The 69329-nt window shown below is 58.4% G+C and overlaps 1 protein-coding gene across 1 annotated transcript; it reads left to right on the plus strand.

The window, feature by feature from the left end:
- Nucleotides 1–2262: 2262 nt before the first annotated feature.
- Nucleotides 2263–31633, plus strand: LOC143955161 (elongator complex protein 5-like). Its single transcript, XM_077465254.1, is given in 9 exon segments — nucleotides 2263–2419; nucleotides 2422–2445; nucleotides 10004–10064; nucleotides 12089–12169; nucleotides 19099–19322; nucleotides 19584–19753; nucleotides 21597–21677; nucleotides 23086–23186; nucleotides 31258–31633. Coding segments are annotated over 9 exon segments (876 nt in total). The 5' UTR covers nucleotides 2263–2394; the 3' UTR covers nucleotides 31367–31633.
- Nucleotides 31634–69329: the final 37696 nt, after the last annotated feature.

A 69329-nucleotide genomic window follows, 5' to 3' on the forward strand; every position in this document is an offset into this window, starting at 1 on the left:
AGGGATCAGGGAGGGGGGAATGAGGGACCGGGGGGGAATGAGGGACGGGGGGGAATGAGGGACGGGGGAATGAGGGACGGGGGAATGAGGGACGGGGGGAATGAGGGACGGGGGAGGGGGGGAATGAGGGATGGGGAGGGGGGAATGAGGGACGGATGAATGAGGGACGGGGGAATGAGGGACGGGGGAATGAGGGACGGGGGGAATGAGGGACGGGGGAGGGGGTGAATGAGGGATGGGGAGGGGGAAGGGTAATGAGGAACGGGGGAGGGGGAAATGAGGGATCGGGAGGGGGGAATGAGGGACGGGGGAATGAGGGATCAGGGAGGGGGAATGAGGGACGGGGGGAATGAGGGACGGGGGGAATGAGGGACGGGGGAATGAGGGACGGGGGGAATGAGGGACGGGGGGAATGAGGGACGGGGGAGGGGGGGATGAGGGATGGGGAGGGGGGGAATGAGGGACGGATGAATGAGGGACGGGGGAATGAGGGACAGGGGAATGAGGGACGGGGGAATGAGGGACGGGGAGGGGGAAGGGTAATGAGGAACGGGGGAGGGGGAAATGAGGGATCGGGGAGGGGGGAAGGAGGGACGGGGGAAGGAGGGACGGGGGAATGAATGAGGGGGGAATGAGGGATCAGGGAGGGGGGAATGAGGGATGGGGAGGGGGGAAGGAGGGACGGATGAATGAGGGACGGGGAATGAATGAGGGGGAATGAGGGATGGTAAAATGAGGGACGGGGGAATGAGGGACGGGGGAATGAGGGACGGGGGGAATGAGGGACGGGGGGAATGAGGGACGGGGGGAATGAGGGACGGGGGGAATGAGGGACGGGGGGAATGAGGGACGGGGGAGGGGGAATGAGGGATGGGGAGGGGGGGAATGAGGGACGGGGGAATGAGGGACGGGGGGAATGAGGGGACGGGGGGGAATGAGGGACGGGGAATGAGGGACGGGGGGAATGAGGGACGGGGGGAATGAGGGACGGGGGAATGAGGGACGGGGGAATGAGGGACGGGGGGAATGAGGGACGGGGGGAATGAGGGACGGGGGGAATGAGGACGGGGGAATGAGGGACGGGGGAATGAGGGACGGGGGAATGAGGGACGGGGGAATGAGGGACGGGGGAATGAGGGACGGGGGGAATGAGGGACGGGGGGAATGAGGGACGGGGGAGGGGGGAATGAGGGACGGGGAGGGGGGGAATGAGGGACGGATGAATGAGGGACGGGGGAATGAGGGACGGGGGGAATGAGGGACGGGGGGAAATGAGGGACGGGGGGAATGAGGGACGGGGGAATGAGGGACGGGGGGAATGAGGGACGGGGGGAATGAGGGACGGGGGAATGAGGGACGGGGGGAATGAGGGACGGGGGGAATGAGGGACGGGGGGAATGAGGGACGGGGGAATGAGGGATGGACGGGGAATGAGGGACGGGGGGATGAGGGATGGACGGGGAATGAGGGACGGGGAATGAGGGACGGGGGAATGAGGGACGGGGGAATGAGGGATCAGGGAGGGGGAAGGAGGGACGGGGGAATGAGGGACGGGGGGAATGAGGGACGGGGGGAATGAGGGACGGGGGGAATGAGGGACGGGGGAATGAGGGACGGGGGAATGAGGGACGGGGGGAATGAGGGACTGGGGGAATGAGGGACGGGGAGGGGGGAATGAGGGATCAGGGAGGGGGGAATGAGGGGACGGATGAATGAGGGACGGGGGGAATGAGGGACGGGGAATGAGGGACGGGGGAATGAGGGACGGGGGGAATGAGGGACGGGGGGAATGAGGGACGGGGGAAATGAGGGACGGGGGGAATGAGGGATCAGGGAGGGGGGAATGAGGGATCAGGGAGGGGGGAATGAGGGATGGGGAGGGGGGAATGAGGGACGGATGAATGAGGAGGGGAAGGGAATGAAGGAGGGGGAATGAAGGAGGGGGATGTAGAATTGGCCCCTCCCCCTCACTTCCTGTTTCTTGGGTAATCTCCCCAATGGGGACACGGACAGGGAACCAATCGGCTCCTCCTCAAATGGAAGGGGGCGGGCTCTGGATCTATTGACAGAAGCTCCTCCCATTGACACTCCTCGCATCTCCTTCTGAGGTATAGGAGGGGGAGGAGTCTTGGGAGTGGCGGAGTTTCTAAATCATCACCGTCCATGATTGGATATGTGGGCGGAGACACGGAACTCACCTCCTCCCCGCTCAACTAATCACACTTTTGGAAAAGAGCGGGACGCACGGCTGACCCCGCCCTCACCTGACGCCATCTTCTGACCGCGAAGAGAAAATGGCGGCCGGCGGACATCTTCCTCCACCCGGAGAGCGCGGGGCGGGCGCACCTCACTGACGTCATCAGCCGCCGCCGGTCTGTGATCTGCGAGGAGGAGATGATAGAAGAGGTGAGGACGGCGGGGAGCCCGGAGCTCTTCTTATAACAGGTAATACCCCGCCCCCTCCTTATTCCAAGAAATACCCCGCCCCCCTCCTTACTACAGACCCTCCCTCTTCTTATTACAAGTAATACCCCGCCCCCTCCTCACTACAGACCCTCCCTCTCCTTATTACAAGTAATACCCCGCCCCCTCCTCACTACAGACCCGCCCTCTCCTCACTACAGACCCGCCCCCTCCTTATTACAAGTAATACCCCGCCCCCTCCTCACTACAGACCCGCCCCCTCCTCATCACAGGTAATACCCCACCCCCTCCTCAATACAGACCCGCCCCCTCCTCATCACAGGTAATACCCCGCCCCCTCCTCACTACAGACCCGCCCCCTCCTCACTACAGCCCGCCCCCTCCTCATCACAGGTAAAACCCCGCCCCCTCCTTACTACAGGTAATTCTCTGCCCCTCCTCACTACAGACCCGCCCCCTCCTTATCACAGGTAATACCCGTCCCCTCCTCACTACAGACCCGCCCCCTCCTCACTACAGACCCGCCCCCCTCCTTATCACAGGTAATATCCCGCCCCCTCCTCACTACAGACCCCCCCTCCTCACTACAGACCCGCCCCCTCCTCATCACAGGTAATATCCCGCCCCCCTCCTCACTACAGACCCTCCCCTCCTCACTACAGACCCGCCCCTCCTTATCACAGGTAATACCCGCCCCCTCCTCACTACAGACCCGCCCCCTCCTCACTACAGACCCGCCCCCTCCTTATCACAGGTAATACCCGCCCCCTCCTCACTACAAACCCGCCCCCTCCTCATCACAGGTAATATCCCGCCCCCTCCTCACTACAGACCCGCCCCCTCCTCATCACAGGTAATACCCCCGCCCCCTCACTACAGACCCCCCTCCTCACTACAGACCCGCCCCCTCCTTATCACAGGTAATACCCCGCCCCCTCCTCACTACAGACCCCCCTCCTCACTACAGACCCTCCCCTCCTTATCACAGGTAATATCCCGCCCCCTCCTCACTACAGACCCGCCCTCTCCTCACTACAGACCCTCCCCTCCTCATCACAGGTAATATCCCGCCCCCTTCTCACTACAGACCCCCCCTCCTCACTACAGACCCTCCCCTCCTCATCACAGGTAATATCCCGCCCCCTTCTCACTACAGACCCCCCCTCCTCACTACAGACCCTCCCCTCCTCACTACAGACCCGCCCCCTCCTTATCACAGGTAATACCCGCCCCCTTCTCACTACAGACCCCCCCTCCTCACTACAGACCCGCCCCCTCCTTATTACAGGTAATACCCGCCCCCTTCTCACTACAGACCCCCCCTCCTCACTACAGACCCGCCCCTCCTTATCACAGGTAATACCCGCCCCCTTCTCACTACAGACCCCCCCTCCTCACTACAGACCCTCCCCTCCTCATCACAGGTAATATCCCGCCCCCTTCTCACTACAGACCCTCCCCCTCCTTATCACAGGTAATATCCCGCCCCCTTCTCACTACAGACCCCCCCTCCTCACTACAGACCCGCCCCCTCCTCATCACAGGTAATACCCCGCCCCCTCCTCACTACAGACCCTCCCCTCCTCATCACAGGTAATACCCCGCCCCCTCCTCACTACAGACCCTCCCCTCCTTATCACAGGTAATATCCCGCCCCCTTCTCACTACAGACCCCCCCTCCTCATCACAGGTAATATCCCGCCCCCTCCTCACTACAGACCCGCCCCCTCCTCATCACAGGTAATACCCCGCCCCCTCACTACAGACCCCCCCTCCTCACTACAGACCCGCCCCCTCCTTATCACAGGTAATACCCGCCCCTCCTCACTACAGACCCCCCCCTCCTCACTACAGACCCTCCCCTCCTTATCACAGGTAATATCCCGCCCCCTTCTCACTACAGACCCTCCCCTCCTCATCACAGGTAATATCCCGCCCCCTCCTCACTACAGACCCCGCCCCCTCCTCATCACAGGTAATACCCCGCCCCCTCACTACAGACCCCCCTCCTCACTACAGACCCGCCCCCTCCTTATCACAGGTAATACCCGCCCCCTCCTCACTACAGACCCCCCCTCCTCACTACAGACCCGCCCCCTCCTTATCACAGGTAATATCCCGCCCCCTTCTCACTACAGACCCTCCCCTCCTTATCACAGGTAATATCCCGCCCCCCTTCTCACTACAGACCCTCCCCTCCTTATCACAGGTAATATCCCGCCCCCTTCTCACTACAGACCCCCCCCTCCTCACTACAGACCCTCCCCTCCTCATCACAGGTAATATCCCGCCCCCTCCTCACTACAGACCCGCCCCTCCTTATCACAGGTAATATCCCGCCCCCTCCTCACTACAGACCCCCCCTCCTCACTACAGACCCGCCCCCTCCTTATCACAGGTAATATCCCGCCCCCTTCTCACTACAGACCCCCCCCTCCTCACTACAGACCCGCCCCCTCCTTATCACAGGTAATATCCCGCCCCCTCCTCACTACAGACCCTCCCCTCCTCATCACAGGTAATATCCCGCCCCCTCCTCACTACAGACCCCCCCTCCTCACTACAGACCCGCCCCCTCCTTATCACAGGTAATATCCCGCCCCCTCCTCACTACAGACCCCCCTCCTCACTACAGACCCTCCCCTCCTTATCACAGGTAATATCCCGCCCCCTCCTCACTACAGACCCCCCCTCCTCACTACAGACCCGCCCCCTCCTCATCACAGGTAATACCCGCCCCCTCCTCACTACAGACCCTCCCCTCCTCACTACAGACCCGCCCCCTCCTCACTACAGACCCCCCCTCCTCACTACAGACCCGCCCCCTCCTTATCACAGGTAATATCCCGCCCCCTCCTCACTACAGACCCCCCCTCCTCACTACAGACCCGCCCCCTCCTTATCACAGGTAATATCCCGCCCCCTCCTCACTACAGACCCCCCCTCCTCACTACAGACCCGCCCCCTCCTCATCACAGGTAATATCCCGCCCCCTCCTCACTACAGACCCTCCCCTCCTCACTACAGACCCGCCCCCTCCTTATCACAGGTAATACCCGCCCCCTCCTCACTACAGACCCGCCCCCTCCTCACTACAGACCCGCCCCCTCCTTATCACAGGTAATACCCGCCCCCCTCCTCACTACAAACCCGCCCCCTCCTCATCACAGGTAATATCCCGCCCCCTCCTCACTACAGACCGCCCCCTCCTCATCACAGGTAATACCCCGCCCCCTCACTACAGACCCCCCTCCTCACTACAGACCCGCCCCCTCCTTATCACAGGTAATACCCGCCCCCTCCTCACTACAGACCCCCCTCCTCACTACAGACCCTCCCCTCCTTATCACAGGTAATATCCCGCCCCCTCCTCACTACAGACCCCCCCTCCTCACTACAGACCCTCCCCTCCTCATCACAGGTAATATCCCGCCCCCTTCTCACTACAGACCCCCCCTCCTCACTACAGACCCGCCCCTCCTTATCACAGGTAATATCCCGCCCCCTCCTCACTACAGACCCCCCCCTCCTCACTACAGACCCGCCCCCTCCTTATCACAGGTAATATCCCGCCCCCTTCTCCACTACAGACCCCCCCTCCTCACTACAGACCCTCCCCTCCTCATCACAGGTAATATCCCGCCCCCTTCTCACTACAGACCCCCCCCTCCTCACTACAGACCCGCCCCTCCTTATCACAGGTAATATCCCGCCCCCTCCTCACTACAGACCCCCCTCCTCACTACAGACCCGCCCCCTCCTTATCACAGGTAATATCCCGCCCCCTTCTCACTACAGACCCCCCCTCCTCACTACAGACCCGCCCCCTCCTTATCACAGGTAATATCCCGCCCCCTCCTCACTACAGACCCCCCCTCCTCACTACAGACCCGCCCCCTCCTTATCACAGGTAATATCCCGCCCCCTCCTCACTACAGACCCTCCCCTCCTCATCACAGGTAATATCCCGCCCCCTCCTCACTACAGACCCCCCCTCCTCACTACAGACCCTCCCCTCCTTATCACAGGTAATATCCCGCCCCCTCCTCACTACAGACCCCCCCTCCTCACTACAGACCCGCCCCCTCCTCATCACAGGTAATACCCGCCCCCTCCTCACTACAGACCCTCCCCTCCTCACTACAGACCCCGCCCCCTCCTCATCACAGGTAATATCCCGCCCCCTTCCTCACTACAGACCCTCCCCTCCTCATCACAGGTAATATCCCGCCCCCTCCTCACTACAGACCCCCCCTCCTCACTACAGACCCTCCCCCTCCTCACTACAGACCCGCCCCCTCCTTATCACAGGTAATACCCGCCCCCTCCTCACTACAGACCCTCCCCTCCTCACTACAGACCCGCCCCCTCCTCATCACAGGTAATATCCCGCCCCCTCCTCACTACAGACCCCCCCTCCTCACTACAGACCCTCCCCTCCTCACTACAGACCCGCCCCCTCCTTATCACAGGTAATACCCGCCCCCTCCTCACTACAGACCCTCCCCTCCTCACTACAGACCCTCCCCTCCTCACTACAGACCCGCCCCCTCCTTATCACAGGTAATACCCGCCCCCTCCTCACTACAGACCCCCCCTCCTCACTACAGACCCGCCCCTCCTTATCACAGGTAATATCCCGCCCCCTCCTCACTACAGACCCCCCCTCCTCACTACAGACCCGCCCCCTCCTCATCACAGGTAATATCCCGCCCCCTCCTCACTACAGACCCTCCCCTCCTCACTACAGACCCTCCCCTCCTCACTACAGACCCGCCCCCTCCTTATCACAGGTAATACCCGCCCCCTCCTCACTACAGACCCTCCCCTCCTCACTACAGACCCGCCCCCTCCTTATCACAGGTAATACCCGCCCCCTCCTCACTACAGACCCGCCCCCTCCTTATCACAGGTAATACCCGCCCCTCCTCACTACAGACCCGCCCCCTCCTCATCACAGGTAATACCCCGCCCCCTCCTCTCTACAGACCCGTCCCCTCCTCACTACAGACCCTCCCCTCCTCACTACAGACCCTCCCCTCCTCACTACAGACCCGCCCCCTCCTTATCACAGGTAATACCCGCCCCCTCCTCACTACAGACCCTCCCCTCCTTACTACAGACCCGCCCCCTCCTTATCACAGGTAATACCCGCCCCTCCTCACTACAGACCCGTACCCTCCTCACTACAGACCCGCCCCCTCCTTATCACAGGTAATACCCGCCCCCTCCTCACTACAGACCCGCCCCCCTCCTTATCACAGGTAATATCCCCGCCCCCTCCTCACTACAGACCCCCCTCCTCACTACAGACCGCCCCCTCCTTATCACAGGTAATACCCGCCCCCTCCTCACTACAGACCCTCCCCTCCTCACTACAGACCCGCCCCCTCCTTATCACAGGTAATACCCGCCCCCTCCTCACTACAGACCCTCCCCTCCCTCACTACAGACCCGCCCCCTCCTTATCACAGGTAATACCCGCCCCCTCCTCACTACAGACCCTCCCCTCCTCACTACAGACCCGCCCCCTCCTTATCATAGGTAATATCCCGCCCCCTTCTCACTACACACCCCCCCTCCTCACTACAGACCCGCCCCCTCCTTATTACAGGTAATACCCCGCCCTCCTCACTACAGACCCGCCCCCTCCTCACTACAGACCCGCCCCCTCCTTATTACAGGTAATGCCCTGCCCCCTCCTTATTACAGGAAATACCCCGCCCACCTCCTTATTACAAGTAATACCCCGCCCCCCTCCTCACTACATACCCGCCCCCCTCCTCACTACATACCCGCCCCTCCGCACTACATACCCGCCCCCTCCTCACTACATACCCGCCCCCTCCGCACTACAGACCCGCCCCCTCCCTCATCACAGGTAATACCCCACCCCCTCCTCATCACATACCCGCCCCTCCTTATTACAGACCCGCCCCCTCCTCACTACAGACCCTGACCTGTCTGGTGTGTTCCTTGGCCTTCATGATGCTGTTTGTTCACTAAAGTTCTCTAACAAACCTCTAAGGGCTTCACAGAACAGTTGTATTTATACTGAGAATACATGACACACAGGGGGACTCTATTTACTAATTAGGTGACTTCTGAAGGCAATTGGTTGCTCTAGATTGTAGTTGGGGGCATCGGAGTAAAGGGGGCGCCATACAAATGCCCCTCCCCCCCACACTTTTCACATATTTATTTGTATCATTTTCCTTTCCTCTTCACAATTATGTGACACTTTGTGTTGGTCCATCACATAAAATCCCAATAAGATACATGTGGGAATATCGGGGGGTATGAATACTTTATCAAGGCTCTATATACCGCATTATACCGAGCCTTTTTCCTGTATCTGGGCGGAGACTATATTCCCACCTATACCGCACGCAGGTTACCCGGGACTGTCATTAAAGGGGAACTCCGCTCTGTCCCCGGGAGCTCTGGGCAATCGTTGGTATTCGATAGGAAGGAGATCAGATTCTCACTTCCTTCCTGGTTTCCCTTCATCCCAGGAGTCTTCAATAGGAGGAGGAGGAGGAGGGGGTTTTCTACAAGCATGCCTGAGCTAAGCGCAGGTGGATTCCAGGAAGCAAATGCTACATGAATCATCTGCCCTTACTCAAGATGGCTACAGCCAGAAATGCTAGGGAGGGAGGGGGGGGGAGGGGTGATTCAAAGTGACTTCTCAATAAAATAAAAGCCTGGAATTGGGCGTGGGGGGGGGGAGGGGGGTGGATGGATGGGGGAGTTTGCGCTGAATAGTAAAAATTAGTTAAATGTCTTTTTTTTTTTTTGGGTTTGTGGTGCTCAGGTGCCGATCCGCCTTAAGTGCGCTGACTTTCCTTAGGGGCCCCAATGATAGCCGGCAGAAGAACATCTCAAAGGACTGCCCACTCCCGTAATAATTGCCCCTGCCCCCTCTGCTACCACCCCCCTTTTCTAGTGCAGTCAGTCTAGGACCAGCATGGCCGCCATCAGTGTCCCTACTGGTAATCCCCATGTATGCCGGCTTCACCCTCATGGTTATCACTCCTTGCCTGCCCACCTACCTACCAACCAGCCAGGGTGACCCTACATGACCCTCCTGTACCCCCTGCTTCTGCCATCTACGGATTATGACTTCCTGTGATATTGTATGTCCCTACACTGAGGACCATCCTAACCAGCGCCCCCTATGGGAGAGGAGCTGCATTACAACTTATGGACCTACCAGAGGACCAGACTGGACTGTCCAATCAATATATATATAGATATATATGTATATGTGTATATGTATGTGTGTGTGTGTGTATATGTATATGTATATATATATATATATATATATATATATATATATATACATATACATATACATATATATATATATAATATATATATATATATATATATATGTATATGTGTGTGTGTGTGTGTGTGTGATGTAGCGATGATTGTACAATCAGATTGTAAGATTTATATTGACATTTCTCATCTCATCCAATCAGAGCAGAGTGTTTTGTTTGTAATAAAGATGCAGAGGATGCCACACTTCCCCCCCCCCTCCCCCACTAAACCCCACCTACCCCTCTCTCCCCAGACTCCGCCTTCCTCAGCGGCCGAAAACTGCTCCACAGCCTGATTGTATCCTCAGTACAGAGGTCAGTGTACCAGACCGACCAATCAGGAATGAGGGGGGACGGGTTGGTTGTTCTAGGAAATGATGAGGGATGGGTGGGATGTTGTAAAGGAGGATGAGGGATGGGTGGGGTGTTGCTGGGGAGGATGAGGGATGGACGGGGTGTTGCTGGGGAGGATGAGGGATGGGCGGGGTGTTGCAGGGGAGGATGAGGGATGGGTGGGGTGTTGCAGGGGAGGATGAGGGATGGGCGGGGTGTTGCAGGGAGGATGAGGGATGGGCGGGTGTTGCAGGGGAGGATGAGGGATGGGCGGGGTGTTGCAGGGGAGGATGAGGGATGGGTGGGGTGTTGCAGGGAGGATGAGGGATGGGTGGGGTGTTGCAGGGGAGGATGAGGGATGGGCGGGGTGTTGCAGGGGAGGATGAGGGATGGGCGGGGTGTTGCTGGGGAGGATGAGGGATGGGCGGGGTGTTGCTGGGGAGGATGAGGGATGGGCGGGGTGTTGCAGGGGAGGATGAGGGATGGGCGGGGTGTTGCAGGGGAGGATGAGGGATGGGCGGGGTGTTGCAGGGGAGGATGAGGGATGGGCGGGGTGTTGCAGGGGAGGATGAGGGATGGGCGGGGTGTTGCAGGGGAGGATGAGGGATGGGTGGGGTGTTGCAGGGGAGGATGAGGGATGGGCGGGTGTTGCTGGGGAGGATGAGGGATGGGCGGGGTGTTGCTGGGGAGGATGAGGGATGGGCGGGGTGTTGCAGGGGAGGATGAGGGATGGGCGGGGTGTTGCAGGGGAGGATGAGGGATGGGCGGGGTGTTGCAGGGGAGGATGAGGGATGGGCGGGGTGTTGCAGGGGAGGATGAGGGATGGGCGGGGTGTTGCAGGGGGAGGATGAGGGATGGGCGGGTGTTGCAGGGGAGGATGAGGGATGGGTGGGGTGTTGCAGGGGAGGATGAGGGATGGGCCGGTGTTGCAGGGGAGGATGAGGGATGGGCGGGGTGTTGCTGGGGAGGATGAGGGATGGGCGGGTGTTGCTGGGGAGTGATGAGGGATGGGCGGGGTGTTGCAGGGGAGGATGAGGGATGGGCGGGGTGTTGCAGGGGAGGATGAGGGATGGGCGGGGTGTTGCAGGGGAGGATGAGGGATGGGCGGGTGTTGCAGGGGAGGATGAGGGATGGGCGGGGTGTTGCAGGGGAGGATGAGGGATGGGCGGGGTGTTGCAGGGGAGGATGAGGGATGGGCGGGTGTTGCAGGGGAGGATGAGGGATGGGCGGGGTGTTGCAGGGGGAGGATGAGGGGATGGGCGGGGTGTTGCAGGGGAGGATGAGGGATGGGCGGGGTGTTGCAGGGGAGGATGAGGGATGGGCGGGGGTGTTGCAGGGGAGGATGAGGGATGGGCGGGGTGTTGCAGAGGAGGATGAGGGATGGGCGGGTGTTGCTGGGGAGGATGAGGGATGGGCGGGTGTTGCAGGGGAGGATGAGGGATGGGCGGGGTGTTGCAGAGGAGGATGAGGGATGGGCGGGGTGTTGCAGGGGAGGATGAGGGATGGGCGGATGTTGCAGGGGAGGATGAGGGATGGGCGGGGTGTTGCAGGGGAGGATGAGGGATGGGCGGGATGTTGCAGGGGAGGATGAGGGATGGGCGGGGTGTTGCTGGGGAGGATGAGGGATGGGCGGGGTGTTGCAGGGGAGGATGAGGGATGGGCGGGGTGTTGCAGGGGAGGATGAGGGATGGGCGGGGTGTTGCAGGGGAGGATGAGGGATGGGCGGGGTGTTGCAGGGAGGATGAGGGATGGGCGGGGTGTTGCAGGGGAGGATGAGGGATGGGCGGGGTGTTGCAGGGGGAGGATGAGGGATGGGCGGGGTGTTGCTGGGGAGGATGAGGGATGGGCGGGGTGTTGCTGGGGAGGATGAGGGATGGGCGGGGTGCTGCTGGGGAGGATGAGGGATGGGCGGGGTGTTGCAGGGGAGGATGGGTGGGGTGTTGTAGAGGAGGATGACAGATTATTGGGGTAGGTGAGTGATCAGTCATTGTGGGTCTCTCTTCCAGAGGAGAAAACGTTCATATCTTCAGCTTTGAGTTTCCTGCAGAGGAATTTCTGGTCGGAGTTCCGGAGGGCGTTGTATCCAGGTGAGTGGAGTATATGAAGTACACTGTGTAGATCCCGGAGAGTCGGGGAACATCCTGGGAAACCTTGGGAGAGATCTGATGGATATTCAGACGTTGTGTAGATCCCGGAGAGTCGGGAGAAATCTGATGGATATTCAGACGTTGTGTAGATTCCGGAGAGTTGGGGGACGTCCTGGGAATCTTTGGGGGAGCTCTGATGGATATTTAGACGTGTAAATCCCGGGGAGTTGGGGGAACATTCTGGGAATCCTTGGGGGAGATCTGATGGATATTCAGACGTTGTGTAGATCTCAGACAGTTGGGGAACGTCCTGGGAAACCTTGGGAGAGATCGGATGGATATTTAGACGTTGTGTAGATCCCGGAAAGTTGGGGGACGTCCTGTGAATTCTCGGGGAGATATGATGGATATTCAGCCGTTGTGTAGATTCTGCAGAGTTGGGGACGTCCTGGGAAACCTTGGGAGAGATCGGATGGATATTTAGACGTTGTGTAGATCCCGGAAAGTTGGGGGATGTCCTGTGAATTCTCGGGGAGATATGATGGATAGTCAGATGTTGTGTAGATCCCGGAGAGTTGGGGAACATCCTGGGAAACCTTGGGAGAGAACGGATGGATATTTAGACGTTGTGTAGATCCCGGAGAGTTGGGGGACGTCATGTCAATTCTCGGGGAGATATGATGGATATTCAGACATTGTGCACATCCCGGAAAGTTGGGGGACGTCCTGTGAATTCTCGGGGAGATATGATGGATATTTAGACGTTGTGTAGATCCCGGAAAGTTGGGGGACGTCCTGTAAATTCTCGGAGAGATATGATGGATATTCAGACGTGTAGATCCCGGAGAGTTGGGGATGTCCTGGGAAACCTTGGGAGAGAACGGATGGATATTTAGACGTTGTGTAGATCCCGGAGAGTTGGGGGACGTCATGTCAATTCTCGGGGAGATATGATGAATAGTCAGACGTTGTGTAGATCCGGAAAGTTGGGGGACGTCCTGTGAATTCTCGGGGAGATATGATGGATATTCAGCCGTTGTGTAGATCCCGGAGAGTTGGGGGACGTCATGTCAATTCTCGGGGAGATATGATGGATATTCAGACTTGTGCACATCCCGGAAAGTTGGGGGACGTCCTGTGAACTCTCGGGGAGATATGATGGATATTTAGACGTTGTGTAGATCCCGGAAAGTTGGGGGACGTCCTGTAAATTCTCGGGGAGATATGATGGATATTCAGACGTGTAGATCCCGGAGAGTTGGGGAACATCCTGGGAAACCTTGGGAGAGATCGGATGGATAGTCAGACGTTGTGTAGATCCCGGAGAGTCGGGGGAGATCTGTAGAAGTGTGGGATTGTAGATGTAGTTTGTGTGGTATTAGAGATACAATATTTCCAGTGATCAGTCCATAGACATGTTCCTCTAATAAGCATGGGAAAGGACGGAGCCAGCTTCTAGGCCGGGAGTGACACCAAGATATGAATAAAGTTCCTCCATCCATGTAGACCTAGATTGTCACCTTCCTGAACCTCCGAGAAAGTCCGAGTCATTCCATCTACAAGAACCAGCAGGGGGCAGAGAGGAGTCCCGGAATGTCTCCCAGCTTGGATTGATATCCCCACATCCGAGGAATGGAGTTTTATCTCTCATTAAAGGTAAAATCTGACTTCCAGAGAGACTGAAATAATTCCTTTCTTGTGGGACACGTTGGGCGAGGAAATCCGTATTTGGAATCCCGGAAAAAAGCACAACAATGTTCTGTGGCGCCTGATTGCAGCAGCTGAACAGTGATTGGTTTGTCCGCAGACCAAACTTTTGGGTGGTGGCAGGGTAGCTATCGTTGTGTGTGGACAGTGGGAAGAGCGATCGCATCGGGGGGTTCTAGCTTGTAGGTTAGCTGGAGGGACCCCAGAAGCGACTGCTCCCCAACCTTTACAGAGCACCAGATTGTATGTAGGATTCGTATCTGCCTGTGTGTGGGCAGCCAGCTGGATTGGAGTGGACTACGACATCCCACCCATCCCCCATCCTCCTCTACAACTCCCTCTAGTGGTGGCTAGAGGTAGTGCAGGCTGAGGAATTGTGTTACGGCCAGTCTTACTTGCTCAGATTAGGCTTCCCTCATACCCAAGTCACGGGACCACATCCTGGCTAGTTAGCTGCGGTAGGCGTGCATTGCCGTGACAGATTTCCCACTGCTTCCACCAGTCTCTCAAGAAACGTCAGGGCCAGTCAGATCTAGAGCAAAGCTATTGGAATTGCCTCCGCTCTGCTCGCCGTCACAGCCCCGCTTCCTCCTGACCCAGTGCCTGTGATAGACAGAATGCGGGTCCAATGCTGGGATGTGTGCTGCCTATCACAGGCACGGGGTCAGGAGGAGGCGGGGCTGTGTGTCACGGCGAGCAGAGCAGAGGCAAGTTCATGTAAGATGTAACGGCATGCTATTCCCGCTCTGTGATCCCTGGCTCTCCTCTTCCTGCAGTCATGATCCGGCCGCCCTCTCTCTTCCTCCGCCCTGTTGGGCACAGTGAGTCTGCAGGGGGGGGGGGCACAGTGAGTCTGCAGGGGGGGGGGGCACAGTGAGTCTGCAGAGGGGGGGCACAGTGAGTCTGCAGGGGGGGGGGGCACGGTGAGTCTGCAAGGGGGGGGGCACGGTGAGTCTGCAAGGGGGGGGCACGGTGAGTCTGCAAGGGGGGGGGACGGTGAGTCTGCAGGGGGGGGGGCACGGTGAGCCTGCAATGCTGGGCACGGTGAGTCTGCAATGTTGGGCACAGTGAGTCTGCAAGGAGGGGGCACGGTGAGTCTGCAGGGGGGGGCATGATGAGTCTGCAATGTTGGGCATTGTGAGTCTGCAGGGGGGGGGGCACGGTGAGTCTGCAATGTTGGGCACGGTGAGTCTGCAGGGGGGGCACGGTGAGTCTGCAGGGGGGCACGGTGAGTCTGCAGGGGGGGGCACGATGAGTCTGCAATGTTGGGCACGGTGAGTCTGCAGGGGGGGGGCACGGTGAGTCTGCAGGGGGGCACGGTGAGTCTGCAGGGGGGGGCACGATGAGTCTGCAATGTTGGGCACGGTGAGTCTGCAGGGGGGGGGCACGGTGAGTCTGCAAAGTTGGGCACGGTGAGTCTGCAGGGGGGGGGCACGGTGAGTCTGCAATGTTGGGCACGGTGAGTCTGCAGGGGGGGCACGGTGAGTCTGCAGGGGGGGCACGGTGAGTCTGCAGGGGGGGCACGGTGAGTCTGCAGGGGGGGCACGGTGAGTCTGCAATGTTGGGCACGGTGAGTCTGCAATGTTGGGCACGGTGAGTCTGCAATGTTGGGCTCGGTGGGTCTGCAATGTTGGGCACGGTGAGGAATTATTCTTTAATTCTTGAGAGTAGGTGCAAAAATTGGGACAGGCTTGTAGGAGCCCCAGCACATTACTTTGCCCAGGGGCCCGTGATGCTGGCTCTTGTATGTAGACAGAATGAGGAGGGCGTTTCTTTTGCTGTTGAGGAAGGTGACAGATCTGTCTACAAGCATGAGATCATTTTATTGGCATCTCGGTGTCACTCCCGGCCTAGAGGCTTGCTCTGCCCTAGAAGAACATGTGACTGATTACGGGAATATTGTATCTTTGATACCACAGAAGATTCATCTACAGTCACATCACTTCTCCGATATCCGCACAACTATCTGAGGCCTACATTTATGTCACAGTCCTTGTAGTAGACTGTTAGACCGTCTACAATAGATCCTCACATGGGTTCTTGAGGCTGATTGATGGCCTAAAGGACCAATCATAAGGGGTTGGGTTGGTGGAAGCGCCCAGCTGGCTGATCAAATATAGGCAGAGATGGTGAAGCCTCCTGTGGTGCAGCTTCAGCCATTTGCAGAGGCCTCTGGAGGTCCTTGTGACATGTTTGGAGGCGTCTCTGGGACTCTCCCACTCGTATATATTTGGACTCCGGCAGGAAAACATCCATAATCCACAGTTCCCAGTGTAAAGGGTTAGCTCTTGGGGTTAGAGGCAGCCACATCTTCATTAAATGATGCCAATGTGTGATGTGGAAGGTCCACTGTGACATGACCAGGGAGGAGGGTAGAAGCTGGGAGAAGGTTCTGGGTTCCTGGAGACATTGACAGTTCAGGGCTGTAGGTGATGGAGCACACCCAGGAATAGTTCTGCTCCTCCGATCTCCAGAGGCGGTCCTTCTGCTCCTCCGATCCCCAGAGGCGGTCCTTTTGCTCCTCCGATCCCCAGAGGCGGTCCTTTTGCTCCTCCGATCCCCAGAGGCGGTCCTTTTGCTCCTCCGATCCCCAGAGGCGGTCCTTTTGCTCCTCCGATCCCCAGAGGCGGTCCTTTTGCTCCTCCGATCCCCAGAGGCGGTCCTTTTGCTCCTCCGATCCCCAGAGGCGGTCCTTTTGCTCCTCCGATCCCCAGAGGCGGTCCTTTTGCTCCTCCGATCCCCAGAGGCGGTCCTTTTGCTCCTCCGATCCCCAGAGGCGGTCCTTCTGCTCCTCCGATCCCCAGAGGCGGCCCTTCTGCTCCTCCGATCCCCAGAGGCGGCCCTTCTGCTCCTCCGATCCCCAGAGGCGGCCCTTCTGCTCCTCCGATCCCCAGAGGCGGTCCTTTTGCTCCTCCGATCCCCCAGAGGCGGTCCTTTTGCTCCTCCGATCCCCCAGAGGCGGTCCTTCTGCTCCTCCGATCCCCAGAGGCGGCCCTTCTGCTCCTCCGATCCCCAGAGGCGGCCCTTCTGCTCCTCCGATCCCCAGAGGTGGCCCTTCTGCTCCTCCGATCCCCAGAGGCGGCCCTTCTGCTCCTCCGATCCCCCAGAGGCGGTCCTTTTGCTCCTCCGATCCCCCAGAGGCGGTCCTTTTGCTCCTCCGATCCCCCAGAGGCGGCCCTTCTGCTCCTCCGATCCCCAGAGGCGGCCCTTCTGCTCCTCCGCTCTCCAGCGACGGTCCTCCTGCTCCTCCGCTCTCCAGCGACGGTCCTCCTGCTCCTCCGCTCTCCAGCGACGGTCCTCCTGCTCCTCCGCTCTCCAGCGACGGTCCTCCTGCTCCTCCGCTCTCCAGCGACGGTCCTCCTGCTCCTCCGCTCTCCAGCGACGGTCCTCCTGCTCCTCCGCTCTCCAGCGACGGTCCTCCTGCTCCTCCGCTCTCCAGCGACGGTCCTCCTGCTCCTCCGCTCTCCAGCGACGGTCCTCCTGCTCCTCCGCTCTCCAGCGACGGTCCTCCTGCTCCTCCGCTCTCCAGCGACGGTCCTCCTCCTCCGCTCTCCAGCGACGGTCCTCCTCCTCCGCTCTCCAGCGACGGTCCTTCTGCTCCTCCGCTCTCCAGCGACGGTCCTCCTGCTCCTCCGCTCTCCAGCGACGGCCCTCCTGCTCCTCTGCTCTCCAGCGACGGTCCTCCTGCTCCTCCGCTCTCCAGCGACGGTCCTCCTGCTCCTCCGCTCTCCAGCGACGGTCCTCCTGCTCCTCCGCTCTCCAGCGACGGTCCTCCTGCTCCTCCGCTCTCCAGCGACGGTCCTCCTGCTCCTCCGCTCTCCAGCGACGGTCCTCCTGCTCCTCCGCTCTCCAGCGACGGTCCTCCTGCTCCTCCGCTCTGCAGCGACGGTCCTCCTGCTCCTCCGCCCTCCTGCTCCTCCGCTCTCCAGCGACGGTCCTCCTGCTCCTCCGCTCTCCAGCGACGGTCCTCCTGCTCCTCCGCTCTCCAGCGACGGTCCTCCTGCTCCTCCGCTCTCCAGCGACGGTCCTCCTGCTCCTCCGATCTCCAGCGACGGTCCTCCTGCTCCTCCGCTCTCCAGCGACGGTCCTCCTGCTCCTCCGCTCTCCAGCGACGGTCCTCCTGCTCCTCCGCTCTCCAGCGACGGTCCTCCTGCTCCTCCGCTCTCCAGCGACGGTCCTCCTGCCCCTCCGCTCTCCAGCGACGGTCCTCCTGCTCCTCCGCTCTCCAGCGACGGTCCTCCTGCTCCTCCGCTCTCCAGCGACGGTCCTCCTGCTCCTCCGCTCTCCAGCGACGGTCCTCCTGCTCCTCCGCTCTCCAGCGACGGTCCTCCTGCTCCTCCGCTCTCCAGCGACGGTCCTCCTGCTCCTCCGCTCTCCAGCGACGGTCCTCCTGCTCCTCCGCTCTCCAGCGACGGTCCTCCTGCTCCTCCGCTCTCCAGCGACGGTCCTCCTGCTCCTCCGCTCTCCAGCGACGGTCCTCCTGCTCCTCCGCTCTCCAGCGACGCTCCTTCTGCTCCTCCGCTCTCCAGCGACGCTCCTTCTGCTCCTCCGCTCTCCAGCGACGCTCCTTCTGCTCCTCCGCTCTCCAGCGACGCTCCTTCTGCTCCTCCGCTCTCCAGCGACGGTCCTCCTGCTCCTCCGCTCTCCAGCGACGGTCCTTCTGCTCCTCCGCTCTCCAGCGACGGTCCTTCTGCTCCTCCGCTCTCCAGCGACGGTCCTTCTGCTCCTCCGCTCTCCAGCGACGGTCCTCCTGCTCCTCCGCTCTCCAGCGACGGTCCTCCTGCTCCTCCGCTCTCCAGCGACGCTCCTTCTGCTCCTCCGCTCTCCAGCGACGGTCCTTCTGCTAGGACCTCTGATTCCCAGTAAATGTCTTGGCACAGGAGATGTGCTCATGGATTCCGGTACCAGGGAGGAGGATAGAAGCTCAGAGAAGGTTCTGGGTTTCTGGAGATGGAGACAGAACCAGTCTCGGGGGGGGGGGCTCCAGTTGAAGTTGGGGGTTATAATGCAGGACTGTACATGAGGGGCCTCAATGGCAGAGCTCACCCAAAATCCCGTGCAGGAGTATAAAGGCCACTCGCCCTCTACTGTCTCCCCTATATAATGTGTCATAGGGGTGTGGCTCTCCGAATAGAGGAGGACTACAAGTCCCAGCAGGTTAACCAGTAACCCATAACCCTCTGTATATTTTTCACTCTGTCTATGTTGTCATCTTCTATCAGGATCACCCTCCATGATGGTTTCTCGGACCCCCTGCACTGGAGCAGCGGATCGCAGTCTCTGACGCCACGTGACTTCAATGCCAAGACCATCAGAGAGCGGGTCAGCCAGACCCCCTCCCCCGTCACTATCGTCCTGGATTCCCTCAGCTGGATCCTGTCCCGATGTCCTCTCCCGTCCGTCTGTCACACCCTCCGAGAGTTATCCCGCCCACTCATCAATGGAGGTGAGGAAATATCCGACTGCCCCTCCTCCTCCATTCATAATATAACAAGTCGTCTATGAATTCCTGATTTATGGGTGGGGCTAAGCTGTTCAGTGTGTGGAAGCAGAGGTCTGACACGCCCCCCTTGAGCTCATGCTGTCTGCTGATTGGAGAGCTCTGGTAGTGATGTGTTGGAGCTCTGCAGAGAGGCTACTGCTTCCACACACGTGAGTCATGTGATCAGATGTACAGTTCATGCCTCTCTGCCGTTTCCCCCCTCAGGGTCACATGACCTGCGAATCCTGACATTGCTGCACGCCGATGTACATGATCCGGGGGCGGTGCGATCGCTGTGTGCCCTCTGCGACTCCGTCCTCCATGTGACGGGGGGAGGGGAACAGATCGGGGTCACCGTCACCCAGCGCAAGAGATCCGGGAAGGTTGTCACCAGCGTGAGTATCCACCATATATCCTACAGCTCCTCATGAAGGGGGCAGGGCGACCTCGGGTTGGGGATCATGGAGGGGGCAAGGTGACCCTAGGTTTGGGATCACGGAGGGGACGGGATGACCTCCGGTTGGGGATCACGGAGGGGGCAGGGTGACCTCGGGTTGGGGGATCACGGAGGGGGCAGGGTGACCTCGGGTTGGGGATCACGGAGGGGGCAGGGGTGACCTCGGCTTGGGGATCACAGAGGGGGCAGGGTGACCTCGGGTTGGGGATCACGGAGGGGGCAACAGAGGGGGCAGGGTGACCTCGGGTTGGGGATCACGGAGGGGGCAGGGTGACCTCGGGTTGGGGATCACGGAGGGGGCAGGGTGACCTCGGGTTGGGGATCACGGAGGGGGCAGGGTGATCTTGGGTTGGGGATCACGGAGGGGGCAGGGTGACCTCGGGTTGGGGATCACGGAGGGGGCAGGGTGACCTCGGGTTGGGGATCACGGAGGGGGCAGGGTGACCTCGGGTTGGGGATCACGGAGGGGGCAGGGTGACCTCGGGTTGGGGATCACGGAGGGGGCAGGGTGACCTCGGGTTGGGGATCACGGAGGGGGCAGGGTGACCTCGGGTTGGGGATCACGGAGGGGGCAAGGTGACCCTAGGTTTGGGATCACGGAGGGGACAGGGTGACCTCGGGGTTGGGGATCACGGAGGGGACGGGGTGACCTCGGGTTGGGGATCATGGTGAGGGCAGGGGTACCCTAGGGCTGGGGGTCATGGTGAGGGCAAGTGACCCTAGGGCTGGGGGTCATGGTGAGGGCAGGGTGACCTTGGGTTGGGGGGTCATGGTGAGGGCAGGGTAACCTTGGGTTGGGGGGTCATGGTGAGGGTAGGTGACCCTAGGGCTGGGGGTCAGGGCAGGGTGACCTTGGGTTGGAGGGGTCATGGTGAGGGCAGGGTGACCCTAGGGCTGGGGGTCAGGGCAGGGTGACCTTGGGTTGGGGATCATGGTCAGGGCAGGGTGACCTTGGGTTGGGGATCATGGTGAGGGCAGGATGACCCTAGGGGTGGGAGTCGTGGGTGGGGTCATATTCTGGGGCTGATCTGTCAGGAATCGAAGAGGAGATGAGACGTTCCTCCTCCAATACCAGAAATGACAGCGACCAAGTCCTGCCCAGATCTTCACAATTCAAGGCCTGTCCTGCAGCACCACCTGCTGGAGACACGAGGTATTACCGCACCTCCAACTGCTGGAGACTAGGGATGGGCGAAACGGTTTGCGGCAAATTTGAAAGCTGGCGGAACATGAAAAACCAAAAGTGCTTATATACAAGTTATTGTTATAAAGGGTTCGGGGACCCGGCTCCTGCCCCGGGGGAGTGTTTGGGGACCCGGCTCCTGCCCCGGGGGAGTGTTTGGGGACCCGGCTCCTGCCCCGGGGGACATACATCAATGCAAAAATTTTTGCTTAAAGTGAAACAAAAGTGTAATATTCCTTTAAATTTCCTACCTGGGGGGTGTCTATAGGAAGCCTGTGAAGGGCGCATGTTTCCCGTGCTTAGAACTGTCCGAGAGCAAAATGACATTTCTAAAGGAAAAAAAGTCATTAAAAACTGCTGGCGGCTATTAATGAATTGTCTGTCCAGCAATGAAGGATCCCCTCACAGTCCATTACCGGGCCCTTGGGGTCTGGTATGAAAACCTTCAAGGGGCGAGGGAATTTAACCCGGGATAGTTGGCAAATATTGGGCAGTTGCTTTTCGCCCCCCAACAATGACAGGACCCAGGGGGCAGCTGCCCCTTTTGCCCTACCTTAAAGACGGCCCTGATACTGTCTCCCCGATCTCTGTGTTACAGAAGGAAATCTTCCGAGTCCTGGAGGACTTCTCCATAGAGGTCAATACAGACCCCGAATCCCAACCCCCGATCAGAACCGAGGTCAGTGTACCACCTACACCCCAATCTATTCACCACCCCATCCCCCCTCTAAAATACCCCACCCCTTCTCCGTCCTCCCTCTATAATACCCCACCCATTCTCCATCCCCCTCTATAACACCCCGCCCCTTCTCCATCCCCCCTCTAATACCCCACTCCTTCTCCATCCCCCTCTATAATACCCCACCCCTTCTCCATCCTCCTCTATAATACCCCACCCCTTCTCCGTCCTCCCTCTATAATACCCCACCCATTCTCCATCCCCCTCTAAAACACCCCCCCTTCTCCATCCTCCCCCTCTAATACCCCACTCCTTCTCCATCCTCCCTCTATAATACCCCACCCCTTCTCCATCCTCCCTCTATAATACCCCACCCCTTCTCCGTCTCCCTCTATAATACCCCACCCCTTCTCCATCCTCCCTCTATAATACCCCACCCCTTCTCCATCCTCCCTCTATAATACCCCACCCCTTCTCCATCCTCCCTCTATATACCCACCCCTTCTCCATCCTCCCTCTATAATACCCCACCCCTTCTCCATCCTCCCTCTATAATACCCCACCCCTTCTCCATCCTCCCTCTATAATACCCCACCCCTTCTCCATCCTCCCTCTATAATACCCCACCCTTCTCCATCCTCCCTCTATAATACCCCACCCCTTCTCCATCCTCCCTCTATAATACCCCACCCCTTCCTCATCCTCCCTCTATAATACCCCACCCTTCTCCATCCTCCCTCTATAATACCCCGCCCCTTCTCCATCCCCCCTCTAATACCCCACTCCCTTCTCCATCCTCCCTCTATAATACCCCACCCCTTCTCCATCCTCCCTCTATAATACCCCACCCCTTCTCCATCCTCCCTCTATAATACCCCACCCCTTCTCCATCCTCCCTCTATAATACCCCACCCCTTCTCCGTCCTCCCTCTATAATACCCCACCCCTTCTCCGTCCTCCCTCTATAATACCCCAACCCCCCCTTCTCCGTCCTCCCTCTATAATACCCCACCCCTTCTCCATCCTCCCTCTATAATACCCCACCCCCTTCTCCCGTCCTCCCTCTATAATACCCCACCCCTTCTCCATCCTCCCTCTATAATACCCTTCTCCGTCCTCCCTCTATAATACCCCACCCCTTCTCCGTCCTCCCTCTATAATACCCCACCCCTTCTCCATCCTCCCTCTATAATACCCCACCCCTTCTCCATCCTCCCTCTATAATACCCCACCCCTTCTCCGTCCTCCCTCTATAATACCCCACCCCTTCCTCATCCTCCCTCTATAATGCACCACCCCTTCCCCAGTCTCCCCTATAATACCCTGTTGGTCCCTCCCTCTGGTTGGGTCGTACTATCTCTCGGGCGGGGAGGAGATTTTCTCTTGCTAATCATTTGGTCTCTTCCAGATGGATCCAGCGGTGAATCTGACGTTTAATCTTCACCTTTCTGAGAGTGATAGAGAAAGGAGAGAATCTGCGACTCTCCCATATACCTTCAGCGACACCAAGTAAGTCATTATCGGGGTGCTCTGGGGTCACTGGGTGATGCTGGATTCTCGGGGTGCTCTGGGGTCACTGGGTGATGCTGGATTCTCGGGGTGCTCTGGGGTCACTGGGTGACGCTGGATTCTCGGGGTGCTCTGGGGTCACTGGGTGATGCTGGATTCTCGGGGTGCTCTGGGGTCACTAAGTGACGCTGGATTCTCGGGGTGCTCTGGGGTCACTGGGTGACGCTGGATTCTCGGGGTGCTCTGGGGTCACTGGGTGATGCTGGATTCTCGGGGTGCTCTGGGGTCACTGGGTGATGCTGGATTCTCAGGGTGCTCTGGGGTCACTGGGTGACGCTGGATTCTCAGGGTGCTCTGGGGTCACTGGGTGATGCTGGATTCTCGGGGTGCTCTGGGGTCACTGAGTGATGCTGGATTCTCGGGGGGGGGGGTGCTCTGGGGTCACTGGGTGATGCTGGATTCTCGGGGTGCTCTGGGGTCACTGAGTGATGCTGGATTCTCGGGGGGGGGGGTGCTCTGGGGTCACTGGGTGATGCTGGATTCTCGGGGTGCTCTGGGGTCACTGGGTGATGCTGGATTCTCAGGGTGCTCTGGGGTCACTGGGTGACGCTGGATTCTCAGGGTGCTCTGGGGTCACTGGGTGATGCTGGATTCTCGGGGTGCTCTGGGGTCACTGAGTGATGCTGGATTCTCGGGGGGGGGTGCTCTGGGGTCACTGGGTGATGCTGGATTCTCGGGGTGCTCTGGGGTCACTGAGTGATGCTGGATTCTCGGGGGGGGGTGCTCTGGGGTCACTGGGTGATGCTGGATTCTCGGGGTGCTCTGGGGTCACTGGGTGATGCTGGATTCTCGGGGTTCTCTGGATGACGCTGGATTCTTGGGGTGCTCTGGGATCACTGGGTGACGCTGGATTCTCGGGGTGCTCTGGGGTCACTGGGTGATGCTGGATTCTCGGGGTGCTCTGGGGTCACTGGGTGATGCTGGATTCTCAGGGTGCTCTGGGGTCACTGGGTGACGCTGGATTCTCAGGGTGCTCTGGGGTCACTGGGTGATGCTGGATTCTCGGGGTGCTCTGGGGTCACTGAGTGATGCTGGATTCTCGGGGGGGGGTGCTCTGGGGTCACTGGGTGATGCTGGATTCTCGGGGTGCTCTGGGGTCACTGAGTGATGCTGGATTCTCGGGGGGGGGGGGGTGCTCTGGGGTCACTGGGTGATGCTGGATTCTCGGGGTGCTCTGGGGTCACTGGGTGATGCTGGATTCTCGGGGTTCTCTGGATGACGCTGGATTCTTGGGGTGCTCTGGGATCACTGGGTGACACTGGATTCTTGGGGTGCTCTGGGTGATGCTGGATTTTTGGCGTGCCCTGGGTGTCAGTGGATTCATGGGGTGCTCTGCGGTCACTGGGTGACTTTGGATTCTCGGGGTCACTGGGTGACGCTGGATTCTTGGGGTGCTCTGGATGATGCTAGATTTTTTTTTGGGGTGCCCTTGGGTCACTGGTTGACGCTGGATTCTTGGGGGGGGGGGTCACTGGGTGTCACTGGATTCTTGGGGGTGCTCTGGGGTCACTGGATTCTCGGGGGGGCTCAGGGGTCTCTGGGTGATGCTGGATTCTTGGGGTGCCCTGGGGTCACTGGGTGACGCTGGATTCTCGGGGTGCTCTGGGGTCACTGGATTCTGGGGGTGCTCTGGGGTCACTCAGTGACGCTGGATTCTTGGGGGTTCTCTGGGGTCACTGGGTGACGCTGGATTCTTGGGGTCACTGGGTGACACTGGATTCTTGGGGGTTCTCTGGGGTCACTGGGTGACACTTGGATTCTTGGGGGTTCTCTGGGGTCACTGGGTGACGCTGGATTCTGGGGGGTCACTGGGTGACGCTGGATTCTTGGGGGGTCACTTGGTGACGCTGGATTCTTGGGGGGTCACTGGGTGACGCTGGATTCTTGGGGGTTCTCTGGGGTCACTGGGTGATGCTGGATTCTTGGGGGGTCACTGGGTGACGCTGGATTCTTGGGGGGTCACTTGGTGACGCTGGATTCTTGGGGGGTCACTGGGTGACGCTGGATTCTTGGGGGTTCTCTGGGGTCAATGGGTGACGCTGGATTCTTGGGGTCACTGGGTGACGCTGGATTCTTGGGGGTTCTCTGGGGTCACTGAGTGACGCTGGATTCTTGGGGGGTCACTGGGTGACGCTGGATTCTTGGGGTCACTGGGTGACGCTGGATTCTTGGGGGTTCTCTGGGGTCACTGAGTGACGCTGGATTCTTGGGGGGTCACTCAGTGACGCTGGATTCTTGGGGGTTCTCTGGGGTCACTGGGTGACACTTGGATTCTTGGGGGTTCTCTGGGGTCACTGGGTGACGCTGGATTCTGGGGGGTTCTCTGGGGTCACTGGGTGACGCTGGATTCTTGGGGGGTCACTTGGTGACGCTGGATTCTTGGGGGGTCACTTGGTGACGCTGGATTCTTGGGGGGTCACTGGGTGATGCTGGATTCTTGGGTCACTGGGTGACGCTGGATTCTTGGGGGTTCTCTGGATGACGCTGGATTCTCGGGGTGCTCTGGGGTCACTGAGTGATGCTGGATTCTCGGGGGGGGGGGGTGCTCTGGGGTCACTGGGTGACGCTGGATTCTTGGGGTGCTCTGGGGTCACTGGGTGATGCTGGATTCTCGGGTGCTCTGGGGTCACTGAGTGATGCTGGTTTTTCGGGGGGGGGTGCTCTGGGGTCACTGGGTGATGCTGGATTCTCGGGGTGCTCTGGGGTCACTGGGTGATGCTGGATTCTCGGGGGTTCTCTGGATGACGCTGGATTCTTGGGGTGCTCTGGGTGATGCTGGATTTTTGGCGTGCCCTGGGTGTCACTGGATTCATGGGGTGCTCTGCGGTCACTGGGTGACTTTGGATTCTCGGGGTGCTCTGGGGTCACTGGGTGACGCTGGATTCTTGGGGTGCTCTGGATGATGCTAGATTTTTTTTGGGGTGCCCTTGGGTCACTGGTTGACGCTGGATTCTTGGGGGGGGGGGGGGTCACTGGGTGTCACTGGATTCTTGGGGTGCTCTGGGGTCACTGGATTCTCGGGGGGGCTCAGGGGTCTCTGGGTGATGCTGGATTCTTGGGGTGCCCTGGGGTCACTGGGTGACGCTGGATTCTCGGGGTGCTCTGGGGTCACTGGATTCTGGGGGTGCTCTGGGGTCACTCAGTGACGCTGGATTCTTGGGGGTTCTCTGGGGTCACTGGGTGACGCTGGATTCTTGGGGTCACTGGGTGACACTGGATTCTTGGGGGTTCTCTGGGGTCACTGGGTGACACTTGGATTCTTGGGGGTTCTCTGGGGTCACTGGGTGACGCTGGATTCTTGGGGGGTCACTGGGTGACGCTGGATTCTTGGGGGGTCACTGGGTGACGCTGGATTCTTGGGGGTTCTCTGGGGTCAATGGGTGACGCTGGATTCTTGGGGTCACTGGGTGACGCTGGATTCTTGGGGGTTCTCTGGGGTCACTGAGTGACGCTGGATTCTTGGGGGGTCACTGAGTGACGCTGGATTCTTGGGGTGCTCTGGGGTCACTGGATTCTGTGGGTGTTCTGGGGTCACTCAGTGACGCTGGATTCTGGGGGTCACTGGGTGACACTGGATTCTTGGGGGTTCTCTGGGGTCACTGGGTGACACTTGGATTCTTGGGGGGTCACTGGGTGACACTGGATTCTTGGGGGTTCTCTGGGGTCACTGGGTGACACTTGGATTCTTGGGGGTTCTCTGGGGTCACTGGGTGACGCTGGATTCTTGGGGGGTCACTGGGTGACGCTGGATTCTTGGGGGGTCACTGGGTGACGCTGGATTCTTGGGGGGTCACTGGGTGACGCTGGATTCTTGGGGGGTTCTCTGGGGTCAATGGGTGACGCTGGATTCTTGGGGTCACTGGGTGACGCTGGATTCTTGGGGTCACTGGGTGACGCTGGATTCTTGGGGTCACTGGGTGACGCTGGATTCTTGGGGGTTCTCTGGGGTCACTGAGTGACGCTGGATTCTTGGGGGGTCACTGAGTGACGCTGGATTCTTGGGGTGCTCTGGGGTCACTGGATTCTGGGGGTGTTCTGGGGTCACTCAGTGACGCTGGATTCTTGGGGGTTCTCTGGGGTCACTGGGTGACGCTGGATTCTTGGGGTCACTGGGTGACGCTGGATTCTTGGGGTCACTGGGTGACGCTGGATTCTTGGGGGTTCTCTGGGGTCACTGAGTGACGCTGGATTCTTGGGGGGTCACTGAGTGACGCTGGATTCTTGGGGTGCTCTGGGGTCACTGGATTCTGGGGGTATTCTGGGGTCACTCAGTGACGCTGGATTCTTGGGGGTTCTCTGGGGTCACTGGGTGACACTTGGATTCTTGGGGGTTCTCTGGGGTCACTGGGTGATGCTGGATTCTTGGGGGGTCACTGGGTGACGCTGGATTCTTGGGGGGTCACTTGGTGACGCTGGATTCTTGGGGGGTCACTGGGTGATGCTGGATTCTTGGGGGTTCTCTGGGGTCACTGGGTGACGCTGGATTCTTGGGGTCACTGGGTGACACTGGATTCTTGGGGGGTTCTCTGGGGTCACTGGGTGACACTTTGATTCTTGGGGGTTCTCTGGGGTCACTGGGTGACGCTGGATTCTTGGGGGGTCACTGGGTGACGCTGGATTCTTGGGGGGTCACTTGGTGACGCTGGATTCTTGGGGGGTCACTGGGTGACGCTGGATTCTTGGGGGTTCTCTGGGGTCAATGGGTGACGCTGGATTCTTGGGGTCACTGGGTGACGCTGGATTCTTGGGGGTTCTCTGGGGTCACTGAGTGACGCTGGATTCTTGGGGGGTCACTGGGTGACGCTGGATTCTTGGGGTCACTGGGTGACGCTGGATTCTTGGGGGTTCTCTGGGGTCACTGAGTGACGCTGGATTCTTGGGGGGTCACTCAGTGACGCTGGATTCTTGGGGGTTCTCTGGGGTCACTGGGTGACACTTGGATTCTTGGGGGTTCTCTGGGGTCACTGGGTGACGCTGGATTCTGGGGGGTTCTCTGGGGTCACTGGGTGACGCTGGATTCTTGGGGGGTCACTTGGTGACGCTGGATTCTTGGGGGGTCACTTGGTGACGCTGGATTCTTGGGGGGTCACTGGGTGATGCTGGATTCTTGGGTCACTGGGTGACGCTGGATTCTTGGGGGTTCTCTGGATGACGCTGGATTCTCGGGGTGCTCTGGGGTCACTGAGTGATGCTGGATTCTCGGGGGGGGGGGGGGGGTGCTCTGGGGTCACTGGGTGACGCTGGATTCTTGGGGTGCTCTGGGGTCACTGGGTGATGCTGGATTCTCGGGGTGCTCTGGGGTCACTGAGTGATGCTGGTTTTTCGGGGGGGGGGGGTGCTCTGGGGTCACTGGGTGATGCTGGATTCTCGGGGTGCTCTGGGGTCACTGGGTGATGCTGGATTCTCGGGGTTCTCTGGATGACGCTGGATTCTTGGGGTGCTCTGGGTGATGCTGGATTTTTGGCGTGCCCTGGGTGTCACTGGATTCATGGGGTGCTCTGCGGTCACTGGGTGACTTTGGATTTTTGGGGTGCTCTGGGGTCACTGGGTGACGCTGGATTCTTGGGGTGCTCTGGATGATGCTAGATTTTTTTTTGGGGTGCCCTTGGGTCACTGGTTGACGCTGGATTCTTGGGGGGGGGGGTCACTGGGTGTCACTGGATTCTTGGGGTGCTCTGGGGTCACTGGATTCTCGGGGGGGCTCAGGGGTCTCTGGGTGATGCTGGATTCTTGGGGTGCTCTGGGGTCACTGGATTCTGGGGGTGCTCTGGGGTCACTCAGTGACGCTGGATTCTTGGGGGTTCTCTGGGGTCACTGGGTGACGCTGGATTCTTGGGGTCACTGGGTGACACTGGATTCTTGGGGGTTCTCTGGGGTCACTGGGTGACACTTGGATTCTTGGGGGTTCTCTGGGGTCACTGGGTGACGCTGGATTCTGGGGGGTCACTGGGTGACGCTGGATTCTTGGGGGGTCACTGGGTGACGCTGGATTCTTGGGGGTTCTCTGGGGTCAATGGGTGACGCTGGATTCTTGGGGTCACTGGGTGACGCTGGATTCTTGGGGGTTCTCTGGGGTCACTGAGTGACGCTGGATTCTTGGGGGGTCACTGAGTGACGCTGGATTCTTGGGGTGCTCTGGGGTCACTGGATTCTGGGGGTGTTCTGGGGTCACTCAGTGACGCTGGATTCTGGGGGTCACTGGGTGACACTGGATTCTTGGGGGTTCTCTGGGGTCACTGGGTGACACTTGGATTCTTGGGGGGTCACTGGGTGACACTGGATTCTTGGGGGTTCTCTGGGGTCACTGGGTGACACTTGGATTCTTGGGGGTTCTCTGGGGTCACTGGGTGACGCTGGATTCTTGGGGGGTCACTGGGTGACGCTGGATTCTTGGGGGGTCACTGGGTGACGCTGGATTCTTGGGGGGTCACTGGGTGACGCTGGATTCTTGGGGGTTCTCTGGGGTCAATGGGTGACGCTGGATTCTTGGGGTCACTGGGTGACGCTGGATTCTTGGGGTCACTGGGTGACGCTGGATTCTTGGGGTCACTGGGTGACGCTGGATTCTTGGGGGTTCTCTGGGGTCACTGAGTGACGCTGGATTCTTGGGGGGTCACTGAGTGACGCTGGATTCTTGGGGTGCTCTGGGGTCACTGGATTCTGGGGTGTTCTGGGGTCACTCAGTGACGCTGGATTCTTGGGGGTTCTCTGGGGTCACTGGGTGACGCTGGATTCTTGGGGTCACTGGGTGACGCTGGATTCTTGGGGTCACTGGGTGACGCTGGATTCTTGGGGGTTCTCTGGGGTCACTGAGTGACGCTGGATTCTTGGGGGGTCACTGAGTGACGCTGGATTCTTGGGGTGCTCTGGGGTCACTGGATTCTGGGGGTATTCTGGGGTCACTCAGTGACGCTGGATTCTTGGGGGTTCTCTGGGGTCACTGGGTGACACTTGGCTTCTTGGGGGTTCTCTGGGGTCACTGGGTGATGCTGGATTCTTGGGGGGTCACTGGGTGACGCTGGATTCTTGGGGGGTCACTTGGTGACGCTGGATTCTTGGGGGGTCACTGGGTGATGCTGGATTCTTGGGGGTTCTCTGGGGTCACTGGGTGACGCTGGATTCTTGGGTCACTGGGTGACGCTGGATTCTTGGGGGTTCTCTGGGGTCACTGGGTGACGCTGGATTCTTGGGGGTTCTCTGGGGTCACTGAGTGACGCCTGGATTCTTGGGGTGCTCTGGGGTCACTGGATTCTCGGGGGGGGGGTGCTCTGGGGTCACTGTGTGACGCTGGATTCTCGGGGTGCTCTGGGGTCACTGGATTCTCGGGGTGCTCTGGGGTCACTGGGTGACACTGGATCCTTGAGGTTCTCTAGGTGTCACTGGATTCTCGGGGTGCTCTGAGGTCACTGGATTCTCGGGGTGCTCTGAGGTCACTGGATTCTCGGGGTGCTCTGGGGTCACTGGATTCTCGGGGTGCTCTGAGGTCACTGGATTCTCGGGGTGCTCTGGGGTCACTGGGTGACACTGGATTCTTGGGGACGGGAGTCTGGCAGAGAGGACACAGGTGAGTGAGCACTGTGGTGGGGGGAGGGGTCCACAGAAGTCTAGAGATGGTCTTCACTCACACCAGCCACACATCCATTCACAATTTTAAGCAATGCCAATCAGTAGAAACGACTCATGACTGGCTGGCCAGTGATCGGGAGAGCTGTCTTCTGATTGGTTGGGGTGTCAGTGGTCTGGGTGAAATTCAGCAGCGTCATCTGCCCTGTCACTGGATCCCGGAGGAGGCTCATGTAATAGAGGAAGTGCCCTAATGAAGAGGTCAACTGATATTGATCCCATCCCCCGTTCATCATCTCTTTATCTTCCATAATACACAGATAGTGTCCCCCTCCACCTTCCCTGATTGGATATGTTTCCCTTCCGTACCCCCCAATCCCCCCCCCCCCCACCTCCTGGAATGGAACGCCCTCCTTTCATGTTCTCTCTCTCTCTCTCTCTGTTACAGGAAGTCATCTCTTCTGCAAAGTTCCAGCAGCTCCGCCAAAATCTTCTACGATCCTGACCCCGGCGACGACCTGGATGAGGAGGATCCGGATGATGACCTGGATGTGTGACCCCGGCGACGACCTGGGGGTGTGTGATCCCGACCCCCGGCGGCGACCTGGGTGTGTGTGATCCCGACCCCCCGGCGGCGACCTGGGTGTGTGTGATCCCGACCCCCGGTGACGACCTGGGTGTGTGTGATCCCGACCCCCGGTGACGACCTGGGTGTGTGTGATCCCGACCCCCGGCGACGACCTGGGGGTGTGTGTGATCCCGACCCCCGGCGACGACTTGGATGCGTGTATATATTGTGTAAATAAAATGATTCCAAATTGTCAGAGGTGCTCTGGGATTTATTGGTCATTTATATAGATTTACTATTATAGTACAATTATAATCCTTCATTGGAAGGCAATATATCTGTTAGTAACGATCGAAGGAGAAGAATCCGATAGGCAGGAGGACACCTCAGATCACCTGCTGCTCCTCCGCTGACCTGAACTTCTTGATACAGAAGAATTATTCGGCATGCAAGGAAAACCCCCCACAGGTCACCTCAGGAGAAATACAGGCTGCTCTGGGAAAAAGTGTGGTTGTTTCAAGGAGCACAATACGGCAAAACTTTAACAAAAAGGTATCTCTGAGGACATCCTGAAGAGACAGTGCAGGTATCTCTGAGGACATCCTGAAGAGACAGTGCTGGTATCTCTGAGGACATCCTGAAGAGACAGTGCAGGTATCTCTGAGGACATCCTGAAGAGACAGTGCAGGTATCTCTGAGGACATCCTGAAGAGACAGTGCAGGTATCTCTGAGGACATCCTGAAGAGACAGTGCAGGTATCTCTGAGGACATCCTGAAGAGACAGTGCAGGTATCTCTGAGGACATCCTGAAGAGACAGTGCAGGTATCTCTGAGGACATCCTGAAGAGACAGTGCAGGTATCTCTGAGGACATCCTGAACAGTGCAGGTATCTCTGAGGACATCCTGAAGAGACAGTGCAGGTATCTCTGAGGACATCCTGAACAGTGCAGGTATCTCTGAGGGCATCCTGAACAGTGCCGGTATCTCTGAGGACATCCTGAACAGTGCAGGTATCTCTGAGGGCATCCTGAACAGTGCCGGTATCTCTGAGGACATCCTGAACAGTGCCGGTATCTCTGAGGACATCCTGAAGAGACAGTGCAGGTATCTCTGAGGACATCCTGAACAGTGCCGGTATCTCTGAGGACATCCTGAAGAGACAGTGCAGGTATCTCTGGGGACATCCTGAACAGTGCCGGTATCTCTGAGGACATCCTGAAGAGACAGTGCAGGTATCTCTGAGGACATCCTGAACAGTGCCGGTATCTCTGGGGACATCCTGAACAGTGCCGGTATCTCTGAGGACATCCTGAAGAGACAGTGCCGGTATCTCTGAGGACATCCTGAACAGACAGTGCAGGTATCTCTGAGGACATCCTGAACAGACAGTGCAGGTATCTCTGAGGACATCCTGAAGAGACAGTGCCGGTATCTCTGAGGACATCCTGAAGAGACAGTGCAGGTATCTCTGAGGACATCCTGAAGAGACAGTGCAGGTATCTCTGAGGACATCCTGAAGAGACAGTGCAGGTATCTCTGAGGGCATCCTGAACAGACAGTGCAGGTATCTCTGAGGGCATCCTGAACAGACAGTGCAGGTATCTCTGAGGGCATCCTGAAGAGACAGTGCAGGTATCTCTGAGGACATCCTGAAGAGACAGTGCAGGTATCTCTGAGGACATCCTGAAGAGACAGTGCAGGTATCTCTGAGGGCATCCTGAAGAGACAGTGCAGGTATCTCTGAGGACATCCTGAACAGACAGTGCCGGTATCTCTGAGGACATCCTGAGGAGACAGTGCCGGTATCTCTGAGGACATCCTGAAGGGACAGTGCAGGTGTCTCTGAGGACATCCTGAAGGGACAGTGCAGGTGTCTCTGAGGACATCCTGAAGGGACAGTGCAGGTGTCTCTGAGGACATCCTGAAGGGACAGTGCAGGTATCTCTGAGGACATCCTGAAGAGACAGTGCCGGTATCTCTGAGGACATCCTGAGGAGACAGTGCCGGTATCTCTGAGGACATCCTGAAGGGACAGTGCAGGTGTCTCTGAGGACATCCTGAAGAGACAGTGCAGGTGTCTCTGAGGACATCCTGAAGGGACAGTGCAGGTATCTCTGAGGACATCCTGAAGGGACAGTGCAGGTGTCTCTGAGGACATCCTGAAGGGACAGTGCAGGTGTCTCTGAGGACATCCTGAAGAGACAGTGCCGGTATCTCTGAGGACATCCTGAACAGACAGTGCCGGTATCTCTGAGGACATCCTGAACAGTGCAGGTATCTCTGAGGACATCCTGAAGAGACAGTGCAGGTATCTCTGAGGACATCCTGAAGAGACAGTGCAGGTATCTCTGAGGACATCCTGAAGAGACAGTGCCGGTATCTCTGAGGACATCCTGAAGAGACAGTGCAGGTATCTCTGAGGACATCCTGAAGAGACAGTGCAGGTATCTCTGAGGACATCCTGAAGAGACAGTGCAGGTATCTCTGAGGACATCCTGAAGAGACAGTGCTGGTATCTCTGAGGACATCCTGAAGAGACAGTGCTGGTATCTCTGAGGACATCCTGAAGAGACAGTGCAGGTATCTCTGAGGACATCCTGAAGAGACAGTGCAGGTATCTCTGAGGACATCCTGAAGAGACAGTGCAGGTATCTCTGAGGACATCCTGAACAGTGCAGGTATCTCTGAGGACATCCTGAAGAGACAGTGCAGGTATCTCTGAGGACATCCTGAACAGTGCAGGTATCTCTGAGGACATCCTGAAGAGACAGTGCAGGTATCTCTGAGGACATCCTGAAGAGACAGTGCAGGTATCTCTGAGGACATCCTGAAGAGACAGTGCAGGTATCTCTGAGGACATCCTGAACAGTGCAGGTATCTCTGAGGACATCCTGAAGAGACAGTGCAGGTATCTCTGAGGACATCCTGAACAGTGCAGGTATCTCTGAGGACATCCTGAAGAGACAGTGCAGGTATCTCTGAGGACATCCTGAACAGTGCAGGTATCTCTGAGGGCATCCTGAACAGTGCCGGTATCTCTGAGGACATCCTGAACAGTGCCGGTATCTCTGAGGACATCCTGAACAGTGCAGGTATCTCTGAGGACATCCTGAACAGTGCAGGTATCTCTGAGGGCATCCTGAACAGTGCAGGTATCTCTGGGGACATCCTGAACAGTGCAGGTATCTCTGAGGACATCCTGAACAGTGCAGGTATCTCTGAGGGCATCCTGAACAGTGCAGGTATCTCTGAGGACATCCTGAACAGTGCAGGTATCTCTGAGGACATCCTGAACAGTGCCGGTATCTCTGAGGACATCCTGAACAGTGCAGGTATCTCTGAGGACATCCTGAACAGTGCCGGTATCTCTGAGGACATCCTGAAGAGACAGTGCAGGTATCTCTGAGGACATCCTGAACAGTGCAGGTATCTCTGAGGACATCCTGAACAGTGCAGGTATCTCTGAGGACATCCTGAACAGTGCCGGTATCTCTGAGGACATCCTGAAGAGACAGTGCAGGTATCTCTGAGGACATCCTGAACAGTGCCGGTATCTCTGAGGACATCCTGAAGAGACAGTGCAGGTATCTCTGAGGACATCCTGAACAGTGCAGGTATCTCTGAGGACATCCTGAACAGTGCCGGTATCTCTGAGGACATCCTGAACAGACAGTGCAGGTATCTCTGAGGACATCCTGAACAGTGCAGGTATCTCTGAGGGCATCCTGAACAGTGCAGGTATCTCTGAGGGCATCCTGAACAGTGCAGGTATCTCTGAGGACATCCTGAACAGTGCAGGTATCTCTGAGGACATCCTGAACAGTGCAGGTATCTCTGAGGGCATCCTGAACAGACAGTGCAGGTATCTCTGAGGACATCCTGAACAGTGCCGGTATCTCTGAGGACATCCTGAACAGTGCAGGTATCTCTGGGGACATCCTGAACAGTGCCGGTATCTCTGGGGACATCCTGAACAGTGCCGGTATCTCTGAGGACATCCTGAAGAGACAGTGCCGGTATCTCTGAGGACATCCTGAAGAGACAGTGCAGGTATCTCTGAGGACATCCTGAAGAGACAGTGCAGGTATCTCTGAGGGCATCCTGAACAGACAGTGCAGGTATCTCTGAGGGCATCCTGAACAGACAGTGCAGGTATCTCTGAGGGCATCCTGAAGAGACAGTGCAGGTATCTCTGAGGACATCCTGAAGAGACAGTGCAGGTATCTCTGAGGACATCCTGAACAGACAGTGCAGGTATCTCTGAGGGCATCCTGAAGAGACAGTGCAGGTATCTCTGAGGACATCCTGAGGAGACAGTGCCGGTATCTCTGAGGACATCCTGAGGAGACAGTGCCGGTATCTCTGAGGACATCCTGAAGGGACAGTGCAGGTGTCTCTGAGGACATCCTGAAGAGACAGTGCAGGTGTCTCTGAGGACATCCTGAAGGGACAGTGCAGGTGTCTCTGAGGACATCCTGAAGGGACAGTGCAGGTATCTCTGAGGACATCCTGAAGGGACAGTGCAGGTGTCTCTGAGGACATCCTGAAGGGACAGTGCAGGTGTCTCTGAGGACATCCTGAAGAGACAGTGCCGGTATCTCTGAGGACATCCTGAACAGACAGTGCCGGTATCTCTGAGGACATCCTGAACAGTGCAGGTATCTCTGAGGACATCCTGAAGAGACAGTGCAGGTATCTCTGAGGACATCCTGAAGAGACAGTGCAGGTATCTCTGAGGACATCCTGAAGAGACAGTGCCGGTATCTCTGAGGACATCCTGAAGAGACAGTGCAGGTATCTCTGAGGACATCCTGAAGAGACAGTGCAGGTATCTCTGAGGACATCCTGAAGAGACAGTGCAGGTATCTCTGAGGACATCCTGAAGAGACAGTGCTGGTATCTCTGAGGACATCCTGAAGAGACAGTGCTGGTATCTCTGAGGACATCCTGAAGAGACAGTGCAGGTATCTCTGAGGACATCCTGAAGAGACAGTGCAGGTATCTCTGAGGACATCCTGAACAGTGCAGGTATCTCTGAGGACATCCTGAAGAGACAGTGCAGGTATCTCTGAGGACATCCTGAACAGTGCAGGTATCTCTGAGGACATCCTGAAGAGACAGTGCAGGTATCTCTGAGGACATCCTGAACAGTGCAGGTATCTCTGAGGGCATCCTGAACAGTGCCGGTATCTCTGAGGACATCCTGAACAGTGCCGGTATCTCTGAGGACATCCTGAAGAGACAGTGCAGGTATCTCTGAGGACATCCTGAACAGTGCCGGTATCTCTGAGGACATCCTGAAGAGACAGTGCAGGTATCTCTGGGGACATCCTGAACAGTGCCGGTATCTCTGAGGACATCCTGAAGAGACAGTGCAGGTATCTCTGAGGACATCCTGAACAGTGCCGGTATCTCTGGGGACATCCTGAACAGTGCCGGTATCTCTGAGGACATCCTGAACAGACAGTGCAGGTATCTCTGAGGACATCCTGAACAGACAGTGCAGGTATCTCTGAGGACATCCTGAAGAGACAGTGCCGGTATCTCTGAGGACATCCTGAAGAGACAGTGCAGGTATCTCTGAGGACATCCTGAAGAGACAGTGCAGGTATCTCTGAGGGCATCCTGAACAGACAGTGCAGGTATCTCTGAGGGCATCCTGAAGAGACAGTGCAGGTATCTCTGAGGACATCCTGAAGAGACAGTGCAGGTATCTCTGAGGACATCCTGAACAGACAGTGCAGGTATCTCTGAGGGCATCCTGAAGAGACAGTGCAGGTATCTCTGAGGACATCCTGAGGAGACAGTGCCGGTATCTCTGAGGACATCCTGAGGAGACAGTGCCGGTATCTCTGAGGACATCCTGAAGGGACAGTGCAGGTGTCTCTGAGGACATCCTGAAGGGACAGTGCAGGTGTCTCTGAGGACATCCTGAAGGGACAGTGCAGGTATCTCTGAGGACATCCTGAAGGGACAGTGCAGGTGTCTCTGAGGACATCCTGAAGGGACAGTGCAGGTGTCTCTGAGGACATCCTGAAGAGACAGTGCCGGTATCTCTGAGGACATCCTGAGGAGACAGTGCCGGTATCTCTGAGGACATCCTGAACAGACAGTGCCGGTATCTCTGAGGACATCCTGAACAGACAGTGCAGGTATCTCTGAGGACATCCTGAAGAGACAGTGCAGGTATCTCTGAGGACATCCTGAAGAGACAGTGCAGGTATCTCTGAGGACATCCTGAAGAGACAGTGCCGGTATCTCTGAGGACATCCTGAACAGTGCCGGTATCTCTGAGGACATCCTGAAGAGACAGTGCAGGTATCTCTGAGGACATCCTGAAGAGACAGTGCAGGTATCTCTGAGGACATCCTGAAGAGACAGTGCAGGTATCTCTGAGGACATCCTGAAGAGACAGTGCAGGTATCTCTGAGGACATCCTGAAGAGACAGTGCCGGTATCTCTGAGGACATCCTGAACAGACAGTGCAGGTATCTCTGAGGACATCCTGAAGAGACAGTGCCGGTATCTCTGAGGACATCCTGAACAGACAGTGCAGGTATCTCTGAGGACATCCTGAACAGTGCAGGTATCTCTGAGGACATCCTGAAGAGACAGTGCCGGTATCTCTGAGGACATCCTGAACAGACAGTGCAGGTATCTCTGAGGACATCCTGAACAGTGCAGGTATCTCTGAGGACATCCTGAACAGTGCAGGTATCTCTGAGGGCATCCTGAACAGTGCAGGTATCTCTGAGGACATCCTGAACAGTGCCGGTATCTCTGAGGACATCCTGAACAGTGCAGGTATCTCTGAGGGCATCCTGAACAGTGCAGGTATCTCTGGGGACATCCTGAACAGTGCAGGTATCTCTGAGGGCATCCTGAACAGTGCAGGTATCTCTGAGGGCATCCTGAACAGTGCAGGTATCTCTGAGGACATCCTGAACAGTGCAGGTATCTCTGAGGACATCCTGAACAGTGCCGGTATCTCTGAGGACATCCTGAACAGTGCAGGTATCTCTGAGGACATCCTGAACAGTGCCGGTATCTCTGAGGACATCCTGAAGAGACAGTGCAGGTATCTCTGAGGACATCCTGAACAGTGCAGGTATCTCTGAGGACATCCTGAACAGTGCAGGTATCTCTGAGGACATCCTGAACAGTGCAGGTATCTCTGAGGGCATCCTGAACAGTGCAGGTATCTCTGAGGACATCCTGAACAGTGCAGGTATCTCTGAGGACATCCTGAACAGTGCAGGTATCTCTGAGGACATCCTGAACAGTGCCGGTATCTCTGAGGACATCCTGAAGAGACAGTGCAGGTATCTCTGAGGACATCCTGAACAGTGCCGGTATCTCTGAGGACATCCTGAAGAGACAGTGCAGGTATCTCTGAGGACATCCTGAACAGTGCAGGTATCTCTGAGGACATCCTGAACAGTGCCGGTATCTCTGAGGACATCCTGAACAGACAGTGCAGGTATCTCTGAGGACATCCTGAACAGTGCCGGTATCTCTGAGGACATCCTGAACAGTGCAGGTATCTCTGAGGGCATCCTGAACAGTGCAGGTATCTCTGAGGACATCCTGAACAGTGCAGGTATCTCTGAGGGCATCCTGAACAGAGCAGGTATCTCTGAGGACATCCTGAACAGACAGTGCAGGTATCTCTGAGGACATCCTGAACAGTGCAGGTATCTCTGGGGACATCCTGAACAGTGCCGGTATCTCTGAGGACATCCTGAACAGACAGTGCCGGTATCTCTGAGGACATCCTGAACAGTGCAGGTATCTCTGGGGACATCCTGAACAGTGCCGGTATCTCTGAGGACATCCTGAAGAGACAGTGCCGGTATCTCTGAGGACATCCTGAACAGTGCCGGTATCTCTGAGGACATCCTGAAGAGACAGTGCCGGTATCTCTGAGGACATCCTGAAGAGACAGTGCAGGTATCTCTGAGGACATCCTGAAGAGACAGTGCAGGTATCTCTGAGGGCATCCTGAACAGACAGTGCAGGTATCTCTGAGGGCATCCTGAACAGACAGTGCAGGTATCTCTGAGGACATCCTGAAGAGACAGTGCAGGTATCTCTGAGGACATCCTGAAGAGACAGTGCAGGTATCTCTGAGGACATCCTGAACAGACAGTGCAGGTATCTCTGAGGGCATCCTGAAGAGACAGTGCAGGTATCTCTGAGGACATCCTGAGGAGACAGTGCCGGTATCTCTGAGGACATCCTGAGGAGACAGTGCCGGTATCTCTGAGGACATCCTGAAGGGACAGTGCAGGTGTCTCTGAGGACATCCTGAAGGGACAGTGCAGGTGTCTCTGAGGACATCCTGAAGGGACAGTGCAGGTGTCTCTGAGGACATCCTGAAGAGACAGTGCCGGTATCTCTGAGGACATCCTGAGGAGACAGTGCCGGTATCTCTGAGGACATCCTGAACAGACAGTGCCGGTATCTCTGAGGACATCCTGAACAGTGCAGGTATCTCTGAGGACATCCTGAACAGACAGTGCCGGTATTTCTGAGGACATCCTGAAGAGACAGTGCAGGTATCTCTGAGGACATCCTGAAGAGACAGTGCCGGTATCTCTGAGGACATCCTGAACAGTGCCGGTATCTCTGAGGACATCCTGAACAGACAGTGCCGGTATCTCTGAGGACATCCTGAAGAGACAGTGCAGGTATCTCTGAGGACATCCTGAAGAGACAGTGCAGGTATCTCTGAGGACATCCTGAAGAGACAGTGCAGGTATCTCTGAGGACATCCTGAAGAGACAGTGCAGGTATCTCTGAGGACATCCTGAAGAGACAGTGCCGGTATCTCTGAGGACATCCTGAAGAGACAGTGCAGGTATCTCTGAGGACATCCTGAAGAGACAGTGCAGGTATCTCTGAGGACATCCTGAAGAGACAGTGCAGGTATCTCTGAGGACATCCTGAAGAGACAGTGCAGGTATCTCTGAGGACATCCTGAAGAGACAGTGCAGGTATCTCTGAGGACATCCTGAACAGACAGTGCAGGTATCTCTGAGGACATCCTGAAGAGACAGTGCCGGTATCTCTGAGGACATCCTGAACAGACAGTGCAGGTATCTCTGAGGACATCCTGAACAGTGCAGGTATCTCTGAGGACATCCTGAACAGTGCAGGTATCTCTGAGGGCATCCTGAACAGTGCAGGTATCTCTGAGGACATCCTGAACAGTGCCGGTATCTCTGAGGACATCCTGAACACTGCAGGTATCTCTGAGGGCATCCTGAACAGTGCAGGTATCTCTGGGGACATCCTGAACAGTGCAGGTATCTCTGAGGGCATCCTGAACAGTGCAGGTATCTCTGAGGGCATCCTGAACAGTGCAGGTATCTCTGAGGACATCCTGAACAGTGCAGGTATCTCTGAGGGCATCCTGAACAGTGCAGGTATCTCTGAGGACATCCTGAACAGTGCAGGTATCTCTGAGGACATCCTGAACAGTGCCGGTATCTCTGAGGACATCCTGAACAGTGCAGGTATCTCTGAGGACATCCTGAACAGTGCCGGTATCTCTGAGGACATCCTGAAGAGACAGTGCAGGTATCTCTGAGGACATCCTGAACAGTGCAGGTATCTCTGAGGACATCCTGAACAGTGCAGGTATCTCTGAGGACATCCTGAACAGTGCAGGTATCTCTGAGGGCATCCTGAACAGTGCAGGTATCTCTGAGGACATCCTGAACAGTGCAGGTATCTCTGAGGACATCCTGAACAGTGCAGGTATCTCTGAGGACATCCTGAACAGTGCAGGTATCTCTGAGGACATCCTGAACAGACAGTGCAGGTATCTCTGAGGACATCCTGAACAGTGCAGGTATCTCTGAGGACATCCTGAACAGTGCAGGTATCTCTGAGGACATCCTGAACAGACAGTGCAGGTATCTCTGAGGACATCCTGAACAGTGCCGGTATCTCTGAGGACATCCTGAACAGTGCCGGTATCTCTGAGGACATCCTGAACAGTGCAGGTATCTCTGAGGACATCCTGAACAGTGCCGGTATCTCTGAGGACATCCTGAACAGTGCAGGTATCTCTGAGGGCATCCTGAACAGTGCAGGTATCTCTGAGGACATCCTGAACAGTGCAGGTATCTCTGAGGGCATCCTGAACAGAGCAGGTATCTCTGAGGACATCCTGAACAGTGCCGGTATCTCTGAGGACATCCTGAACAGTGCAGGTATCTCTGGGGACATCCTGAACAGTGCCGGTATCTCTGAGGACATCCTGAAGAGACAGTGCCGGTATCTCTGAGGACATCCTGAACAGTGCCGGTATCTCTGAGGACATCCTGAACAGTGCCGGTATCTCTGAGGGCATCCTGAACAGTGCCGGTATCTCTGAGGACATCCTGAACAGTGCCGGTATCTCTGAGGACATCCTGAACAGTGTAGGTATCTCTGGGGACATCCTGAACAGACAGTGCAGGTATCTCTGAGGACATCCTGAACAGTGCAGGTATCTCTGAGGACATCCTGAACAGTGCCGGTATCTCTGAGGACATCCTGAACAGTGCAGGTATCTCTGAGGACATCCTGAACAGTGCAGGTATCTCTGAGGACATCCTGAACAGTGCCGGTATCTCTGAGGACATCCTGAACAGTGCCGGTATCTCTGAGGACATCCTGAACAGTGCCGGTATCTCTGAGGACATCCTGAAGAGACAGTGCCGGTATCTCTGAGGACATCCTGAACAGACAGTGCCGGTATCTCTGAGGACATCCTGAAGAGACAGTGCCGGTATCTCTGAGGACATCCTGAACAGACAGTGCAGGTATCTCTGAGGACATCCTGAACAGTGCAGGTATCTCTGAGGACATCCTGAACAGTGCAGGTATCTGTAGGTATCTCTGAGGACACCCTGAACAGTGCAGGTATCTCTGAGGACATCCTGAACAGACAGTGCCGGTATCTCTGAGGACATCCTGAACAGACAGTGCAGGTATCTCTGAGGACATCCTGAACAGTGCAGGTATCTCTGAGGACATCCTGAACAGTGCAGGTATCTGTAGGTATCTCTGAGGACACCCTGAACAGTGCAGGTATCTCTGAGGACATCCTGAACAGACAGTGCCGGTATCTCTGAGGACATCCTGAACAGACAGTGCAGGTATCTCTGAGGACATCCTGAACAGTGCAGGTATCTCTGAGGACATCCTGAACAGTGCAGGTATCTGTAGGTATCTCTGAGGACATCCTGAACAGTGCAGGTATCTCTGAGGACATCCTGAACAGTGCAGGTATCTGTAGGTATCTCTGAGGACACCCTGAACAGTGCAGGTATCTCTGAGGGCTTCAGTAGCATCAGCTCTCTTTGGCCAGCAAGTGTCTGTCAGGGACTTTGCAGTCAGTGCTTTTCATTCAGGTAGTCCCATGCTCAGTGTGAAGTTCAGGGTATGCTCCAGGATCACTTACACAGTCATTTTCCACAGACATCAGTCTTTTTTTTTCCCATAAGGCGCACAAAACAATATTTTCTGCAGCAAACATAATTCGCTTCACTCCAGAAAAACATGAAAAGCTGCAGAGCGAATGTAATCTCCACAGGTGTAGGTTGGTAGGTACTAGTGTAAGCCCTTGTACACGCGGTCGGAGATTCAGACGGAATGTGTCCGATCGGACCGTTTTGTCGGATATTCCGACTGTGTGTGTGTGGTCTCCATCGGACTGTTTCCGTCTGAATATCCGACGGACCAAGTTTTCCAACTTTGTTGGTAACATTTTCTGACAAAATGCTCCGATCATGTGTAGAGAATTCCGATCGGACAAAGTGCCACGCATGCTCAGATCAAATTCCTACACCAAAGCTATTGGCTACTAGCCTGAACGTAGTCCCGTCGTAACGAAATAACGTCATCACGTTCTGAACGATCGGATTTTCCGTCAACTTTGTCTGACCCGTGTGTATGCAACAGTTTCGGACAAAATCCGACGGATTTGGTTGTCGGAATGTCCAACCAAGGGCTAAGAAAGGACAGGTATCTCTGGTGAAGGAGAATAGGTATCTCTATGCATGTAGGAGAGAGGTATCTCCTTAGGTCTCGGGGGACAGGATTTACCTCAGGTGTAGACAATCAGTTATCTTTCTTGATGTAGGAGGACAGGTATATCATTAGATGTAAGGGCATAGGTATCTCTTTACGTGAAGGTGTCCTCGGGTATAGGGGGACAGTTGTCTCTTCAGATCTAATGGGACATATATCTCCTCTGGATTATAGGTGAAAAGATATCTTACAGGAGGACGGGTATTTCCTCAGGTATAGAGAGGACAGATATCTCATTGAGAATATTGGGGCAGATATCTCATTGAGAATATTGGGGCAGATATCTCATTGAGAATATTGGGGCGGGTATCTCGGGTGTAAAGTAACAGGTATCTACTCTGTTATAGGCAGACAGGTATCTCCTCAGGTATAGGACGACAGGCATTGTGACGGAGCCATCCAGCACCCAGCTTTGGGTGCCTCCATCAAGATTATAGCTTCCTCCAGTCTGGGCCCAGGAACCGGGTGTTATAGCTGAGCACCCAAGACTAGGCGGCACTACCTTAGGTGCAAACGGGAACTCAATTTATTGAACAGAAATACAGGTTTTTATACACGTAGGTCAGTCACAACTTGAATAATAAAAACCAAATATTACCCAAAACATCACACAATGGTTAGATAACGAGGTAGAGTTGACACAAGACTACACCCGTCATGTAGGAACCTCCAAGCATTATCCAACAGACAGAAACAAGAGGTCACTCAATTAGCAATTGGAATTCACACCTAGACAAAGCTTTGATATATCAGTGATCCCAGACTGCCCGGCACCAGTCTACAACAGTCAACGAGACAAAACTCATACAACGTTCCAGCAGTCTGGAAAGGTGGAATTCATTTATCTTCAAAGGATTTCTTGCTGGATATTGTTGATAAATATTTCTGTCCCAAGCGAAGGAGCTTCTCCAAACCTGCATGAGGGCCACCATATTCCCTCCGACCATTCACCTGTACAGGATTAATAACCTTTCCATCCACTCCAGGAGGCAAGCATTATTGTCCAAGCCTCGCTCTCACCTATAATCACATTGTTGTCCATCATTAGAGAATGATCTTCTGCTCTCTCCATGGGCCATAATCAGTGGGTAGGAGGCTTGCCCCTAGTCCTCTCCAAAAGCCCCAGTCCTGGTTGGGTCTGTCGCAAGATATCTCCTCAGCATACTTTTGGCCCCGAACATCGCCCGTTCGTCGACCACCCAAATTTGCGGGGCGTTCGGAGGGATGTTCGCCCGCTGAGCACTGCATAGTGCATTGTAAGCCCTGATTGGCTGAAGCAATGCACCTGACCGCTGGTCAGGTGCAAGCCTTTGCCCAGTTTTGTGCAAAGTGAATAGCTGGTTAAGGAGCGGGGGCAAGAAGCCGGCCACTGCATCCTTAAAAATGGATGAGTCCAGCTTTCGATCGGCTTCCCCCGTTGATAGAGAAAGAAAAACATTGCCAGCAGTACAAAAATCCATACCAGGCCCTTATCCGAGCATGCAGTCAGACGAGCGAGGAACATCCCCCGAACCATACCAGGCCACATGTCCTCAACATGGGGGAAAAAATTCACCAAAAAAAAAATTAAAAACAGTTTGATAATTCCTTTATTAAAAATAAAACAATGTCCCACAATGTAGATCGATCATCAATCACGATGCCCACCGGACCAGAGAAAAAAAGCTTTGCCCGTGACGCAGAGACCGCCTCTGGATACCTTGTTGTAGAATCGATTACCACCAGGTGGTGTCCCTGAGCCGATTTCACCACATGGGGCCCACCAGATCTATTGCAATACCCTAAGATGGTTCCTCTCTAATAGGCACCAAGGGTTTCCTAAAGTGTGAGACTGCAGCTGTTAGCTGACAAGTGGGAAATGAACCCCAATATCTCTTCACCTCTGTGGTCTTTCATCTGGGACTCTGTTTTCTCAGCCCTCAGGTGACCTCCCAATGCATCATTGTGAGCTGAGTACCATTGGGAGCAGAGTACCATTGGGAGCAGAGTACCACTGGGAGCAGAGTACCATTGGGATCCAAATACTATTGGGATATTGGGAGCCAAGTACCATTGAGAGCCGAGTACTATTGGGAGCCAAGTACCATTGGGAGCTGAGTAATACTGAGAGCCGAGTACCATTGGAAGCTGAGTATTATTGGGAGCTGAGTACTATTGGGAGCCGAGTACCATTGGGAGCCGGGTACCATTGGGAGCACCACTAGGAGCTGAGTATTATTGCGAGCCGAGTACCATTGGGAGCCGAGTATTATTGCGAGCCGAGTACCATTGGTAGCCGAGTATTATTGTGAGCCAAGTATTATTGGCAGACAAGTACCACTGGAGCCGAGTACAGTTGGGAGCCGAATACCATTGCAAGCTGAATTATCATTCCGAGCCGACTATCAATGTGAGCCCAGTACCATTGTAAAAGGAGTACGATTGCAATCTGAGTACCATTGCGATCCAAGTATCATTGCGAGCCGGGTATTATTGTGAGCCGAGTACCAATGCGAGCTGGATATCATTGTGAGCCGAGTACCAGAGTATAGAGTAGGGAAACCTTCTTTCGTTCTCTGGCGCCTGTGATACTGGAACTTGTTCTCTGGTATTCATTGCGGGGGTCCCACGTTTGGGGTGGCACATAATGTACCCCTTGACATTTCTAGGTCAGGATACTGTCAGTTACTCACCAGAGCCGAAGTGCTGAGAGCGGCTTCCCTTGCAGCTGGGTGCACAGTACCCCTGAGGATGGAACAGTGGGTACAGGGCACGGAGGGGCACGGGTTGCCAGCAGGTGACTTGTATGCAGAAGGTCTTCTGAAGGAAGAGATGCCCGTGCAGATAGTCTTGGAACTTGTTAGAAGGGAATGCCCGGCAGGGGTTCTAACACCTGTAGTGAAGGCCGAGGGTCAAACACAGGTATCAGTCCGGGAGCCAGCAAGGCTAAGTGCAGAAGACAGAGGATATTCCAGAGGCAGGCCGAGGGTCAAACACAGGTATCAGTCCGGGAGCCAGCAAGGCTAAGAGCAGGAAGTCCGTTAAACAAGCCAGGGGTCAGGCCAGAAGATAATCAGAGTAGTCTTCAGGCAATCCGGGTCACAACAGGAAGTGGTAAACAGGAACAGGAAACAGAGGAACACAGGTGAGCTGAGGAGACAAACCAGCAAAGACACAGAGCACATTAATGCCTTTTATAGGCCTGTCAGGCCAATCAGGTAATGCCCATAGCCGTGTGCACATGCGTGTACGACGTTGTATTGTATCACGCATATGCGTGCGTCGTCGTGCTGCTCTTCCCCACAGGCGCACGGGGAAGTGCCGACGTTGAAGTCTTCTGATTCTCTGACAGTGCCCCCCCCCCAAGGGGCAGCCTCTGGATGCCCAATCTGGCTGGTAGCGCGGGGTGTCTCCGGTGAAAATCTCGTATCAGACGAGGAGCGTGGATGATACTGGAGGGTTCCCAAGAACTGTCTTCAGGGGGATACCCTTTCCATTTTACCAGGTATTGGGTCTGTCTTCCCCTTCTTCGAAGTCCGTTATGGCTTCCACCTCGAATTCTTCCTCACCTTCGACGGGTGGAGGTGGTGCCACTTGTCTTCCGGTGAAAGAGCTCGGAATCACTGGTTTTAATAGGGATGCATGGAACACCGGGTGAATTTTGTACGAACTAGGTAGCGCCAGTTCAAAAGCTACTGGGTTTACCACCCTTTTGATCTCGAAGGGGCCAATGAACTTGGAACTGAGCTTCCATGACGGGTATGGCAATCTCAGGTTGGCAGAAGATAACCAAACCTTATCCCTCGATCTTGAAACTCGGGCAACTCCTTCCTCTATTGTAGTACACCTCATAATCTCTTTGAGCCTTCTTCATGGCCTCCTGAATCTGTAGGAAATTGTCCTGAATTGACTTTACCTGTTCTTGGACTGCAGGAGCGGAGACTTCAGGGACGGAATCTGACAGGAAAGAAGGGTGATAGCCATAGTTCGCCCAAAATGGTGTTTGGTTGGTAGCGGACGGTACAGAGTTATTATAGGCGAATTCCGTGCAGGGCAGGAGAGAAGACCAATCGTCTTGGGAGCAGGAGCAAAAGCAACGGAGGTATTGCTCTAACGTTTGATTCGTTCTGTTTGCCCGTTGCTTTGCGGATGGTATGCGGAAGATAAGAGAGGTCTTGATCTCCAGTGCCTTGCAGAGATTCTTCCAAAATTTGGAGGTGAACTGAATTCCCCTATCAGATACGATATTGGAGGGGACGCCATGTAGCCTCACGACTTCCTTGATGAAAATACTTGCTGTAGCCGCAGCAGAGGGAGTGCCACACATGGGTAGGAAGTGGGCCATTTTCGAGAGGCGATCTACTACTACTAGGAGCGTGGTAAACTTGTCTGAAGATGGCAGATCCACAATAAAATCCATAGAGATCTCTCTCCAGGGACGTTGGGGAACAGGTAAGGATCTCAAAAGTCCCCATGCTTTGGTGTTAGCCCCCTTATTTCGTTGGCAGATAATACAAGACTGGACATAGTTCCTGCAATCCTTCCTCCAACCCGGCCACCAGAACGAACGATAGATCAGATCAGCAGTCTTCTGGACCCCAAAATGTCCTGCCATCTTATGATCGTGAAAGGTCTGTAAAATCCGGAGCCTTACAGAGGGAGGAATGAATATCTTGCTGTGTGTCCATAGTAAACCATGTTTCTTTTCTAAGGAGGATGCTGCAGTTTCGGAGATTTGATCAGTGGCTTGTTTAATGGCTGTTTTTAGGTCAGGCTGAATGATTTGGAGGAAGCTGTGCGGAGACAGAATAGTTGCAGGTTCAGATGGTTCTTCGGCTTCTGGAAACATTCGGAAGAGTGCGTCTGCTTTTCAATTTTTGGAACCGGGGCGGTGGGTGATGTGGAAATTGAACCTGGAGAAAAAGAGGGCCCGGCGTGCTTGTCGAGGTCTGAGGCGTTTGACAGCTCTGAGGTACTCCAGGTTCCTGTGGTCTGTGAAGATCATGATGGGTTGAGACGCACCCTCCCATAGATACCTCCACTCCTCCAGGGCGAATTTTTTATTTTTTTTTTGCGAGAAGTTCTCGGTCCCCAACATCGTAATTCCTCTCTGGAGGACTGAGTTTCCTGGGAGGCGAAGGCGACTGGGTGAAGGAGATCCTTCGGGCCACTCCTTTGAGAAAGGATCGCCCCTGCTGCGGATTTGGAGGCGTCTACCTCCAATACATAAGAAAGACTTGGGTCGGGATGCCGGAGGATAGGAGCTGATGTGAAAAGTCTCTTTAGTTCATCAAAAGCTTCCTGGGCTTGCTGAGACCATTGGAATTTAACTTGCCGACGGGTTAGTTGAGTAATAGGGGAAATGATCGTGGAGAATCCCTGAATAAACCTGCGATAAAAGTTGGCGAAGCCAACAAAACGCTGAACGGATCTCTTATCTGTGGGTGCTGGCCATTCTTGGATAGCTTTGACCTTTTGTGTGTCCATTGAGATTCCCCCCTGTGGTGATGATGAACCCGAGGAATTGGATAGTGTCTCTTTCAAACTCACATTTCTCTCCTTTTAGGTAGAGCCCGTGCTCTCAGAGGATGAGGAGGACCTTCCTGACGTGTGTTCGGTGTGTTTCTAGTGAGCTGGAGAAAATCAAAATATCGTCAAGATACACAATTACAAAGTTGTCTAGATACTCACGGAATATATCGTTGACGAGGTTGTTGGAATGTGGTCGGGGCATTGCAGAGCCCGAAGGGCATCAATAGGTATTCAAAGTGTCTGAATCTAGACCTGAAAGCCGTTTTCCACTCATCTCCATCGCGGATTCGGACTAAATTATATGCTCCCCACAGGTCTAGCTTAGTGAATACCTTAGCAGTTCTTAGACGTTGGAAGAGTTCAGGGATGAGGGGAAGCGGGTACCAGTTCTTAATAGTAATTTTATTAAAGTTCCCTGTAGTCCACATAGGGCCTGAGTGAACCATTCTTTTTCTCAACGAAAAAGATGCCTGCGCCAGCTGGAGAAGAGGATGGTCGGATAAATCCTTTTTCTAGGTTTTCATCTATGTAAGAGAGCAGAGCTTCCAATTCGGTTTCCGATAATGGGAAGATCCGCCCGAATGGTATTTCGGAACCGGGTAGCAGATCAATCGGACAGTCATAGGGCCGATGGGGCGGCAGAGTATCAGCTTTTTTTTTTTGTCAAAAATGTCCAAAAAGTTATGATAAGCTGAAGGGACAATGCGGGAGATTATCAGGACTAGTCTGTATTGTCAAGCAAGAGGTGGACTTGTGGGAGGTTGGCAGGAGACAGTGCTGTGAACAGTAGGGAGAAGAAAAGCGTACTTCCTTCTTGTTCCAGTTAATCAATGGGTCGTAGGCTGGTAACCAAGGAAACCCGAGGATGATCGGAAACATCGGAGAATGGATAATGTCAAAGCGAAGAAATTTGCGATGGCCAGAATCAATGGATGTCAAGATCGGTTTAGTTTCTTGGGTCACCAGAGCAGGGTAGGGAGCCGTCAGCCAGGTGGGATTTGAAGATGTTGTTTCTTAGTGCAGAGAGGGATGTGCAGTTTCCGAGCTAAAGTTAAGTCCATGAAACAACTGCAGGCTCCAGAGTCAATGATGGCTCCCAGCCGAACCCCCTCTTCCGCCAACCTATAATGAAATCGGGAGGACAAGGTGAGACTGGGTGAAACCCGAAATTTGAGAATTCACAGCAGCATGAGGTCGGCACTTACTGGGCCTTACAGGGCAGCTGCGCAGGAAATGACCCGATTCACCACAGTACAGACAAAGGTTGGCTTGACGCCAGAGTCTTTCGTCAGGGGTGAGCGGAGCCCCAACTAGGCCCGGCTGCATGGGTTCGCTGTCAGCAGAGTAGGAAGGGAGTGGAGCAGGTGTAGGCAAGGGGGGTACCCAGGGTAGAATCCACGTAGGTTTAGATGACTGAAAAAGCTTAGAGCGACGCTCCCGTAGACGTCGGTCAAGCTTGGTAGCCAACTGGACCAGGTCTTCTAAAGATGCAGGGGTATCTACCCGGGCCAGTTCATCTTTTAGGGTCTCAGAGAGGCCCAGGCAAAATTGGTATTTAAGGGCAGCTTTGTTCCAGTGTCCCCAGACCATTTCCGGAACTCTACAATATATTCCTCTACTGGTCTTTTTCCCTGGGTTAGGGAGTGCAGGATGGCTTCGGCCGTAGCGGTGCGTTGAGGGTCATCGTACAGTTGTGACATGGCTTCAAAAAAGGTCTCCACGGAATCGAGACGGGAGCTCTTCTGTTCCAGGAGGTTATGGGCCCAGGACTGCGGTTCATCGGAAAGCAGAGAGATGATGAACCCCACCTTCACTGATTCAGAGTGAAAAGTCCTGGGCTGCAGGGCCAGGTACAGGAGGCATGCGTTTTTTTTGAACGCCCTAAACTTCTTTCGGTTGCCCGCAAAAATGCTCTGGAGTAGGGACCCTGGGTTCTGGAAGAGTCATGACTACTGCAGGTGTAGCACCGCCTTGAGCTTGCGAAGCGGAAGAGCTGCTGGCTGTAGAAGGCGAAGGATCCGATGGATTGGGAGAGATCGCCAGGTGCTGAAGATGGCGTTCAATCTGAAAAGTAGCCATCCTGGAGTCGCTGCACTGCCTAAGTGAGGGCTGCAACCTGCTGGCAGAGAGCCTCAAGAGGTGAGCCAGCTCTGTCGGCTTCTGACATGGCTGGTTTGTACTCACCAGAGCCGAAGTGCTGAGAGCGGCTTCCCTTGCAGCTGGGTGCACAGTACCCCTGAGGATGGAACAGTGGGTACAGGGCACGGAGGGGCACGGGTTGCCAGCAGGTGACTTGTATGCAGAAGGTCTTCTGAAGGAAGAGATGCCCATGCAGATGGTCTTGGAACTTGTTAGAAGGGAATGCCCGGCAGGGGTTCTAACACCTGGAGTGAAGGCCAAGGGTCAAACACGGGTATCAGTCCGGGAGCCAGCAAGGCTAAGTGCAGAAGACAGAGGATATTCCAGAGGTAGGCCGAGGGTCAAACACAGGTATCAGTCCAGGAAGTCCATTAAGCAAGCCAGGGGTCAGGTCAGGAGAGAATCAGAGTAGTCTTCAGGCAATCCGGGTCACAACAGGAAGTGGTAAACAGGAAGAGGAACACAGGTGAGCCGAGGAGACAAACCAGCAAAGACACAGACCACATTGATGCCTTTTATAGGCCTGTCAGGCCAATCAGGTAATGCCCATAGCAGTGTGCACATGCGCGTACGGCGTTGTATTGTATCCCGCATGTGCGTGCGTAGTTGCGCCGCTGTTCTCCGCAGGCGCACGGGGAAGTGCCGACGTTGAAGTCTGGTGATTCTCCGACAGATATGCTGGACTAGAGGAACCCTCTCCTCATCCATAACCTATACTGGGGAAGTTTCCTCTACATCCCCCCCAGCCGTGACCTGCACAGGAGGGGGTTCCTTCTCCCCTCAGGGGTCTCATTGGTTTGCAGACTGCCCACCTCAGGTGAAATATTACCAGCATTTTCTGAAGCTGGCCTGGTTGAAAGGCTGGTTCACCCAGATATGGCATCCGAGTCGCCTATCAGGCAGGTCCAGGTGGGCAGCACAGACCCTCTGGGTGTAGCAGAACGGCCTCTGTATAGCTCCACTATTCATGGACTCCGGGGACACTATGCCAGGATGTGGCCCCAGGAGTGACACCACCACCTTCTTATTCCTTCGTGGTGGAGCAGAACTCCGGGACACTGTGCATGCTCATTTCCTGGCTCTACTTCCCAGGTTTGTGGGTGGCGATTCCTCCTTACTTATGGGTCCTCAGGGCTTGGCAGGTCCCAGCAGATCCTCCACTATGACGTATAGCGCTAGTCGGTCTATCGCCTGGGGTCCCGTGTGGCTCACCCAACGCTGCAGCTTATTAGTAAGCACCTGTAGGTAGTGGTCCATGATGGCTCATTCCACCATCTGTGGTCCGGTTAGCTTCTCTTGCTGTAACCACTTTGTGGCCAGCTGCAGAAGGTCTTACATTTGGAAACGCAGTGGTTGGCTGGCACGACACCTCCAACAATTCATTTGGTGTGTCAGACAATTGCTCCAAGGCAAGTAAAGGGTTCCCCTGTCAGCTTCATATCATCCATGGTGTCATCTGCTGGCAGGTCACTTAGGGACTGAACAGAAACCGGGTAATGAGGCCATATGTCCCCCTCGGGTCTCCTCAGGTGGAGGGGATGGTGTTGGGTGAGGTCAGGTCTCTTCAGGTGGAGGGGACGGTGTTGGGAGGAGGTGGGGTCTCCTCAGGTGGAGGGGATGGTGTTGGGTGAGGTGGGGTCTCCTCAGGTGGAGGGGATGGTGTTGGGAGGAGGTGGGGTCTCCTCAGGTGGAGGGGATGGTGTTGGGTGAGGTGGGGTCTCCTCAGGTGGAGGGGATGGTGTTGGGAGGGGGTGGGGTCTCCTCAGGTGGAGGGGTTGGTGTTGGGAGGGGGTGGGGTCTCCTCAGGTGGAGGGGATGGTGTTGGGTGAGGTGGGGTCTCCTCAGGTGGAGGGGATGGTGTTGGGTGAGGTGGGGTTTCCTCAGGTGCAGGGGATGGTGTTGGGTGGAGGTGGGGTTGCCTCAGGTGGAGGGGACAGTATTAGGTGAGGTAGGGTCTCCAGGTGGGGGGATAGTGTTGGGTGAGGGGAGTTCTCCGCAGGTGGAGGAGATGGTGTTGGGAGTGGGTGGGGTCTCCTCAGGTGGTGGGGGGGGGCGGTGTTAGGTGAGGTGGGGTCTCTTCAGGTGGAGGGGACGGTGTTGGGAGGGGGTGGGGTCTCCTCAGGTGGGGGGGATGGTGTTGGGAGGGGGTGAGGTCTCCTCAGGTGGAGGGGACGGTGTTGGGTGAGGTGGGGTCTCCTCAGGTGGAAGGGACGGTGTTGGGTGAGGTGGGGTCTCTTCAGGTGGAGGGGATGGTGTTGGGAGGGGGTGGGGTCTCCTCAGGTGGAGGGGATGGTGTTGGGTGGGGGTGGGGTCTCCTCGGGTGGAGGGGATTGTGATGGGAGGGGGTGTGGTCTCCTCAGGTGGAGGGGACGGTGTTGGGAGGGGGTGGGGTCTCCTCAGGTGGAGGGGATGGTGTTGGGTGGGGTCTCCTCAGGTGGAGGGGACGGTGTTGGGTGAGGTGGGGTCTCCTCAGGTGGAGGGGATGGTGTTGGGTGAGGTGAGGTTTCCTCAGGTGGAGGGGATAGTTTTGGGTGGGGTCTCCTCAGGTGGAGGGGACGGTGTTGGGTGAGGTGGGGTCTCCACAGGTGGAGGGGATGGTGTTGGGTGAGGTGGGGTCTCCTCAGGTGGAGGGGATGGTGTTGGGTGAGGTGAGGTCTCCTTAGGTGGAGGGGACGGTGTTGGGTGAGGTGGGGTCTCCTCAGGTGGAGAGGACGGTGTTGGGAGGGGGGTGGGGTCTCCTCAGGTGGAGGGGTTGGTGTTGGGAGGGGGTGGGGTCTCCTCAGGTGGAGGGGATGGTGTTGGGTGAGGTGGGGTCTCCTCAGGTGGAGGGGACGGTGTTGGGAGGAGGTGAGGTCTCCTCAGGTGGAGGGGAAGGTGTTGGGTGAGGTGAGGTCTCCTCAGGTGGAGGGGATGGTGTTGGGAGGGGGTGGGGTCTCCTCAGGTGGAGGGGACGGTGTTGGGTGAGGTGAGGTCTCCTCAGGTGGAGGGGATGGTGTTGGGAGGGGGTGGGGTCTCCTCAGGTGGAGGGGACGGTGTTGGGAGGAGGTGGGGTCTCCTCAGGTGGAGGGGATGGTGTTGGGTGAGGTGGGGTCTCCTCAGGTGGAGGGGATGGTGTTGGGAGGGGGTGGGGTCTCCTCAGGTGGAGGGGATGGTGTTGGGAGGAGGTGGGGTCTCCTCAGGTGGAGGGGATGGTGTTGGGAGGGGGTGGGGTCTCCTCAGGTGGAGGGGATGGTGTTGGGAGGAGGTGGGGTATCCTCAGGTGGAGGGGACGGTGTTGGGAGGGGGTGGGGTCTCCTCAGGTGGAGGGGATGGTGTTGGGAGGAGGTGGGGTCTCCTCAGGTGGAGGGGATGGTGTTGGGTGAGGTGAGGTCTCCTCAGGTGGAGGGGATGGTGTTGGGAGGGGGCGGGGTCTCCTCAGGTGGAGGGGACGGTGTTGGGTGAGGTGGGGTCTCCTCAGGTGGAGGGGATGGTGTTGGGTGAGGTGGGGTCTCCTCAGGTGGAGGGGACGGTGTTGGGAGGAGGTGAGGTCTCCTCAGGTGGAGGGGACGGTGTCGGGTGAGGTCTCCTCAGGTGGAGGGGATAGTGTTGGGAGGAGGTGGGGTCTCCTCAGGTGGAGGGGATGGTGTTGGGTGAGGTGAGGTCTCCTCAGGTGGAGGGGATGGTGTTGGGAGGGGGTGGGGTCTCCTCAGGTGGAGGGGATGGTGTTGGGAGGAGGTGGGGTCTCCTCAGGTGGAGGGGATGGTGTTGGGTGAGGTGAGGTCTCCTCAGGTGGAGGGGACGGTGTTGGGAGGGGGTGGGGTCTCCTCAGGTGGAGGGGATGGTGTTGGGAGGAGGTGGGGTCTCCTCAGGTGGAGGGGATGGTGTTGGGTGAGGTGAGGTCTCCTCAGGTGGAGGGGATGGTGTTGGGAGGGGGCGGGGTCTCCTCAGGTGGAGGGGACGGTGTTGGGAGGGGGCGGGGTCTCCTCAGGTGGAGGGGGGGGGCGGTGTTAGGTGAGGTGGGGTCTCTTCAGGTGGAGGGGACGGTGTTGGGAGGGGGCGAGGTCTCCTCAGGTGGAGGGGACGGTGTTGGGAGGGGGCGGGGTCTCCTCTGGAGGGGACGGTGTTGGGAGGGGGTGGGGTCTCCTCAGGTGGAGGGGACGGTGTTGGGAGGGGGTGAGGTCTCCTCAGGTGGAGGGGACGGTGTGGGAGGGGGTGGGGTCTCCTCAGGTGGAGGGGACGGTGTTGGAGGGGGTGGGGTCTCCTCAGGTGGAGGGGACGGTGTTGGGAGGGGGCGGGGTCTCCTCAGGTGGAGGGGGACGGTGTTGGGAGGGGGTGGGGTCCTCTCAGGTGGAGGGGGCGGTGTCGGGAGGGGGTGGGGTCTCCTCAGGTGGAGGGGATGGTGTTGGGTGAGGTGGGGTCTCCTCAGGTGGAGGGGACGGTGTTGGGAGGGGGTGGGGTCTCCTCAGGTGGAGGGGACGGTGTTGGGAGGGGGTGGGGTCTCCTCAGGTGGAGGGGACGGTGTTGGGAGGGGGTGGGGTCTCCTCAGGTGGAGGGGACGGTGTTGGGAGGGGGTGGGGTCTCCTCAGGTGGAGGGGACGGTGTTGGGAGGTGGTGGGGTCTCCTCAGGTGGAGGGGACGGTGTTGGGAGGGGTGGGGTCTCCTCAGTGGAGGGGACGGTGTTGGGAGGGGTGGGGTCTCCTCAGGTGGAGGGGACGGTGTTGGGAGGGGGTGGGGTCTCCTCAGGTGGAGGGGATGGTGTTGGAGAAGGCGGGGTCTCCTCAGGTGGAGGGGACGGTGTTGGGAGGGGGGGGTCTCCTCAGGTGGAGGGGACGGTGTTGGGAGGGGGGGGGTCTCCTCAGGTGGAGAGGATGGTGTTGGGTGAAGTGGGGTCTCCTCAGGTGGAGGGGATGGTGTTGGGTGAGGTGGGGTCTCCTCAGGTGGAGGGGATGGTGTTGGGAGGGGGTGGGGTCCTCCTCAGGTGGGAGGGGACGGTGTTGGGAGGGGGCGGGGTCTCCTCAGGTGGAGGGGACGGTGTTGGGAGGGGGCGGGGTCTCCTCAGGTGGAGGGGACGGTGTTGGGAGGGGGCGGGGGTCTCCTCAGGTGGAGGGGACGGTGTTGGGAGGGGGCGGGGTCTCCTCAGGTGGAGGGGGACGGTGTTGGGAGGGGGTGGGGGTCTCCTCAGGTGGAGGGACGGTGTTGGGAGGGGGTGGGGGTCTCCACAGGTGGAGGGGACGGTGTTGGGAGGGGGTGAGGTCTCCTCAGGTGGAGGGGACGGTGTTGGGAGGGGGTGGGGTCTCCTCAGGTGGAGGGGACGGTGTTGGGAGGGGGTGGGGTCTCCTCAGGTGGAGGGGACGGTGTTGGGAGGGGCGGGGTCTCCTCAGGTGGAGGGGACGGTGTTGGGAGGGGGCGGGGTCTCCTCAGGTGGAGGGGACGGTGTTGGGAGGGGTGGGGTCTCCTCAGGTGGAGGGGGCGGTGTTGGGAGGGGGGTGGGGGTTCTCCTCAGGTGGAGGGGATGGTGTTGGGTGAGGTGGGGTCTCCTCAGGGTGGAGGGGACGGTGTTGGGAGGGGTGAGGTCTCCTCAGGTGGAGGGGACGGTGTTGGGAGGGGGTGGGGTCTCCTCAGGTGGAGGGGACGGTGTTGGGAGGGGGTGGGGTCTCCTCAGGTGGAGGGGACGGTGTTGGGAGGGGGTGGGGTCTCCTCAGGTGGAGGGGACGGTGTTGGGAGGTGGTGGGGTCTCCTCAGGTGGAGGGGACGGTGTTGGAGGGGGTGGGGTCTCCTCAGGTGGAGGGGACGGTGTTGGGAGGGGGTGGGGTCTCCTCAGGTGGAGGGGACGGTGTTGGGAGGGGGTGGGGTCTCCTCAGGTGGAGGGGACGGTGTTGGGAGGGGGTGGGGTCTCCTCAGGTGGAGGGGATGGTGTTGGGAGGGGGTGGGGTCTCCTCAGGTGGAGGGGACAGTGTTGGGAGGGGGCGGGGTCTCCTCAGTGGAGGGACGGTGTTGGGGAGGAGGCGGGGTCTCCTCAGGTGGAGGGGACGGTGTTGGGAGGAGGCGGGTCTCCTCAGGTGGAGGGGATGGTGTTGGGAGGGGTGGGGTCTCCTCAGGTGGAGGGGATGGTGTTGGGAGAAGGCGGGGTCTCCTCAGGTGAGGGGACGGTGTTGGGAGAAGGCGGGGTCTCCTCAGGTGGAGGGGACGGTGTTGGGAGGGGGTGGGGTCTCCTCAGGTGGAGGGGACGGTGTTGGGGAGGGGGTGGGGTTCTCCTCAGGTGGAGAGGATGGTGTTGGGTGAAGTGGGGTCTCCTCAGGTGGAGGGGATGGTGTTGGGTGAGGTGGGGTCTCCTCAGGTGGAGGGGATGGTGTTTGGGAGGGGGTGGGGTCTCCTCAGGTGGAGGGGACGGGGTTGGGAGGGGGGTGGGGTCTCCTCAGGTGGAGCGGATGGTGTTGGGAGGGGGTGGGGTCTCCTCAGGTGGAGGGGACGGTGTTGGGAGGGGGTGGGGTCTCCTCAGGTGGAGGGGACGGTGTTGGGAGGGGTCTCCTCAGGTGGAGGGGATGGTGTTAGGTGGGGTCTCCTCAGGTGGAGGGGATGGTGTTGGGAGGGGGTGGGGTCTCCTCAGGTGGAGGGGATGGTGTTGGGAGGGGGTGGGTCTCCTCAGGTGGAGGGGATGGTGTTGGGAGGGGGTGGGGTCTCCTCAGGTGGAGGGGATGGTGTTGGGAGGGGGTGGGGGTCTCCTCAGGTGGAGAGGATGGTGTGGTGTGAAGTGGGGTCTCCTCAGGTGGAGGGGATGGTGTTGGGTGAGGTGGGGTCTCCTCAGGTGGAGGGGATGGTGTTGGGAGGGGGTGGGGTCTCCTTAGGTGGAGGGGACGGTGTTGGGAGGGGGTGGGGTCTCCTCGGGTGGAGGGGATGGTGTTGGGTGAAGTGGGGTCTCCTCAGGTGGAGGGGATGGTGTTGGGTGAGGTGGGGTCTCCTCAGTGGAGGGGATGGTGTTGGGAGGGGGTGGGGTCTCCTCAGGTGGAGGGGACGGTGTTGGGAGGGGGTGGGGTCTCCTCAGGTGGAGGGGACGGTGTGTGGGAAGGGGGTGGGGTCTCCTCAGGTGGAGGGGACGGTGTTGGGAGGGGTAGGGGTCTCCCTCAGGTGGAGGGGACGGTCTCCTCAGGTGGAGGGATGGTGTTGGGAGGGGGTGGAGTCTCCTCAGGTGGAGGGGGATGGTGTTGGGTGAAGTGGGGTCTCCTCAGGTGGAGGGGATGGTGTTGGGTGAGGTGGGGTCTCCTCAGGGTGGAGGGGATGGTGTTTGGGAGGGGGTGGGGTCTCCTCAGGTGGAGGGGACGGTGTTGGGAGGGGGTGGGGTCTCCTCAGGTGGAGGGGATGGTGTTGGGAGGGGGTGGGGTCCTCCTCAGGTGGAGGGGACGGTGTTGGGAGGGGGTGGGGTCTCCTCAGGTGGAGCGGATGGTGTTGGGAGGGGGTGGGGTCTCCTCAGGTGGAGGGGACGGTGTTGGGAGGGGGTGGGGTCTCCTCAGGTGGAGGGGACGGTGTTGGGGAGGGGTCTCCTCAGGTGGAGGGGATGGTGTTAGGTGGGGTCTCCTCAGGTGGAGGGGACGGTGTTGGGAGGGGGGGGGGTTTCCTCAGGTGGAGGGGACGGTGTTGGGAGGGGGTGGGTCTCCTCAGGTGGAGGGGACGGTGTGGGAGGGGGTGGGGTCTCCTCAGGTGGAGGGGATGGTGTTGGGAGGGGGTGAGGTCTCCTCAGGTGGAGGGGACGGTGTTGGGAGGGGTGGGGTCTCCTCAGGTGGAGGGGGACGGTGTTGGGGAGGGGGTGGGGTCTCCTCAGGTGGAGGGGACGGTGTTGGGAGGGGGGGGGTCTCCTCAGGTGGAGGGGACGGTGTTGGGAGGGGGCGGGGTCTCCTCAGGTGGAGGGGACGGTGTTGGGAGGAGGCGGGGTCTCCTCAGGTGGAGGGGACGGTGTTGGGAGGAGGCGGGGTCTCCTCAGGTGGAGGGGATGGTGTTGGGAGGGGTGGGGTCTCCTCAGGTGGAGGGGATAGTGTTGGGAGGGGTGGGGTCTCCTCAGGGTGGAGGGATGGGGTTGGGAGGAGGTGGGGTCTCCTCAGGTGGAGCGGATGGTGTTGGGAGGGGGTGGGGTCTCCTCAGGTGGAGGGGACGGTGTTGGGAGGGGGTGGGGTCTCCTCAGGTGGAGGGGACGGTGTTGGGAGGGTCTCCTCAGGTGGAGGGGATGGTGTTAGGTGGGTCTCCTCAGGTGGAGGGGATGGTGTTGGGAGGGGGTGGAGTCTCCTCAGGTGGAGGGGATGGTGTTGGGAGGGGGTGGGTCTCCTCAGGTGGAGGGGATGGTGTTGGGAGGGGTGGGGTCTCCTCAGGTGGAGGGGATGGTGTTGGGAGGGGGTGGGGTCTCCTCAGGTGGAGAGGATGGTGTTGGGTGAAGTGGGGTCTCCTCAGGTGGAGGGGATGGTGTTGGGTGAGGTGGGGTCTCCTCAGGTGAGGGGATGGTGTTGGGAGGGGGTGGGGTCTCCTCAGGTGGAGGGGACGGTGTTTGGGAGGGGGTGGGGTCTCCTCAGGTGGAGGGGATGGTGTTGGGTGATGTTGGGGTCTCCTCAGGTGGAAGGGGATGGTGTTGGGTGAGGTGGGGTCTCCTCAGGTGGAGGGGATGGTGTTGGGAGGGGGTGGGGTCTCCTCAGGTGGAGGGGACGGTGTTGGGAGGGGGGGGGTCTCCTCAGGTGGAGCGGATGGTGTTGGGAGGGGGTGGGGTCTCCTCAGGTGGAGGGGACGGTGTTGGGAGGGGGTGGGGTCTCCTCAGGTGGAGGGGACGGTGTTGGGAGGGGTCTCCTCAGGTGGAGGGGATGGTGTTGGGAGGGGGTGGGGTCTCCTCAGGTGGAGGGGATGGTGTTGGGTGAAGTGGGGTCTCCTCAGGTGGAGGGATGGTGTTGGGAGGGGGTGAGGTCTCCTCAGGTGGAGGGGATGGTGTTGGGAGGGGGTGGGGTCTCCTCAGGTGGAGGGGATGGTGTTTGGAGGGGGTGGGGTCTCCTCAGGTGGAGGGGACGGTGTTGGGAGGGGTGGGGTCTCCTCAGGTGGAGGGGACGGTGTTGGGAGGGGGTGGGGTCTCCCTCAGGTGGAGGGGACGGTGTTGGGAGGGGGTGGGGTCTCCTCAGGTGGAGGGGACGGTGTTGGGAGGGGGGTGGGGTCTCCTCAGGTGGAGCGGATGGTGTTGGGAGGGGGTGGGGTCTCCTCAGGTGGAGGGGACGGTGTTGGGAGGGGGTGGGGTCTCCTCAGGTGGAGGGGACGGTGTTGGGAGGGGGTGAGGTCTTCCTCAGGTGGAGGGGATGGTGTTGGGAGGGGGTGGGGTCTCCTCAGGTGGAGGGGATGGTGTTGGGAGGGGGTGGAGTCTCCTCAGGTGGAGGGGATGGTGTTGGGTGAGGTGAGGTCTCCTCAGGTGGAGGGGACGGTGTTGTTGGGAGGGGGTGAGGTCTCCTCAGGTGGAGGGGACGGTGTTGGGAGGGGGTGGGGTCTCCTCAGGTGGAGGGGACGGTGTTGGGAGGGGGTGGGTCTCCTCAGGTGGAGGGGATGGTGTTAGGTGGGGTCTCCTCAGGTGGAGGGGACGGTGTTGGGAGGGGGTGGGGTCTCCTCAGGTGGAGGGATGGTGTTGGGTGGGGGTGGGGTCTCCTCAGGTGGAGGGGACGGTGTTGGGGAGGGGGTGGGGTCTTCCTCAGGTGGAGGGGATGGTGTTGGGTGAGGTGGGGTCTCCTCAGGTGGAGGATGGTGTTGGGTGAGGTGAGGTCTCCTCAGGTGGAGGGGACGGTGTTGGGAGGGGGCGGGGTCTCCTCAGGTGGAGGGGATGGTGTTAGGTGGGTCTCCTCAGGTGGAGGGGATGGTGTTGGGTGAGGTGAGGTCTCCTCAGGTGGAGGGGACGGTGTTGGGAGGGGGCGGGGTCTCCTCAGGTGGAGGGGATGGTGTTGGGAGGGGGTGGGGTCTCCTCAGGTGGAGGGGATGGTGTTAGGTGGGGTCTCCTCAGGTGGAGGGGATGGTGTTGGAGGGGGTGGGGTCTCCTCAGGTGGAGGGGATGGTGTTGGGAGGGGGTGGGGTCTCCTCAGGTGGAGGGGACGGTGTTGGGAGGGGGTGGGGTCTCCTCAGGTGGAGGGGATGGTGTTGGGTGGAGGTGGGGTGTCTCAGGTGGAGGGGACGGTGTTTGGAGGGGGTGGGGGTCTCCTCAGGTGGAGGGGATGGTGTTGGGTGGAGGTGAGGTCTCCTCAGGTGGAGGGGACGGTGTTGGGAGGGGGTGGGGTCTCCAGGTGGAGAGGATGGTGTTGGGAGGGGGTGGGGTCTCCTCAGGTGGAGGGGACGGTGTTGGGAGGGGGTGGGGTCTCCTCAGGTGGAGGGGACGGTGTTGGGTGGAGGTGGGGTGTCCTCAGGTGGAGGGGTTTGGTGTTGGGAGGAGGTGGGGTCTCCTCAGGTGGAGGGGATGGTGTTGGGAGGGGGTGGGGTCTCCTCAGGTGAGGGGATGGTGTTGGGAGGGGGTGGGGTCTCCTCAGGTGGAGGGGATGGTGTTGGGAGGGGGTGGGGTCTCCTCAGGTGGAGGGATGGTGTTGGAGGAGGTGGGGTGTCCTCAGGTGGAGGGGTTGGTGTTGGGAGGGGGTGGGTCTCCTCAGGTGGAGGGGATGGTGTTGGGAGGGGGTGGGGTCTCCTCAGGTGGAGGGGATGGTGTTGGGAGGGGGTGGGGTCTCCTCAGGTGGAGGGGATGGTGTTGGGAGGGGGTGGGGTCTCCTCAGGTGGAGCGGACGGTGTTGGGAGGGGGTGGGGTCTCCTCAGGTGGAGGGGATGGTGTTGGGTAAGGTGGGGTCTCCTCAGGTGGAGGGGACGGTGTTGGGAGGGGTCTCCTCAGGTGGAGGGGATGGTGTTGGGAGGGGTCTCCTCAGGTGGAGGGGATGGTGTTGGGTGAGGTGGGGTCTCCTCAGGTGGAGGGGACGGTGTTGGGAGGGGGTGGGGTCTCCTCAGGTGGAGGGGACGGTGTTGGGTGGAGGTGGGGTGTCCTCAGGTGGAGGGGTTGGTGTTGGGTGGAGGTGGGGTGTCCTCAGGTGGAGGGGTTGGTGTTGGGAGGGGGTGGGGTCTCCTCAGGTGGAGGGGGACGGTGTTGGGTGGAGGTGAGGTCTCCTCAGGTGGAGGGGATGGTGTTGGGTGGAGGTGGGGTGTCCTCAGGTGGAGGGGTTGGTGTTGGGAGGGGGTGGGGTCTCCTCAGGTGGAGGGGACGGTGTTGGGTGGAGGTGAGGTCTCCTCAGGTGGGAGGGGATGGTGTTGGGTGGAGGTGGGGTGTCCTCAGGTGGAGGGGTTGGTGTTGGGAGGGGGTGGGGTCTCCTCAGGTGGAGGGGATGGTGTTGGGAGGGGGTGGGGTCTCCTCAGGTGGAGGGGACAGTGTTGGGAGGGGGTGGGTCTCCTCAGGTGGAGGGGATGGTGTTGGGAGGGGGTGGGGTCTCCTCAGGTGGAGGGGATGGTGTTGGGTGGAGGTGGGGTGTCCTCAGGTGGAGGGGTTGGTGTTGGGAGGGGTGGGGTCTCCTCAGGTGGAGGGGATGGTGTTGGGAGGGGATGGGGTCTCCTCAGGTGGAGGGGATGGTGTTTGGGAGGGGGTGGGGTCTCCTCAGGTGGAGGGGATGGTGTTGGGAGGAGGTGGGGTGTCCTCAGGTGGAGGGGTTGGTGTTGGGAGGGGGGTGGGGTCTCCTCAGGTGGAGGGGATGGTGTTGGGAGGGGGTGGGGTCTCCTCAGGTGAGGGGATGGTGTTGGGAGGGGGTGGGGTCTCCTCAGGTGGAGGGGACGGTGTTGGAGGGGGTGGGGTCTCCTCAGGTGGAGGGGAGGTGTTGGGTGAGGTGGGGTCTCCTCAGGTGGAGGGGGATGGTGTTGGGTAAGGTGGGGTCTCCTCAGGTGGAGGGGATGGTGTTGGGTGAGGTAGGGTCTCCTCAGGTGGAGGGGACGGTGTTGTGTGGAGGTGGGGTGTCCTCAGGTGGAGGGGATGGTGTTGGGAGGGGGTGGGGTCTCCTCAGGTGGAGGGGATGGTGTTGGGAGGGGGTGGGGTCTCCTCAGGTGGAGGGGACGGTGTTGGGAGGGGGTGGGGTCTCCTCAGGTGGAGAGGATGGTGTTGGGAGGGGGTGGGGTCTCCTCAGGTGGAGGGGATGGTGTTGGGAGGGGTGGGGTCTCCTCAGGTGGAGGGGATGGTGTTGGGAGGGGGTGGGGTCTCCTCAGGTGGAGGGGATGGTGTTGGGAGGGGGTGGGGTCTCCTCAGGTGGAGGGGACGGTGTTGGGAGGGGTGGGTCTCCTCAGGTGGAGGGATGGTGTTGGGTGGAGGTGGGGTGTCCTCAGGTGGAGGGGACGGTGTTGGGAGGGGGTGGGGTCTCCTCAGGTGGAGGGGATGGTGTTGGGTGGAGGTGAGGTCTCCTCAGGTGGAGGGGACGGTGTTGGGAGGGGTGGGGTCTCCTCAGGTGGAGAGGATGGTGTTGGGAGGGGGTGGGGTCTCCTCAGGTGGAGGGGACGGTGTTGGGAGGGGGTGGGGTCTCCTCAGGTGGAGGGGACGGTGTTGGGTGGAGGGGGGGTGTCCTCAGGTGGAGGGGTTGGTGTTGGGAGGAGGTGGGGTCTCCTCAGGTGGAGGGGATGGTGTTGGGAGGGGGTGGGGTCTCCTCAGGTGGAGGGGATGGTGTTGGGAGGGGGTGGGGTCTCCTCAGGTGGAGGGGATGGTGTTGGGAGGGGGTGGGGTCTCCTCAGGTGGAGGGGATGGTGTTGGGAGGAGGTGGGGTGTCCTCAGGTGGAGGGGTTGGTGTTGGGAGGGGGTGGGGTCTCCTCAGGTGGAGGGGATGGTGTTGGGAGGGGGTGGGGTCTCCTCAGGTGGAGGGGATGGTGTTGGGAGGGGGTGGGGTCTCTCAGGTGGAGGGGATGGTGTTGGGAGGGGGTGGGGTCTCTCAGGTGGAGCGGACGGTGTTGGGAGGGGGTGGGGTCTCCTCAGGTGGAGGGGATGGTGTGGGTAAGGTGGGGTCTCCTCAGGTGGAGGGGACGGTGTGGGAGGGGTCTCCTCAGGTGGAGGGGATGGTGTTGGGAGGGGTCTCCTCAGGTGGAGGGGATGGTGTTGGGTGAGGTGGGGTCTCCTCAGGTGGAGGGGACGGTGTTGGGAGGGGGTGGGGTCTCCTCAGGTGGAGGGGACGGTGTTGGGTGGAGGTGGGGTGTCCTCAGGTGGAGGGGTTGGTGTTGGGTGGAGGTGGGGTGTCCTCAGGTGGAGGGGTTGGTGTTGGGAGGGGTGGGGTCTCCTCAGGTGGAGGGGACGGTGGTTGGGTGGAGGTGAGGTCTCCTCAGGTGGAGGGGATGGTGTTGGGTGGAGGTGGGGTGTCCTCAGGTGGAGGGGACGGTGTTGGGAGGGGGTGGGGTCTCCTCAGTGGAGGGGACGGTGTTGGGTGGAGGTGAGGTCTCCTCAGGTGGAGGGGATGGTGTTGGGTGGAGGTGGGGTGTCCTCAGGTGGAGGGGTTGGTGTTGGGAGGGGGTGGGGTCTCCTCAGGTGGGAGGGGATGGTGTTGGGAGGGGGTGGGGTCTCCTCAGGTGGAGGGGACAGTGTTGGGAGGGGGTGGGGTCTCCTCAGGTGGAGGGGATGGTGTTGGGAGGGGGTGGGGTCTCCTCAGGTGGAGGGGATGGTGTTGGGTGGAGGTGGGGTGTCCTCAGGTGGAGGGTTGTGTTGGGAGGGGGTGGGGTCTCCTCAGGTGGAGGGATGGTGTTGGGAGGGGATGGGGTCTCCTCAGGTGGAGGGGATGGTGTTGGGAGGGGGTGGGTTCTCCTCAGGTGGAGGGATGGTGTTGGGAGGAGGTGGGGTGTCCTCAGGTGGAGGGGTTGGTGTTGGGAGGGGGTGGGGGTCTCCTCAGGTGGAGGGGATGGTGTTGGGAGGGGGTGGGGTCTCCTCAGTGGAGGGGATGGTGTTGGGAGGGGGTGGGGTCTCCTCAGGTGGAGGGGACGGTGTTGGGAGGGGGTGGGGTCTCCTCAGGTGGAGGGGATGGTGTTGGGTGAGGTGGGGTCTCCTCAGGTGGAGGGGATGGTGTTGGGTAAGGTGGGGTCTCCTCAGGTGGAGGGGATGGTGTTGGGTGAGGTAGGGTCTCCTCAGGTGGAGGGGACGGTGTTGGGTGGAGGTGGGGTGTCCTCAGGTGGAGGGATGGTGTTGGGAGGGGGTGGGGTCTCCTCAGGTGGAGGGGATGGTGTTGGGAGGGGGTGGGGTCTCCTCAGGTGGAGGGGACGGTGTTGGGAGGGGGTGGGGTCTCCTCAGGTGGAGAGGATGGTGTTGGGAGGGGGTGGGGTCTCCTCAGGTGGAGGGGATGGTGTTGGGAGGGGTGGGGTCTCCTCAGTGGAGGGGATGGTGTTGGGAGGGGGTGGGGTCTCCTCAGGTGGAGGGGATGGTGTTGGGAGGGGGTGGGGTCTCCTCAGGTGGAGGGGACGGTGTTGGGGAGGGGGTGGGGGTCTCCTCAGGTGGAGGGGATGGTGTTGGGTGGAGGTGGGGTGTCCTCAGGTGGAGGGGACGGTGTTGGAGGGGGTGGGGTCTCCTCAGGTGGAGGGGATGGTGTTGGGTGGAGGTGAGGTCTCCTCAGGTGGAGGGGACGGTGTTGGGAGGGGGTGGGGTCTCCTCAGGTGGAGAGGATGGTGTTGGGAGGGGGTGGGGTCTCCTCAGGTGGAGGGGACGGTGTTGGGAGGGGGTGGGTCTCCTCAGGTGGAGGGGACGGTGTTGGGTGGAGGTGGGGTGTCCTCAGGTGGAGGGGTTGGTGTTGGGAGGAGGTGGGGTCTCCTCAGGTGGAGGGGATGGTGTTGGGAGGGGGTGGGGTCTCCTCAGGTGGAGGGGATGGTGTTGGGAGGGGGTGGGGTCTCCCTCAGGTGGAGGGGATGGTGTTGGGAGGGGGTGGGGTCTCCTCAGGTGGAGGGGATGGTGTTGGGGAGGAGGTGGGGTGTCCTCAGGTGGAGGGGTTGGTGTTGGGAGGGGGTGGGGTCTCCTCAGGTGGAGGGGATGGTGTTGGAGGGGGTGGGGTCTCCTCAGGTGGAGGGGATGGTGTTGGGAGGGGGTGGGGTCTCCTCAGGTGGAGGGGATGGTGTTGGGAGGGGGTGGGGTCTCCTCAGGTGGAGCGGACGGTGTTGGGAGGGGTGGGGTCTCCACAGGTGGAGGGGATGGTGTTGGGTAAGGTGGGGTCTCCTCAGGTGGAGGGGACGGTGTTGGGAGGGGTCTCCTCAGGTGGAGGGGATGGTGTTGGGAGGGGTCTCCTCAGGTGGAGGGGATGGTGTTGGGTGAGGTGGGGTCTCCTCAGGTGGAGGGGACGGTGTTGGGAGGGGGTGGGGTCTCCTCAGGTGGAGGGGACGGTGTTGGGTGGAGGTGGGGTGTCCTCAGGTGGAGGGGTTGGTGTTGGGTGGAGGGTGGGGTGTCCTCAGGTGGAGGGGTTGGTGTTGGGAGGGGGTGGGTCTCCTCAGGTGGAGGGGACGGTGTTGGGTGGAGGTGAGGTCTCCTCAGGTGGAGGGGATGGTGTTGGGTGGAGGTGGGGTGTCCTCAGGTGGAGGGGACGGTGTTGGGAGGGGGTGGGGTCTCCTCAGGTGGAGGGGACGGTGTTGGGTGGAGGTGAGGTCTCCTCAGGTGGAGGGGATGGGGTTGGGTGGAGGTGGGGTGTCCTCAGGTGGAGGGGTTGGTGTTGGGAGGGGGTGGGGTCTCCTCAGGTGGAGGGGATGGTGTTGGAGGGGGTGGGGTCTCCTCAGGTGGAGGGGGACAGTGTTGGGAGGGGGTGGGGTCTCCTCAGGTGGAGGGGATGGTGTTGGGAGGGGGTGGGGTCTCCTCAGGTGGAGGGGATGGTGTTGGGTGGAGGTGGGGTGTCCTCAGGTGGAGGGGTTGGTGTTGGGAGGGGGTGGGGTCTCCTCAGGTGGAGGGGATGGTGTTGGGAGGGGATGGGTCTCCTCAGGTGGAGGGGATGGTGTTGGGAGGGGGTGGGGTCTCCTCAGGTGGAGGGGATGGTTGTTGGGAGGAGTGGGGTGTCCTCAGGTGGAGGGGTGGGTTGGGAGGGGGTGGGGTCTCCTCAGGTGGAGGGGATGGTGTTGGGAGGGGGTGGGGTCTCCTCAGGTGGAGGGGATGGTGTTGGGAGGGGGTGGGGTCTCCTCCAGGTGGAGGGGACGGTGTTGGGAGGGGGTGGGGTCTCCTCAGGTGGAGGGGATGGTGTTGGGTGAGGTGGGGTCTCCTCAGGTGGAGGGGATGGTGTTGGGTAAGGTGGGGTCTCCTCAGGTGGAGGGGATGGTGTTGGGTGAGGTGGGGTCTCCTCAGGTGGAGGGGATGGTGTTGGGTGAGGTGGGGTCTCCTCAGGTGGAGGGACGGTGTTGGGAGGGGGTGGGGTCTCTCAGGTGGAGGGGACGGTGTTGGGTGGAGGTGGGGTGTCCTCAGGTGGAGGGGATGGTGTTGGGAGGGGGTGGGGTCTCCTCAGGTGGAGGGGATGGTGTTGGGAGGGGTGGGGTCTCCTCAGGTGGAGGGGACGGTGTTGGGGAGGGGGTGGGGTCTCCTCAGGTGGAGAGGATGGTGTTGGGAGGGGGTGGGGTCTCCTCAGGTGGAGGGGATGGTGTTGGGAGGGGTGGGGTCTCCTCAGGTGGAGGGGATGGTGTTGGGAGGGGGTTGGGGTCTCCTCAGGTGGAGGGGATGGTGTTGGGAGAAGGCGGGGTCTCCTCAGGTGGAGGGGACGGTGTTGGGAGGGGGTGGGGTCTCCTCAGGTGGAGGGATGGTGTTGGGAGGGGTGGGGTCTCCTCAGGTGGAGGGGATGGTGTTGGGTGAGGTGAGGTCTCCTCAGGTGGAGGGGATGGTGTTGGGAGGGGGTGGGGTCTCCTCAGGTGGAGGGGATGGTGTTGGGTGAGGTGAGGTCTCCTCAGGTGAGGGATGGTGTTGGGAGGGGGTGGGGTCTCCTCAGGTGGAGGGGATGGTGTTGGGAGGGGGTGGGGTCTCCCTCAGGTGGAGGGGATGGTGTTGGGAGGGGGGTGGGGTCTTCCTCAGGTGGAGGGGATGGTGTGGGGAGGGGGTGGGGTCTCCTCAGGTGGAGGGGATGGTGTTGGGAGGAGGTGGGGTCTCCTCAGGTGGAGGGGACGGTGTTGGAGGGGGTGGGGTCTCTCAGGTGGAGGGGATGGTGTTGGGTGGAGGTGGGGTCTCCTCAGGTGGAGGGGATGGTGTTGGGAGGGGTGGGGTCTCCTCAGGTGGAGGGGATGGTGTTGGGAGGGGGTGGGGTCTCCTCAGGTGGAGGGGACGGTGTTGGGTGGAGGTGGGGTGTCCTCAGGTGGACGGGATGGTTTGGGAGGGGGCGGGGTCTCCTTAGGGGAGGGGGATAGGTCTCCTCAGGCAATAGGGAGGAGTATTATCTGCGGTGGGAGGAGTCTCTCAGGTAAGGAGGAGGAGTATTATTATCTCCCGTCATGCTTTGCTCCGACTCTCAGAGAAGATTGTGGCGGGAAGAGGTTACGCACGCACACTGTACACGCCCTCTCCGGTCACGTGTCCGTCCTGTGTAGAGCGGGTACACGACGCAGGCGCAGTCGTTCTCTACGTCCGACGCAAGGCGCAGGCCCTGTAGCCGTCGTCTGCGCATGCGCGGTGCCGGTTCCGGGCCGGTCAGTGCGCAGGCGCAGTAGGTGACACCCGGTATGAGCGGAAGTGACGCGGGCGCCCAGCCATGGCGGCTGTTCAGAGGTCTGCTCGGCGGCTGTGTGTCCGGGGATGTGAGAGAAGGAGGAGCCAGACGTCACCCGCCCGACTCCAAAACCCCGCCCACCCCCGGGATGATGCGGACACCGGGACTGCTCGGCCTCAGAGGGTTCGTGGCCTTCGCCGCCAAACTCTGGAGCTTCTTCCTGTACATGCTGAGGAGGCAGGTCCGCACTGTGAGTACTTACCCACCGAGCCACCTACTACTACCCACCTACCTAACACCCTACCCACCGAGCCACTACTACTACCCACCTACCACCCTACCCACTGAGCCACCCCCCCACCAACTCTGGAGCTTCTTCCTGTACATGCTGAGGAGGCAGGTCCGCACTGTGAGTACTTACCCACCGAGCCACCTAACTACTACCCACCTACCTAACACCCTACCCACCGAGCCACCTACTACTACCCACCTACCACCCTACCCACTGAGCCACCCCCCCACCAACTCTGGAGCTTCTTCCTGTACATGCTGAGGAGGCAAGGTTCCGCACTGTGAGTACTTACCCACCGAGCCACCTACTAAC

Source organism: Lithobates pipiens, unplaced genomic scaffold, assembly GCF_037356315.1.
Source record: "Lithobates pipiens isolate NorthernLeopardFrog02 unplaced genomic scaffold, aLitPip1_a1.2 Scaffold_341, whole genome shotgun sequence".
Lineage (NCBI taxonomy): Eukaryota > Metazoa > Chordata > Amphibia > Anura > Ranidae > Lithobates > Lithobates pipiens.